We start from the raw sequence: 72,089 nt of genomic DNA on the forward strand, positions 1-72,089 counted from the left end.
GCAAGAGAGAGAGCGAGAGAGAGCGAGAGCAAGAGAGTGGGAGGGGGCGGAGAGAGAGAGAGGGCGAGAGAGAGAAGGAGAGGGTGAGAGTGAAAGAGGGAGGGGGTAGAGAGAGAGAGCGGGCGAGATAGTGAGAGGAGGCAAGAGTGAGAGAGAGGTGGCGAGAGAGAGCGCGAGAAAGAGACGGCGAGAGAGAGAGCGAGTGAGAGGGGGCGAGAGAGAGAGAGAGAGAGGTTGCGAGAGAGAGAGAGCGAGAGAGAGAGGGGGCGAGAGACAGAGAGAGAGAGGGAGAGCGATAGAGAGCGAGAGAGAGGGCGAGAGAGAGATGTGCGAGAGAGAGCGAGAGAGAGAGAGAGAGAGACATAGGTGGCGAGAGAGAGAGAGAGAGGGGGCGAGAGAGAGAGAGGGGGCGAGAGAGAGAGAGAGTGGGGGGGGCGAGAGAGAGATGGAGGGCAAGAGAGCGAGAGAGATAGGGGCAAGAGAAAGAGAGAGAGATAGGACGAAAGAGAGAGAGAGAGGGGGCGAGAGAGAGAGAGGGAGGGCGAGAGAGAGACGGAGGGCAAGAGAGCGAGAGAGAGAGCGCGAGAGAGGGAGAGAGAGAGGGAGCGAGAGAGAGAGAGAGGGAGGGAGATAGAGAGAGATAGAGAGAGGGGGCGAGAGAGAGAGAGAGGTTGCAAGAGAGAGAGAGCGAGAGAGAGAGGGGGCGAGAGAGAGAGAGAGCGAGAGGGCGAGAGAGAGGCCGAGAAAGAGGGCGAGAGAGAGCGAGGGAGGGGCAAGAGCGAGAGAGGGAGGGGCAAGGGAGCGAGAGGGAGGGGCAAGAGAGAGAGAAGGAGAAGGCGAGACGGGGAGGGATTCAGAGAGAGAAGGTGAGGGTGAAAGAGAGAAAGCGAGAGAGAGCGGTGTGAGAGAGAGGGAGGGGGTGAGAAAGAGGGGAATGGGGCAAGAGAGAGAGGGAGGGCAAGAGATAGAGAGGACACATGCGTAAGAGAGGGAGGGTGTGTGAGAGAGAGAGAGGGGGCGAGAGAGAGAGAGGGGGCGAGAGAGAGAGAGGGAGGGCGAGAGACAGAGAGAGAGAGAGACAGGGCGAGAGAGAGAGAGAGCGAGAGAGAAAGAGAGAGAGAGAGAGAGGGCGAGAGAGAGAGAGCGAGAGAGAAGAGAGAGAGAGAAGAGGGCGAGAGAGAGAGAGAGAGAGAGAGATAGGTGGCGAGAGAGAGAGAGAGAGAGAGGGGCGAGAGAGAGAGAGAGAGAGGGGGGCGAAAGAGAGATGGAGGGCAAAAGAGCGAGAGAGAGTGGGCGAGAGAGAGAGAGAGAGGGCTAGAGAAAGAGAGAGAGATAGGGCGAAAGAGAGAGAGAGAGTGGGCGAGAGAGAGAGGGAGGGCAAGAGAGCGAGAGAGAGAGGGCGAGAGAGAGAGAGAGAGAGAGAGGGCGAGAGGAGAGAGAGAGAGAGGGCGAGAGAGAGAGAGAGGGCGAGAGAGAGAGAGAGAGAGAGGGTGAGAGAGAGAGAGAGAGAGCGATAGAGAGCGAGAGAGAGGGCGAGAGAGAGAGAGCGAGAGAGAGCGAGAGAGAGAGAGAGAGATAGGTGGCGAGAGAGAGAGAGAGAGGGGGCGAGAGAGAGAGAGAGAGAGGGGGCGAGAGAGAGAGATGGAGGGCAAGAGAGTGAGAGAGAGAGGGCGAGAGAGAGAGAGAGAGAGAGGGCGAGAGAAAGAGAGATAGTGCGAAGAGAGAGAGAGAGAGGGGGGAGAGAGAGAAGGGGCGAGAGAGAGGGGGTGAGAGAGAGAGGGAGGGCAAGAGAGTGAGAGAGAGAGGGCGAGAGAGAGAGAGAGAGGGCGAGAGGAGAGAGAGAGAGGGCGAGAGAGAGAGTGAGAGGGCGAGAGAGAGAGAGAGGGCGAGAGAGAGAGAGGGCGAGAGAGAGAGAAGAGGGGGCGAGAGAGAGAGAGCGAGAAAGAGACGGCGAGAGAGAGAGCGAGAGAGAGGGGGCGAGAGAGAGAGAGTGGGCGAGAGAGAACGAAAGAGTGGGGGCGAGAGAGAAGGGGTGAGAGAGAGAGGGGGCAAGAGAGAGAGCGAGAGAGAGGGGGCGAGAGAGAGAGGTGAGAGAGAGAGCGAGAGAGAGAGAGCGAGAGAGAGAGCGTGTGACGGTGTGAGAGAGAGAGAAAGAGGGTGAGAGAGATAGAGAGAGACGGGTCGTGAGAAAGAGAGAGAGAGGGCGAGAGAGAGCGGGCGAGAGAAAGCGAGAGAGGGGGGCGAGAGAAAGAGAGGGGCGAGAGAGAGAGTGAGAGAGAGAGCGAGAGATGGTGCGAGAGAGAGAGAGAGAGAGGGGAGAGAGAGAGAGAGAGAGGGTTCGCGAGGAAGAGAGAGAGAGAGGGGGCGAGAGAGAGGGAGAGTGAGAGGGTGCGAGAGAGAGCGAGCGACAGAGAGAGGGGGCGAGAGAGAGAGGTGGCGAGAGAGAGAGAGAGAGAGAGGGCGAGAGAGAGAGAGAGGGGGCGAGAGAGAGAGAGAGCGAGAGAGAGAGAGGGGGCGAAAGAGAGAGAGGGAGAGGGGGGCGAGAGAGAGTGAGAGTGTGAGAGGTTGCGAGAGAGAGAGAGAGAGGGGCGAGGGAGAGAGTGAGACGGTGCGAGAGAGAGCGAGAGAGACTGAGAGGGGGCGAGAGAGAGAGAGAGCGATGGCGAGAGAGAGGGTGCAAGAGAGAGCGAGAGAGAACGAGAAAGAGAGCGAGAGAGAGCGAGAGCGAGCAAGAGAGAGAGAGGGAGTGGGGGCGAGAGAGAGAGAGAGGGGGCGAGAGAGAGAGTGAGTGCGAGAGAGAGAGAGAGGGGAGGCGAGAGAGAGAGAGAGAGGGTGAGAGAGAGAGAGGGGGGGCGAGGGGGTGGGGCGAGAGAGAGATAGACAGAGGGGGGGCGAGAGAGAGGGGGGCTGAGAGAGAGAGGGGGGGCGAGAGAGAGGGGGGGGCGAGAGAGAGAGGGGGGCGAGAGAGAGAGAGGGGGGCGAGAGAGAGAGAGAGAGATGGCGAGAGAGAGAGAGGGGGTGAGTCAGAGAGGGCGGGTGAGAGAGTGAGAATAGATTAGGTTAGAATATCTGGTTGGCATGGATAGGTTGGACCGAAGAGTCTGTTTCTGTGCTAGACATCTCTGACTGTGGGATCATAAAAGTGAACATTGCTCTGATTCATCTCTGGGCTCCTTGATGTCCATTTGTTTGTTATCGAGCTTCCTCAGTCTCTCGTGTGTATTTTTGCTCGGTGTAATATTTTACTATTACGTTCACAGACCTCTTTGTAAATGAATTGTCCACTGCTGCCTGGCTCCTGACCATATGCCCCATTATCAGGTTATTTTTTTCCACAATATCTTTGACAGTCAAGAGTTCTTTTTTCCAATAAATGAGTGGATTTTCCTTCCATTTCTGACAGTCAAATTCTGCACCATTTTCATTCCCTGTAAATCATACTGCCCTCCCTGAAACATGATGTGTATTTCTCCTTCCACAGATACCAGTGATCAAGGCCAAAGCTCTGTTACCTGTGGAGAGGGTGATGTTTGACTTCCTTGTACTGCTGCAGTTGGTATGGTGAAGGTGCTCCCACAACGTGGTTGGGTAGGAGACATTACAGATTATTCACTCAGAGATAGTGCAGAGTTAAAGATATCTGTACAAATCAACACGTTTTTAATTTCACAAAAATATTGAATTTTTGACATAAGGCCACAGATGGAGAATATTAAGTCCGGTGACCAAAACTTTTGCGAAATACACATTTTTTCAGGAACAACTTAAAGAAAGAAAGCAGATCTTAGAGGGTTAGGGTGGGAATTCCAGACCATGTTGCCTTGGAATCTATAGAAACAGTCACACAGCTGAACTCAAAAATAAACACATCATTGGGAGTCTGAACTAAAATGAGTTGTTGAGATGTGAAAGGGTGTGTGGTGCAGGAAGATAGGAATGATTACAGCCAGGAATTAAGTCAAGGGTGTGAAAGGAAATTGCTGTTGCTTATAAATGGGAGCCTTTTGATGGATCAGCAAGTTCTGGTACAAGTGAGCACTTGGGCGGTAGAGTTTTCAATATTCTGGAGATTATAGGGAGGGTGATTGTGGGATGCTGGCCAGGAGTGGGTTTAGATAATGAAATCTAGAGTTAACAAAATAAATGAATCAGTGTTTCAGTAAATGAGCTGAGACTGTGGTGAGGTCAGGTGATATCACTGAAGTCGAAACAGTGGTCTTGGAGTGGGACTGGGCTACCACCCTCACCTCACCTCTGGAATTCAGCTGTTTGTCAGTTTGTGAATCAAGTCTGTAACAAGACCAGGATCTGAGTGGCCCTGGCAGAACCCAAACTGGGTGTCACAGAAGGTTATTGCTGAGCAGCTGTGTAACAGCACTGTTGATGACACCTTCCATCACTTCACTGCTAAGCGAGTGTCGACTGATGGAGGGAAATTGGCTGGGCTGGCTCTGTCCTGCGTTTTTGTGTTGAACATCCCTGGGAAATGTTCCACAATGTCAGTAGGTGCCAGTGCTGGACTTATCTTGGTGGGCAGCAATTTCTGGAGCACAGCCATCAGTATTATTGCCACAATGCTGGCAGGGCCGACAGCCTTTATACTGCTTCTCCATTTCTTGATCTGATTTGAAATAAGTTTTCAACCAAGTTGATTCATGTCTGTGATGTCAGGGACCAATGAAGGCTCATCCACTTGGCATTGCTGGCTGAAGATTGTTGCAAATGCTGTTGTCTTGTCTGTTGCATGGATGTGTGAGACCCCTCCATCAGTAAGGGTGGGGATATCTGTGATGCTTCCTGCAGTGAGTTTTTTAATTGTCCATCACCATTCCTGACTAGGTGTGGCAGAACTGCAGAGCTCAGATCTGAACAATTGGTTGTTGGATCACATAGTTCTATTTGGTATTGCTTGCACTGTTTGGCATGCAGGTTGGGTAGCTTCACCAGGTTGGCACATTTTTAGGTATGCCTGGTATTACTCCTGGCATGCCCTGTGGAACTCTCCATTGAACTAGGGTTGATCCCCTGACTTCATGTTAATGGTTGAATGGGGATATACTAGGCCATGAGATTTCAGATTGGGCTGGAGTACAGTTCTGTTGCTGTTGTTTGCCCACAGTGAGGCCGAAGTTGCAGGGTTAAGAGGCTGATTGTGTTGTTGTATTTTCCAGTGCATTGGTAGATGTAATGTGGTCCATTAAGTTTCATTCCTTTGTTAGACTGTGCAGTGATTAATACAATGAGTGGTTTGGTGGGCCACTGTCAGGAATGCAACTTTTAAAAAACGGTTTTGTGATTTACACATGAAAGAAGTGAAACGATCATGGTATTCGAACAGATGAAAGACTCAACAGACAATCAAGGTATTTTTCAATGGATAATTTCAGTTACATCACACTATAAATTTTTGCTATAAATTCTGCCTTAGAATTGTGCTCTCCACAATCACCTGATGAAGGAGCGGTGCTCCGAACGCTAGTGTGCTTCCAATTAAATCTGTTGGACTATAACCTGGTGTTGTGTGATTCTTAACTTAGAATATGACAGCACTACTAACAGGACTGCATGTAAACAGGCTCAGTCCAGTTAATCAATAAATTCGGAAGGATTTCCTCCAAGTTTGATGACGCAATATTAGTCAAAACCGTCAACTTCAACCTGCAATGATGCTCTTAATAAAAACTTCAGGCTGACACAAAGCTCCACACCCCACTGCAATGTGGTAACTAAGCCCGGCCCAGAAACTGGAACTGTGACTCAAAACTGTGATCTCAAAGGAAGTGAACAAACACAATTCTGACAGATTAGTTCTCAGAGATGAGTAGCAATTTTGAGACAAGGCAGGTGGTATGACTTCTTGCATTTAGCTTAACTGCATTTCTTATTTACAGTCGTGTTTTGCAAAGTATAAAGAACTGTTTTTTTCCATAGTTGGGGAGTTTATCCTCATTGATCACAATTGCTGCCTCTCACTCCCCAAGTCAAATCATGGGATCTATAACAAAACAATACACTGCAGATGCTGGAGATCTGAACCCCAGAAACCAAGTGCTGGAGAAACGCAGCAGTTCTGAGGGCATCGGTGAAGAGAAAAACATGTTACATTTCAAGTTCACTGACTCTTTGTCTGAACGGACAAAAGGTCATGAGACTTTGAACTTACAATGTTTTTTTTTCCCCCTCAGAGATGCTGCTGGACCTGCGGTTCTCCAACATTGTGCTTTCTATAGTGAACTTTATTTACAAAACAGATCGGAAAATACTAATCTGCAAAAGTGAAAGGTTCATTGTAAACATGAGCGTAGTGTCCACACTTGCGTTACAGAAGCACGCCTCAGTTTAAAAAACAAGATGTAACTCTGTGACATTCCATCTCAAAATTAGCCAAGTTCCACCAGTAATAAAGCTCCTCCACCCAATGAGGCACTTCAGTACAACATCCTGCAGTGTTACACACAGCCACCTTTACCAAAGAATGATCACATGGCACAAAATTGAACGCCGAGTGCATGTCTCTTTAAAGGAGCTGAAATCAAACTCTCAATTTTTGGAAGAACTTTTATTAAAACTGAACATTTAAATCTCAGAGCATAATCTTTGTTTTTTTAAACAAAGTGTGTGGGAAACATCCCACATCTTGTTAAAGGTTCAGTTCAGTCTGATACATAGAGCCAAAGGTCAAGCAAACATCACACTTTCCATTCACTTCTACAAAGGGCTGACATCACATTTCTTCAGGATTTAAAGTATTTTATAAATTGTTTGTAAAATCAATTGTCACGTTAAAGAACTGGACAATAAATGTCATTGTATACAATAAGAGTGAAGCCTGTGACAGCAGATTTATCTTTGGAGGGCAGTGTATGCGCTTTCTAAATTCTGGGAGCACTTTGGGAGACTGCTCCCAGATGGTGATAGTGATCATATCTGGAATGCACTGTTTTTCGATTTGGGAATCCATGGGAGACAATCTGTGGTTTCACTAATACTTGGCTTGCGTTGTTGGTGTACAGTCAGCAATTCATAAAGTTACTTATGTATTGTTGTTGACTACCGGAATGGTATTCAAATCTGCCAGGTTGCCTTCAATAGTGTGAATGCATCTATTGTAAATATTTGGAATATTCCAGAACTGCCCAGTGCTTGGCAAATTCAGGAGGGACAAAAAATAACATTTGAGTAATTTGAAATTAAGAATCTAAGAGGATGTAACCACTGAAGTATTCAATTCAAATAGTTAAATGGAGTTCTCACTTTTAAAATACCTGTTAACCATAGGATTGGATGGACTGACAGAATTGGGACCAAATTCCTAGCTGGGGCGTGTGAAATGTGCTTTGATAAAGTCACCTGCATTTACCAACAATAATTTGGCAAGCTCGGAAATTTAAAAAAAAAACTATACGAGTTTCATTGCTGCTCCAGTTTGGTCCCAAGCTCTCTGGAAAAAATAACAATGTTCAGGTTTATTGCATACACTCTGAAACAGGTGTTTCTTCTACAGATCCTGCAAGTTTTCCCAATGAGCATAGTCCATCCAAATGATGTTGCTAACTTTGGCCAACTCATTTCTTTCCAAGCCTGAAGAGTGACCAGAAGCAATTACTCCACATATGTGGGAACATTACCGACGAGGATTTTTTCCTTCAGAATTGACTTCCATATATTCAGTGCTCAGAACAGATAAAAAGCTTGTTACCTTTTATAGAGGAATGATTCAGTGGGAGTAAAACCTGTTCTTGCTTAACAATCATGCTGCCTAAATTTTAAACATGAACACTTCTTAATAGTTCACTAGATCCTAATGAAATATTTGGTGCGAAACAAATCACATGATACATAGTTATTCAGATAACAAAACAAGTTTGTTCATTGAAGAACCTAGAGGAAAAGGTCATGAAATAATGTGAGTTTGATATACCTCAATCATCATTTAAGGTGCATTCTCTGAATAAATTCTCCTTTTCCTCCTCGAAGTATTCAACTTCTTGAATAATTGAGAGAATGAAGTCACAGTTGTACAACACTCAATCAGACCCTTCAGTCCAACTTACCCATGCTGACCAGATATCCAAAATTAATCTGGTCCCATTTGCCAGCATTTGTTCCATATCCATCTTAAACCCTTTCTACTGATTATCAGTTTGTTTTACTTTATCAGCACTTGAAATACTGACATTTTCTTTTCTCCCAACATTGGTTAAAGAAATCATAAGTTCATTCATCCAAGTTAATTTTGTAATCTTTCACAAAGAAAAAAGTGAGGACAACATGTAGCTGAGTGCAAAACAAAATACTGCAGCTGCGTGATATCTGGGACCACTCTAAAGGTGAGGCACTGATACTGCACAAGTTTGTCAGTACAGTTTCAATTACTGTCAATAATTTAGTAATGTCTTAGCCTTCACATAGTTAAGGTAAATGTGAGATATCTGAATTTCATGAATTGGTTCCTATCGCACTTTGGTCGTCACTTTCTCCTTTGAGTAGATTAAACCAAGAATAATTTTTGTTGACCGAAGAAGCTGGACATCAGAGTTGAAAAGTTTCATGCTGGAAAAGCACAGCAAGTCAAGCAGCATCCGAGAAGCAGGACAGTTGATGTTTCGGGCATAAGCCCTTCATCACGCATCACAGGCTTCAGAAAAATAACTGGCATAGACTTATGCCAATACATATGTAGAAGGGTCAGACCATGTTACTATCAGATTAGAGACTAATTTCAGATTTGGTACCATTCAGTGCAACATTTCAATATGATATTTACATATGTACCTAAAAGAGAAGTTGTCTAAAATTACAAGCTCTAGAATGATTTTACGATTAAACTTGGAAATAAAGCTGGTGAATAAGAATAGCAAAGTGAAGTTCCATCAGTATCGCCTTGGGCAGCATCAAGTAAGAATTTGACAACAGAGTTGCCACTTTAGTGTAACCTGCAGTCTGGTCAAATTGCAGCAAAAATGTGTTCAATTTTATCTGCAAACTATTGAATGCAAAATCCTCCTTGCACAATAATGAGGCAGCATTTTGGGATGTCATTTTAAAAGTATATTATTTTCAAAGTTACTCAATTAAGAGTGATCATTTGGTGCTGTCTGCATAACACAGTACGAAAAGGAATTAACAAAAAAAAACATTATAACACAAATTCAGAGTCACTAATTCATTGATATTGCATGGGTCCAGCATTTATAAGTAATCAATTTTTTAAAATAAATACAGATACATTTACTAACTATATTGGAGTACAGTCAAGTTTCTTACTGAACAGTGACAGGTTTGGACAGAGTCCACATGGATTTAAGAGAGGGGAATCATGCTTAGCAAATCTACTGAAAGAATCTACAGAGTCGAATATTAAATTAAGAAATTGCAGGACAATTAGAAAAGCTTATCAATAAACATGGTAGACTGAGTTTTGTGAAAGAGAAACTATATTTGACAAACTTATGACAGTTCATTGAGGAGATAACAAGCAGGGCTGATAAAGGGCAATCCAATGATGTTCTGTATTTGGATTTTTAAAATGCAAATGTAAGGTGTTACATAAAAGTTAATTGCAAAATTCTGGAGCTCATGGTATCGGGGTAATATATTAGAATGGATTGAGGATTGGTTAACCACACTGGCTGTTGCTGAGTCCTTACTTGCAGTGCTGTATACAATGTTAGCTCCCATATTTAATAAAGGATAAACCAACATCGGAGACTATTCAAAAAAGATTCACTTAGCTACTTCGACGACGAAAGGGTTGACCTACCAAGAATAGATAAGCAGGTGTGATCTTATGGAAGCAAGATTCTGAAGAGTTTGACAGGGTGGATGTTGACAAGATCTTCTAGCACCAGTAAAGTCTCAAACCAGGGGACTTTACAGAAGGGATCATTGATTTCAGAAAAAGTAAGTGTTTTTTTCTCTCACTGAATGGCTAGAATTTTCTCGCCCGAACTTTTGTGCAAGTTAAATGTGGGAGGGGAATGGTTGGGTTACTCTTCGGAGGGTTGTTCTGGCTTGTTGGGCAGAAGGGCATGTTTCCACACAGTAGGGAATCTATGATTCTATCTCAAATTATTTTAAAAGGGGCAGATAGATTTTTGAAATATTGAGCAGTTGAGGGCTATGCGGATCAAGCATAAAAGAGGTGTTGAGGTCTGGGTTGGCCAAGCCATGATCTGATAGAATGGGGCAACAAGCTGAAAGAGATAAATTGCCTACTCCTGCTCCGATTCCTTGAGGCTCCGTTTCATGTTTTTCTTGTCTCCACAGGAGAGTGCGATACAATGTGCTGAACATCTCAGATGTTGTGAAAATGGGGTGTTTATGTACTGATTCAGATGGCATTGACTCATCAATCACAGCTATACAGTCATGCGTAGGAAGGCAATTCCCTCCATGAATAAAGGAAATCTACTGCAGAGCTCACACAAAGGGATCCTTCCCCTCAGTAAACTCGCCCATCACTTTACCCAACACATCAGCAAAAGTAGGACACACTGCGCATGCTCTATCCAACAAAGGGCCCAAGGGGATTGATGTCTACACCGGACCAATGAAAGGACGGTGGGTGGGACTGGAGGACCTAGGGGAGGTTGGTCCTCCAACCAATGAAAGGAAATGAAGGGCGGAGCTAAACTAAACCATGTGATCACACTCACGCGCGGCGCATTGTCGCTGTAATGAATGCTCGGGAAGTTATGGAGAGAAAGGATACGGTAAGGAAAGAAATAAACAGGGAAACGGGAGAAAAACTGTGTTGCTAATAGCGGAGACGTTTTACAAATTGTGCACGTCGGAAAACACAAATTTGAACGCCTCAGTATCGTGTTTGCAGTAAATGGAGAGTTGCCTCAGCGGCTGCAGGGCTGAGTGAGCGCCGCCATCTTTATTCGGGACAAAGATTCACTGGACACGTGCGGAGCCGCCATCTTTGTAGGGGGCAAGGTGCAGCCAGGCGCATGTGCAGCCTTTCTCTAGTGTAGAGTCATTGTGATCATAGCAGCCAATACTGCTCTGATTCACCTCTGGGCTCCCTCATGACCACTTTGTCAAGATCTAGCTTCCTCAGTGTCGAACCGTGGGTGTATTTTTGGTCTGTTTACTCCTGTATTATTACTTTTATAGACCCTTTGTAAATGAGTTTTTCACTGCGGCCCAGCCCCTGACCATGTGCTGCTCTATTATCAGATTACTTTTTTCTTGAATATTTTTGACAGTCAAGAATTTTTTTTTCCAATAAGCAAGTGTATTTTCCTTCCATTTCTGACTATCAAATTCTGCACCATTTTCATTCCCTGTAATCCATTTTGTACTCCCTGAAACATCAACTGTGTTTCTCCTTCCACAGATACCAGTGATTAATGCCAAAGCCCTGTTGCCTGTGGAGAGGGTGATGTTTGACTTTCTTGTATAGCTGCAGTTTGTGTGGTGAAGGTGCTCCCACAATGTGGTTGGGTAAGAGACATTACAGAGTATTCATTACAGCAACATTGATTATTTGAAGATAATGTCCAAATCAAGAACGGTTTGTAGTTTTATTATCATGCTTATAAATTCACAAAAATACTACTGAGAGTTTTAGATATAAGGCCAGAGATGGAGATATTAGGTCAGGTGATCAAAAGCATTGCCAAAAAGCAGGTTTTGAGGGATGTCTTAAAGGTGGAAAGCAGACCTGTGAGGTTTTGTCTGCAAATTCCAGACCATATTGCTTTAGCAACTGTAGAATCAGCCACACAGTTGAAGTAATGAATTAACAAATCGTTGGGAGTCTCAAAGAAAATGGGTTGTTGAGGTCTCAAAGGATGTGTAGTGCAGGGAGCTAAGGATGATCACAGCCAGGAATCAAATCAAGAATGAGAATTTTAAATTGTTGTCGCTTATGAATATGAGCCTTTTGATGGATGAACATGTTTGGAGAGAAGTGAGCATGTGGGCGATAGAGCTTTTATTATTTTCTTGAGATGACAGGGAGATTGAATTTGGGAGGCTGGCTAGGAGTGTGTTTGGATAATTAAGTCTGGAGATAACACACGATGGATGAGCGTTTCAGTATATGAGCTGAGATGAGGGTGGAATCAGCTAGAAATAGTGGTGTTGGAGTGGGACTGGGCTGTTGCTCTCACCTCGCCTCTGGGATTCAGCTGGTTGTCAGGTTGTGAATCAGGGCGGTAACACAATTGGGAGCTGAGTGGTCCTGGTGGAGCCTAAAATGAGTGTCGCTCAGCTGCCTGTTGCTGAGCAGCTGCTGCTTGATAGCCCTGTTGATGACATCTTCCATCACTTTACTGCTGATTGAGTGTGGACTGACAGAGGGAAATTGCCTGGGTTGGATTGCCCTGTGTTTTTGTGTTGAACATCCCTGGGCAATGTTCCACATTGTCGGTCGATGCCAGTGCTGGAGCAGTACGTGGCTTGGTGGGTGGCAAGTTCTGGAGCACAAGCTGTCAGTATTATTGCCAGAATGTTAGCAGGACCCATAGCCTTTACACTACTTAACCATTTCTGGGTATTATTCGAACTAAATTGAACTGGCTTAAAGCTCACACCTGTGACGTTGGGAACCACTGGAGAAGTCTGAGATGGATCATCTCACTTTGCATCTGGCTGAAAATTGCTGCAAATGCTGTCATCTTATATTTTGCATGGAAGTATGAAACCCCTCCATCAGTAAGGGTGGGGATATCTGTAGTGCTTCCTGCAACGAGTTGTTTAATTGTCCATGACCATTCACAATTGGATGTGGCAGAACTGCAGAGCTCTGATCTGATCCATTGATTGTTGAGATTACTTAGCTCTGTTGCTTGCTGCTGATGCTGCTTGATATGGATTTACTAAGGGGAGGTCACGCCTGACAAACCTGTTGGTATTCTTTGAAGAGGTGACAAGCAGGTTAGACCAGGGAAACCCAGTGGATGTGATCTATCTAGACTTCCAAAAGGAATTTGATAAGGTGCCACATGGGAGGCTGCTGAGCAAGGTGAGGGCCCATGGTGTTCGAGGTGAGCTACTGGGATGCATTGAGGATTGGCTGTCTGACAGAAGGCAGAGAGTTGGGATAAAAGATTCTTTTTCAGAATGGCAGCCGGTGACGAGCGGTGACCCGCAGGGTTCAGTGTTGGGGCTGCAGCTGTTCGCATTATATATTAATGATCTGGATGAAGGGACTGGGGGCATTCTAGCGAAGTTTGCCGATGATACGAAGATAGTTGGACAGGCAGGTAGTACTGAGGAAATGGGGAGGCTGCAGAAGGATCTAGACAGTTTGGGAGAGTAGTCCAGGAAATGGCTGATGGAATTCAATGTGAACAAATGCGAGGTCTTGCACTTTGGCAAAAATAATAAAAGCACAGACTACTTTCTAAATGGTGAGAAAATTCGTAAAGCCAAAGTACAAAGGGATCTGGGAGTGCTAGTCGAGGATTCTCTAAAGGTCAACACGCAGGTTGAGTCTGTGATAAAGAAAGCGAATGCGATGTTGTTACTTATCTCAAGAGGGTTGGAATATAAAAACACCATTGTGCTACTCAGACTTTATAAAGCTCTGGTTAGGCCCCATTTGGAGTACAGTGTCCAGGTTTGGTCCCCACACCTCAGGAAGGACATACTGGCACTGGAACGTGTCCAGCGGAGATTCACACGGATGATCCCTGGAATGGTAGGTCTAACATATGAGGAACGGCTGAGGATCTTGGGATTGTATTCATTGGAGTTTAGAAGATTAAGGGGAGACTTAATAGAGACGTACAAGATAATACATGGCTTGGAAAGGGTGGATGCTAGGAAATTGTTTCCGTTAGGTGAGGAGACTAGGACCCGTGGACACAGCCTTAAAATTAAAGGGGGTAAATTCAGAACAGAAATGCGGAGACATTTCTTCAGCCAGAGAGTGGTGGGCCTGTGGAACTCGTTGTCGCAGAGTGCAGTGGAGGCTGGGACGCTAAATGTCTTGAAGTCAGAGATTGATAGATTCTTGTTGTCTCGGGGAATTAAGGGCTATGGGGAGAATGCGGGTTAGTGGAGTTGAAGTGCCCAGCAGCCATGATTGAATGGTGGAGTGGACTCGATGGGCCGAATAGCCTTACTTCCACTCCTATGTCTTATGGTCTTATGATATGCAGGTAGTCCTGCTTGGTAGCTTCACCAAGTTGGCACATCATTTTTAGGTCTGTCTGGTGCTGCTCTTGGCATGCCGTCCTTTCCTGTCCATTGCAATGGGTGAGTGCGGGATGGACAAACCCATGAGATTACAGATTGTGCTGGAGTACAGTTCTGCTGTTTTTATCCCACAGTACCTCAGAGATATCCAGTTTGAGTTCCTACATCTGTCCCATTTAGCACAGTGATAGTACCACTCAGCACAATGGAGGGTTTTCTCAACTTTAAGGTGAGGCTTTGTCTCCAAAGACTGTGGGATGGTCGCTCTTACAGATACTGTCATGGACAGATGCATTTGCAGCTGGCAGATTCATACTGATAAGATCTCGTATATTTTTCCCTCTTGCTGGTTCCGTTACCGCCTGCTGCAAACCCAGTTGAGCAGCTCTGTCCTTGAGGACCCGACCAGCTCAGTCAGTAATCCTGCTGCTGAGCTACTCTTGGTAGAGGACATTGAAATCCTGTACCCAGAGTAGGCTTGTCACCATTTTATTGCCTCAGTGCTTCCTCCAAGAGTTATTCAACATGGAGGAGCATTGATTCATCAGCCGTGGGAGCACGATACGTGGTAATCAGCAGGAGCCATGAGACTTCCTGCTGTCCAAAGTCAATGCTGAGTACTCCCAGGGCAAATGGTTCCTGTGTGTACATTATTGTGCCATCACCTCTGCCTGGTCTGTCCTGCTGGTGGGAAGGATATATTCAGAGATTTCAGGAGAAAGTGAAAACTGCAGATGCTGGAGATCAGAGTCCAGAGTGTGGTGCTTGGAAAATACAGTAGGTCAGGCTGATGAACGGCTTAGGCTCGAAACGTTGATTCTCCTGCTCCTCGGATGCTGCCTGACCTGTTGTGCTTTTCCATCATCACACTCTCTACCTAGGGATGGTGATGGTGGTGTCTGGACATTATCTGTAAGGGATTACTCTGTGAGTATGACTATGTCAGGCTGTTCCTTAACTAGTCTGTGAGACAACTCGCCAAGTTTTGGCACAAAAAAAAACAGATGTTAGTGAGCAGGTTGTTGCAGATTCGAGAGGGCTGATTCTGTGGTTGTATTTTCTAATGCCTTGTTAGTTGCCAAGTGGTCCATCCAGTTTCATTCCTTTGTTGAGACTTTGCAGTGATTAATACAGTGAGTAGCTTGTTGGGTGACTGTCACGTTGTGAGGATTTTTTTCACAATTGACAATAGTTCCATGGAGATCAGGAGATTCCTAATTCGTTATTTTTTCTTGAATTCAGATTCTACCATCTGCCGAGCTGGGATTCGAACAAGGACTTCAGTTGGACATTTTAATATTCTCGATAAAAGTTAAATACATTAGGTTTGTTCACTCATTTTAAATATCACTAACCCTGGTTTTGTTTCTTTGTAAAACACTGTCCATCATCCTGTCTCCTTCATACTTCCCTCCAACAACAAGAGCAAGGAGCACATTGAGTTTCTCTGTCACTAAGACTGAGACAATCCGATCAGCTGCCTCTGCTGCTTCTCTCCCTCCCACTAGCCCACCGAGACAAACTGCCTCACATGGTGTTCCTGATTTTTGTCCCAAACTTACATCTTTCTCCAGTCTCTTGTCAAGCCTTATCAGAGCTCACCTTGATCTTTTACTCGTCTCGCTAAACTACAGACATTCCAACTCTGTTTCCTCCTCATCACTCCCCCTCCCCAATTCACAGGTATTGTTCCTTGTTATGTCTGTCTGTCTTTTCTGGTTATGTCCTTCTCATCCACTCTGCAAAAAAAAACTAACATTTGACCTCTCCATCAATTGTAAATCCTGCTCCATCTCCACTCTCCCTTTCCTTTCTGAATTCCTTGTATTTGGTGTCCCTCAAGGATCTATCCTTGGTCCCTCCTGTTTCTCACCTACGCACTGCCAGGAGGTGACATCGTCCAAAGGACAGTGTGAGGTTTCACATGTACACTGACGTTGTACTCGCCCTCCCCACCATCCCTCTCCATTGCTCCACTGTTGCTCAGTTACCAAACTGTTTATCACATTCCTACTACTCGATTAACTGCAATTTCCTCCAAAGAAACATTGTTACAGTTAAACCCATTGCCTTCAGTTGCTATTACAAATTCCTTTCCCTTACTGCTGAGCCCCTCCCTCTCACTGGGTGCAGTCTGAGATAGAACTAGACTCTTCACAACATTGCTGCATATCTGTAACCCCAAGGTGACCTTCTGATCAGACATCTACGCAATCACAAACGCCAGGAATTCCAATCTCTAAAATGTTGCTTGTCTCCACCTCACCCCAGCTCCATTGCTACTGAAACCCCATACCCGTGTCGGTGTTGCCTTAAACTTGATGAATCTGAAATGAACCCTTGATTTCCTGACTGACCCAGAATCTGCTAGCTTTCAGTGTTTCCTGCACAATGACCACCTCCCCCCCCCGCCCCCCCCCCCCCCCTCCCCCCCACCAGGTCCCTTTGTGGTGCAGCTTTCTACAGTTTCCACCATGAAAATAGCACTCTGTTGTCTTATTTTCCCCTCCAAAATGACCGACTTCACTTTTTCCCAAATTATACTCCATCTGACAACATGTTGCTCCCTTCTCCTGTGCATCTCTCTCTCTTCACAATCCTCTTAGAACTTTACAGTTATGCCTTTTCCAGGAGTTACACCCCCCAACCATTCTTCTAAACATTTACTGGGAGTACTGGGCAGTGTGAAGCATGCAAAGTTGCTCTGTTTTTAGAGATACTCTATAGGAGGAGCTTGCTGCCCATTGGTCAGAATGGAGACAACTTGCCCATTAAGCTGCATGAGCCTTTCACCCCCCATGTCTTATTGATGAGGCACAGCGGCAGAATGGAAGGAAAAAAAAAAGAAAATCCTGCTCTCTATATCTCACTGACTCTTGGAATATTCAGTCCCATGTTTCAAAGATCTGTTCAGTCACATGAAATTCGAAGGTGGAAACTCCTAGAAACCCACATAGATTTCCACCTGAACTGACTGCTGACCTCCACAAGGGGTAATGTGTCCAGTCATCCTGGGCCAGGAGAAGGGGATGGTGCGAGTTTCTAACCTGAACTGACAGTGATGGATTTTATAAACTTGTATTACAGGATACTACAGGTGGATATTCAGATGGGAATCTCAGTCATTGTAATGCCAAACTCTGATTGAATTAGTCAATTCATCAGGACCTGGATATTTACATTGTGTGTGAGTATTGTGTTCCATCTGAATCCCATTTGCTGCATAAAAGTTCTCCTTTGAATCTTCCCAAACCTTTAATGTGTGTCCTGTAATCCTTGTATAATGAGCTGATGGGTGTAAGGTTTATTATTATAATGTGTAACTTTTCTAAACCCCTCTGACGCAGCTCCTCTCAATTTCCTTTGCTACAGGGAGAACACCTCAGTTTTCCCAAATCCCTGATTCCCCAATGTCTGTTTGCTCTCTATAAGGCACACATCAGGATTGTGTTGGAACATTCTCCACTTGCCTGCATCAGTGCAGACACCAATATTAAAGAAAGTGAACATCCTCCAGGACAAAGCATTGTGCCTGAGTGGTGTCCCATCCACTACCTTCAGCATTCCCTCTCCCCACCCCAGAGACACAGTGGCATCACTGTGTAAAAGGTAAAGGCAGCATTGTCCTACCAGACCATAGGGCTGCTCTCTCATTAAGGAGGAAACTGGAGCCCCTGTAAGAAACCCATGGAGACACTGGGAGAATGTGCAAGTCCCACAGAGACAGTTGTCCAAAGCTGGAATCGAACCTGGGGTCCTGGCAGCAGTGTTAATCACTGAGTCACTGTGCCCCCTAAAATTGTAATTTGATTCACTTCCTCTGCTAGCTCATCCCACACATAAACCATTGTCTGAACAAAAATTTTTTAAAAGTCCTGAACGCCTTTTTTAAAGCCGTTCTGCTGTCACCTTAAAAGATATGTACCCAGTCTTGAGTCGCATCCCTTCCTGGAAAGGACACCAGCTGTTCACATTACTGATACCACCCCTCCATGATTTGAGAAACGTCTAATAAGGTCACTCCTCAACCTCCTGCGCACCAGTGAAAGAAGTCGCAGCCTATTCAGCCACTGCTTATCATTCAAACTATCCATTCCCATCAACATCCTGGTAAATCTCTTCTGAATCTGCTCCAACTACATAATGTCCTCCCGATATCAGCATGACCAGCACTGGACACAGAATTCCAGAAAAGGGCTCCCCAACATCCAAAATAATGTCCCAACTCTTGTACTCAAAGGTCTGAGCAATGAAGGCAAGTGTGCTAAGCACCTTCTTAACCACCCCGTCTACATGTGACACAGACTTGAAAGACCCGAACCCCTCAGCCTCTTTGTTCCATATCACTACTCGAGGCCTTGTTTTAATTAGTGTAAGTCTGCCCTCGTTTATTTTATCAAGATGTAATATTTTGCATTTATTCCAATCCAAAAATCCCAAAAAACCCTGACCATTAAAGACAGTAGGAGTATACTTAAGAGGGAAATCAGGAGGACAAAAAGGGGAAATGAGATAGCTTTGGCAAATAGGGTTATGAAGAATCCCAAGGGTGTTTATAAATACATTAAGAACAAAAGGGTAACTCGAGAGAGAATAGGGCTCTTCAAAGATCAGCAAGGCAGCCTACGCGTGGAGCCGCAGGAGATGGGAGAGATACTAACTGAATATTTTGCATCAGTGTTTACTGTGGAGAAGGACATGGGCAATATAGAATGTGGGGAAATCGATGTCGATGTGTTGAATATGTCCATCTTACAGAGGAGGACGTGCTGGGTGTCTTGTAACTCGTAAAGCTTGGTTAATCTCCAGCACCTGATCAGGTGTACCCTAGAACTTTGTGGGAAGCTGGGAATGTGGTTGACGGGCCTCTTGCTGAGATATTTATATCATCGATTATCACAGGTGAGATGCTGAAAGACTAGAGGTTGTTTAACGTGGTGCCGCTATTTCAGAAAGGTGATAAGGACAAGCCAGGGAACTATCAACTGGTGAGCCTGACATTGATGCTGGGCAAGTTATTGGAGGGAATCCTGAGGAACAAGATGTGCATGTATTCTGAAAGGCAAGGACTGATTAGTGATAGTCAGCATGACTATGTGCGTGGGAAATCATGTCTCACAAACTTGATTGAGTTATTTGAAGATGTATCAAAGAGGATTGATGAGGGTGCAGGAATAGGCCATTGTGCCCTTTAAGTCAGCACCACCATTCATTATGATCATGATGATTGTCCACAATCAGAATCCTGTTCCTGTCTTATCTCCGTAACACTTGATTCCATTATCTTTAACAGCTCTATCCATCTCTTTCTGGAAAGTATCCAGAGACTTGGCCTCCACTGCCTTCTGGGGCAGTGCACTCCATGTGTCCACTACTCTCTGGGTGAAGACGTTTCTCCTCAACTCTGTTTTAAATGGCCTCTCCCTTATTTTTAAACTGTGTCCTCTGGTTCTGGACTCACCCATCCGTGGAAACATGCTTCCTGCCTCCAGAGTGTCCAACCCTTTAAATAATCTTGGAGGTCTCAATCAGATCCCCTCTCAACCTTCTAAACGCAAGTGTATACAGCTCAGTCCCTCCAATCTTTCAACATATGATCATTCCGCCATTCCGGGAATTGACCTTGTGACCCTACCCAACACTCCCTCAATAGCCACAATGCTCTTCCTCAAATGTGGAGACCAAAACTGCACACAATACTCCAGCTATGGTCTTACCAGGGCCCTGTACAGATGCAGAAGGACCTCTTTGCTCCTATACTCAATTCCTCTTGATATGAGGGCCAGCATGCAGTGAGCTTTCTTCACTACCAGCTGTACCTGCGTGCTTGCTTTCATTGACTGATGTACAAGAATACCTAGATCTCGTTGTACTTCCCCTTTACCAAACTTGACTCCTTTTAGATAGTAATCTGCCTTCCTGTTCTTGCTTCCAAAGTGGATAACCATACATTTATCCACATTAAACTGCATCTGCTATGCATCCGTCCACTCACCTAGCCTGACCAAGTTAACCTGTATTCTCATAACATCCTCCTCTCATTTCACCCTGCTACCCAGCTTTGTGTCATCAGCAAATTTGCGAATATTACTTTTAATATGTTCTTCTATATTATTAATGTATATTGTAAACAAATGCGGTCCCAGAACCGAACCTTGTGGTACCTGCCTGCCATTCCGACAGGAAGCGTTTATCACTACTCTTTGCTTCCTATCAGCCAGCCAATTTTCAATCCAAGTCAGTATATTCCCCTTTGTAAATCCATGCTGACTCTGACGAATCCTATTACCGCTATCCAAATGAGCTATAATTTCATCTTTTATATTTGACTCCAGCATCTTTCTCACCACTGACATCAGGCTAACCGGTCTATAATTCCTTGTTTTCTCTCTCCCACCTTTCTTGAAAAATGGGACAACATTAGCCACTCTCCAATCTGACTCCAATCCTGATTCTGTGTCTCCCCCTTTGCAAGGGCCTGAATATCATCCCTCACCAACAGGGCCATCCCACCCCCTCTGCCCATCAGTCTGTCCTTTTGATAGCACTGCACTGCATTTATTTCAATGCAAGAGGTTTGACAGGGAAAGCAGATGAGCTTAAGATATGGTTTTGAACATGGGACTGGGATATAGTGGGTATTACAGAAATGTGGCTTAGGTTGGACAGGACAGGTAACTTAATGTCCCAGGGAATAGATGTAAGAGGAAGGATAGATAAGAGAGAAGGTGGAATGGTGTTTTTGATTAGGGATAACATTATTGATGTGCTTAGGGAGGATATTCATGGGAGTTCGCCTGGTGAACTTACTTGGGTGGAACTGGGAAATAAGAACAGGATGATCACCTTATTGAGGTTGTCTGTGTGGGTTTCGTCCGGGTGCTCTGGTTTCCTCCCACAGTCCAAAGATGTGCAGGTTGGGTGGATAATCCAGGCTGAATTGCCCATATTGTTCAGGGATGTGCAGGTTGGGTGGATTGGCCATGTGAAATTGCCTACAGTGTTCAGGGATGTGCAGGCTAGGGAGATTGGCCATGGGAAATGCAGCATTACAGGGGTAAGGTAGGAGGCTCTGAGGGTCAGTGTGGATGTGATGGGCTGAATGGTCTGATTCCATACTTGGGATTCACTGACGATAATTCTACTAGTTTTAAAATAGTTACAGAAAATAACAGACCAGATCTAAAAGTTGGTGTTCAAAATTGGACAATGATGAATTATGACGGTACAAGGCAAGAACTTTCAATATTTCTTTACAACCCCCAGGTAAAGGGATGGCTGGAAAGTGGGAACATTAGAACAGAAGGAAGAGGAGCAGGAGTAGGTTCCCTGGCCCCTCGAGCCTGCTCTGCCATTCAATAAGATCAGGGCTGATCTTTTCATGGCCTCAGCTCCACTTTCCTGCTCTCTCACTATAACCCTTAATTCCTTTCCTGTTCACAAATCTACCTTTTGACAAAACGATCGTCAAATTGATAACGTCAACTGCTGCACTCAGCAGGAAATTCCACAGATTCATAACCCTTTAGCTGAAGACGTTCCTCCTGAACTCTGTCCTAAATCAGATACACCGTTATTTTGACGCTATGCTCTCCAGGTTGACCTGCCCCCCCCAATGGAAATGACCTCCCTGCTTCTATTTTATCTATTCCCTTCTTAATTTTATTTTTTCCAATACAACCTCCCATTCTTCTAAATTCCAACAAGTATAGTCCCAGTCTATTCAGTCTCTCCACATACACCAACCCTCTGAAATCCTGACTCAAACTAGTGATCCTCCACTGCACCCTCTCCAGTGCCAGTCCATCCTTCCTGAAGTAAGGAGACCAAACCTGTACACAGTACTCCAGTTGTGGCCTCACCAGCACCCTGTACAGTTGCAGCATAACCATCCCTCTAGCATGGAAGGTCAATAGACCCTTCACCATCTCTTTTATTCCCCTGGGATGCATTCCATCACGGCCAGGAGACACATGTACCTTTGGGCTGTTATCTTTCCCAACACTACCTCTTTACTGAGAATGACTTTCCATGTCCTCATCTGCCATTGCCTCCATAGGCCTGTGAAAATGAGACAACAAGAGTACATAGACAGTATGTTCCTGTTAAGGCCAAGTCTGGTAGGTGTAGAGAATACTGTGTCTCTCGAGAAATTGAGGGTCTGATCAAAAAGATGAAGGAGGGATACGGCAGGTACAGACAGCTGGGTTTGAGTGAATCCCTCGGGGTATAAGGGCAGTAGGAGTACACTTGAGGGAAAACAGGAGGGCAAAAAGGATACATGAGATAGCTTTGGGGGGGAAAGAGGTTTAAGGACAATCCAAAGAGATTCTACAAAACACTAAGGACAAAAGAGTAACCAGGCAGAGAATGGGGACCCTCAAAGATCAACAAGGCTGTCTGTGGAACCACAGAAGGTGGGAGAGATACTATCCGAGGATTTCATGTCAGCTTTTACAGAAAGAGGGTATGGAAGCTGGAGACTTTGGAGAATAAATAGTGATAACTTGACAACTGTCCATATTACAGAGGAGGTTGTACTGGGTGTCTTATACATAAAGCTGAGTAAATCTGTTGGACCTGATCAGGTGTATCCCAAATCTTTGTGGGAAGTTAGGGAAGTGATTGCCGGGCCCCTCGCTGAGATATTTCTATCACCAATAGCCACAGGTGAGGTGCTGCAAGACAGGCGCCATTATTTGAGAAAGGTGATGAGGAAAGGCCAGGGAACAATACACTGGTGAGCCTGAAGTTAGTGGCAGACAAGGTGTTGGAAGGAATTCTGAAGGACAGGTTTATATGTAATTGGAAAGGCAAGAAGTGATTAGGGATAGTCAGCATGGCTTTGTACATAAATCGCTAATTTGGACTTCAGAAAGACATTCAAAAAGGTTCCACATAACAGACTGGTTAGCAAGTTAGACACCATGGGATACGGAGAGAACCAGCTATTTGGATACAAATTGGCTGGAAGGTTGGAGACGGAGGGTAGTGCTTTTCGGACTGGAAGCCTGTGATGAGCAATATGGTGCAAGGATCGGTGCTGGGTTCACTGCTTTTCATCATTTATATCAGTGATTTCTATGTAAATATATGAGGTATAGTTAGTAGGTTTACAGTAGACATCAAAATTGGAGGTGCACTGGACAGCGAAGGAGGTTACCTCCGAGTACAATGGGACTTCAATCAAATGGGCTGAGGATTGTCAGATCGTGTTTATTTCAAATAAATGTGAGGTGCTCCATTTTGGAAAAGCAAATGAGGGCAGGAATTATACACTTAATGGGAAGGTCCTGGGGAGTGTTGCTGAATAAAGAGACCTTGGAGTGCAGGTGCATAGTTCCTTGAAAGTGGAATCATAGGCAGGGTAGTGAAGGTGGTGTTTGGTGTCCTTGCCTTTACTGGTCAGTGCATTGAGTAGTGGAGTTGGGACATCATTTTGCGGCTGTACAGCACATTGATTCAGCCACTTCTGGAATTCTGCTTTCAGTCCTGGTCTCCCCACTATTGGAATGATATTGTGAAACTTGAAAGAGTTCGGAAAAGATCCGCAAAGATGTTGCCAGGGTTGAGGGTTTGAGCTATATAGGTAGACACTGAATAGGCTGGGGCTGTTTTCCCTGGAGCATCAGATACAATTGATTCGGGGCATGGATAGAGTGAAATCCCAGGGTCTTATTCCCTGGATATGTGAGTCCAAAGCTTGGGGGCACAGGTTTCACATGTGAGGGAAATGATTTGAAAGGAATCTAAGAATCCTTATAATGCGGTGCTCAAAACAGCACACAATACTGCAAAGGTGGCCTAATGACCGTTTTATATTCAGTCCCCTGACAGAAGAAGGCAAGCCTTCCATCCACCTCCTTCACCACATTCAGGGAGCTGTGAACTTGCACCTGAAGATCCCTCTGTATATCAATGCTGCTCAGGGCACTTCCTTTTAGTGTATACATTCCTCTTACAATGAGCCGCCCAAAACGCATCACGTCACACTTGTCTGAATTAAAATCTATCTGCAATTTCTCCGCATAACCTTCCAACTGATCTCGTCCTTGATGTTTCCTTTGACAACATTCTTCACGATTCACAACTTCTTCAGTTTGTGCCATCTACAAACTTGCTAATTAAATCGTTTACATTTTCAGGCTAATCATTTATATGTATTACAAACAACAGATGTCCCAGCTCTGACCCTTGTGGAACAGAGGCACTGGTCACAGACCTCCAGCCAGCAACATACCCCTGCACAACTGTTACTGGGAGAAATATCAAAGAGGAGCCTTGCGTTCTGTGCTGAGCAGCACGACCAATGTTTATTCAGAGCTCCTTACTAATGCAGGATGGAAGAGTTCCCTCTCTGGAATTCTGTGACTTCCCCCAGCCAAGTCCAGCATTTGGATGTGTTTCTTTCATACGTTCCACTAATATTTCCCCCCCGACCCGATCTCCTGGCTTTGGGATGTCAGCTCGGATGTTTATGAGCTCCCTTTCCCAGTCTCTGATTCTCTGTCTGTCTGCAACTTCCCTTCCTCAGCTCATGCAGTTGCTTTGTCAGTTCTTTCACAAATTGTTTCACCCTATCCTTGCCATTGTACATCTCCTGCCCTCCCACTACCATACCCTCTGGCAGCTGCATAGTCCAAATTCAAAGGGGGATTGCTCAGTTCCCTTTGCTGGGGTTGACGTCAGTTTTATTAGGATTGTTGGGAGTACACTAACCCATCCCGGCCTGTCTCTGTCAGACACTGTGTACAGACTACACCCCTTTGACAAAACCTTCTTGTTCCAGAACACCCCTGTAGTTGATCATCCGATATTGCATTTTATCCTGCTCAATATGGGCCAGCCCATGATATGTTTTTAATAATGTTTGTCTTATACAGTGGCATTGCTGGATCATCCTATGTCCTATTACTACCCCACCCTTTTCCCATTCCTGTTTCTCCTGCTATGGGACTGTTTCTGGAAATGTCTTTAAACTTTCCTTTCTCGCTTCTGTAGCTACTGCCACTGCATCCTCCTCAAATGCCTGCACTGTTTCAGTAAGTATGCTCACCCATGCTCACCAACTACCCCGTTGGTATGGGGTTTCTACTTTCCTGTGAGCTCTAATCTTCATTATTGCTACTTCACTGGGAAAGTTAGCTGCTTCCACTAACTCTCTGACCTGTTCTTCATGCTCAATGTGGCCCACAGACAGGGTGACATACCTTCACCGAGCCCAGTCATCAACTAAAGCAAAGGCATGCTGACTGTGTGCATTTTGCCTCCCTCACCCCTGGTTGATGTCCGCGCTTCTGCCAGGGCCCGTGATGGTTCTCTATTTCTGGATAATTCCTCACAAAATTCCCACAATAATTAAACAATCCTAAAGTTTGCCTGATCCCTTTACGGTGTGCGGGTGGATAGTTTTATAATCATAGTTTTTGTTCCCGCTGGGTCTGACCCCTCTCCCTTCCTGATTTGATCTCCCCAATATGATGTCCCAGTTCCGTCTCTCCCTACCTTCCCAGTTACACTCTCTGTGTGTTAATGTTAAGCCTGGCCTGTCTAACCTGATCCAATACTCTGTCTAATATCTGGATATGTCCTTTCTCACTGCTTGAGGTGATGAGGTATTGGTAAGATCAGTGTGACTCAATCCATCAAACACACATCAGTGGGATATACTGGAATATTGCGGGATCCCTGAGGTAATAGTATCCTGGTGGACTGTTCTCCTCGGTCAGTAAACACCACTCTCTTCTGCCATTCCATGTCCACAGGTATGGACCCAGACTATTTCCAGCTTCTGTAAATCTATCACTGTCACAATTACTGCCTGCTCAGCCCCAGCTTTGATGAGATCCCGTTTGTGTGGGGAGTGAGAGGACCCTCGATCTCTACAGGGTCGATAGATAACAACCCACTTTCCTGTTTGAGTTTCGCACACCGCTGAGTGGGTCCGAGCTATAACCCACCAGATTCTCTGACTGTCCCATTCTCCCTGCAATGTAGCTATTCCGGAGAGGTTGCCTCTCCTTTTCTTTCTGTCCCAGTTCTGGCCGGAGCATCCCCATGTTTAAATTCGGGTGTTGATGTCAATAGTTGCCATTTTAGAATAAATAGGAGCAACTCCCAGAATGGTCCCTTCTTGAGTTTCACACCTCCATATCTGAATACGTTTTGTCATACTCCCGGTCTACATCGGGGCAGGTTTGCTTCATCCACCTTCCTAGGTAACCTCTCCGATTTCTCTCATTTTAGTAATTGAGGGGGTGAGGGGTAAATCCTTATCGGTAACTGACAAAGATGCTCTGGTGTTAGAATCATGCAAGTGTTGGCCCCTTAACAGCACGTCAATGAATATTCTTGGGCTATGCATATATCTACATGAACACAGGCCACTCACAATATGAACACCTATGTTCCTTGTCTTTGTGCCCTTTCCTGCTTCCCTTGTAACATTGTGGGTCTGATTACCCTCCCTGTACTGCAGCTATTCCCCTGTGTTTCTGTGTTTGTCTCAGTTGTCATGGTCCAATTCAGAATGTGGTTAGAATTATCTCCCACTGAGAGTCCCATGTTTATAATTACAGTTAAATAGGGTCCCATGTCATCTTTTAAATGCATCAAACCGATTTCATCATCACAGGTTGGGGTTTGGTAATCCCCTGTGGTGCTTACACACCTCAGGCTTCCTCTCTGTATGATCCTCGATATTACCCTTGGTTCCCTGAGTCACCAAGGTTATTTTAGTCCATTCCGCCTGTCCCCTCCCCAGTGTGTCCCTGTAATATCTATAAATGCCTGGCGCCATGGATCAGCTGTACTCTAGGGGAAAAGGCTCGCACCCCATCCTCTCATTGCAGGTACAGTTTCTGCTGTACACTTCAGGGCATCTTGGGCCGAGGGAGGGTCCATACATCACCTTCGGTGAGACTGTGTACCTCTACTAATTCATCCATATTGTCCCAATAAGGCCCATTATTACCATTTCTCTATCAGGCTGGGTGTTCATTCACCAAAATCTGTCATTCAGCGGGTGAACGGTTCAGGTTTGGTTTCTGTCAGTTCCCTTTGTTGCTCCCTACTGTCTAAGTTGAGCTTTGATGCCCAGTGGTGCCATAGAGAGGGCCTTCTGGGCCTTATAGGGCGGTGGGTCATCCCACCCATTGCCGTCCTTCTGTCCATACGTGGGCGCTTTGTCATCTAACCCGTTCCAGTCAGTGTCACCATCCTCACCGCCTTCTGAGGAGAGCGGGGCACTAGGTACCTCCCCCCCACTGTAACTACCACCTGGCTCTTTGGCTTTAAGGCCTCACGTCTGAGAGCCACCACCTTCACTTGTTCCTGTTTCCCATAATAATGTAACACATCCTGTCATTCCTGGAATAAAACAGAGCAAAATGTGAATTTGGTTTTACTTGAAATATTAATAATTTGACATTCACTTTACATATCTATAGAGGTGAAAATTCTATTTTGATTATTTAAGTGAATTTAACGTGATCATACAATGAAAATAACAGATAATCAACGACAATGAATGAACTGAATAATATATGATTATTTGTGCAAGTTCTTGCAATGAAAATTCAATTTTATTTAATGTTTGTCACCTATTACACCATGGGCATTCTTATTAGGGAATAAAGTAATGGAAGGATATTAGAGAAAACAAATAGACTTTAATTTTAGCTTCACTGCAATAATGAACCAAAACAATATTTGGAAATATGGTTGAACTACATAACAAAGTGTCCAGTGTCATTATTGACATGAAAACTATTTTAGTTTGCAAGTTGTTTTGCTCTAAAAATAATTGGAAATAAATTGTGATTTGGAATACACCATTTAAAATATATTTTGAAGAGAATAATCAGATACATTTTTGGAGGAAATTTGGAATAGAAATAAATATATATTCATTGATATTAATAGTTTTAAAATGTTGAGACATTGACTGGGATTATTTTAATTGAGAGAGGCTGCATAATTATAACGACTAATTCGCCATTTTCATTGCACTGTTGGTTTAACTAGAATCTGTTGTGGTCTAAGCTCTTGTTGTGTGCAGTGGTCTGTCACTAATAGCTTAATTAACCTGCGAGTCCCTGATCAGGTTTCCTTTGTCTGTCAGTCAGTCTGTAAGTGAGCAACACACCTCCTTTTGTGAGGGGAAATAAGTGGCAGTTCACCCTGAGAATGGTTTCTAGCACACACCATCAGCAGGGAAGGGTTTTTTCTAAAGATTTCCAATCTCTATCTACAAATCTGATTTGTCAGTTTGTGGAGGTTTCAGCCCCTTTGTTCTGAGCTGTTTTTATACAAGTAGTTGGTTCATTCTGGCTTTGTCAAGAATATTGTTTACTTTTCCCTTTTACTGTGATTCTGCAGGTTCGCATATTCTGTGAGTCAATAATGTTCAGTAACTGAACATTGATTTTGTCTCTAACAGAGCAGTGGCCTTGTTTTCAGCTAATTATTCATTTTCCGTTTCCTGGTTGTATTCAATGTTCCAGAACCAGACTCTGAGCAATGTTTTCATTCACTTGTGTTGGATTCACTGACAGCCACATGGTCAGTCAGTTTCAGCAGTTTGAATTCAATAATCATCTAGAATTATGAGTCTATTGATGAAATTATTCTCGATTGTCAGGAAACATCCAACTCGTTCACTGATTTCCTTTAGGGAATGAAGCTGCCATCCTTACCTGATCTAGTCTACATGTGACCCCTGACCCACAGCAATGTGGTTGACTCTTACCTGCCCTCTGGGTAATAAATGCTGCCCATAGTCAGTGGCACCTACATCCAGTGAATGAGTTTTCAACAGAGCTCTTAGTCCTGTGTCATGTGAGAAAGAAGCAGAAGGTGACAATTTGGCCTCTCAAGTCCACTCCATCATTCAGTAAGGCCAGGCCTGATCTGTTAGTGATTTGTGTTCCATCTTCCCCCAACGTCCCTTAACAAGAACCTATCAACCTGTATCTTAAAATACTCAGTGAGCCCACCTTCTGGGGCAGAGAGTTCCAAAGTTGCACAGCCCTCTGAGAGGAAATAAATCTCCTCATCTCTGTCCTGAAAGGGTGAATCTAATTTTAATGCAGTTCTCTCGAGTTCACGTATGACCCACAAGAGGAAACATCCTTTTCACCTCCTCCTTAACAAACCATTCATGATCTTAGATACTTCAGTCATGTCACCCCTCACTCTCCCAAACTCCGGCTGAAACAAATCCAGCCTGTCCAACCGATCCACATTTTATTACTGTCACACCGGGTTGAAATGTTGTGTTGTGTTTATTATGTAGTGAATGCGTTGTTCCACTGTGTGGGCTCTAAGAGTCAACGTGAGCCATACTAGCTTTCCTGTCTCACTGTGTTACATATATCTTACATCACTGTGGTGATCCAATCCCTCCCTTCCTCATATAACCAAAAAGAATGGCAGAGAGAGATCAAGAAAAGTTGTTAGAAAAAGTGTTGTCGCCTAAAAGGTACTTGGTCTGTTTGTAGAGATTGCATTGTAATTGAAGTAACCAGTTAATGAAAAGTTACTGACAAAATATTTTAAGCGGAGTTGCTGCTGGTGTTGGAAATGCTGCTGGTTGGTATAAGAGAGGGCTGGGGGGAATACTGTACTGAGGAGAAAGTTGAGCAAGGTAACCTTTTATCTTTGTCAATAAGAAGAGGCAGAGATTGCAGCTAGGACAGAGTTGGAGCTGTTTTGATCTTGCAGATATTATTTTAATATTTATTTGATGCTATTTGTTTGACACTGGCTGGGCCCAGCATTTATTGCCCGTCCCTAGTTACCCTTGAGAAATTGGTGCTGAGCTGTCTTCTTGAACTGCTGCAGTCTACCTGCTGTGGGTTGACCCAAGATGCCATTGGGGTGGGGATTTCCAGGACATTCACCCACCGACAGTGAAGGAATGGCGATACATTCCCAAGTCAGGGTGGGTTAGTATCTTGGAGGGGAACTTGAAGGTAATTGTATTTCCATCTAGCTGCTGCCTTTGTCCTTCGAGATGGAAGTGGCCATGGGTTCCTTGAGTATTGTTAGGGCTGCACTAATCCAGGCAAGTGAGGAGTATTCCATCACACCCCTGTCTTGTGCCTGGTAGCAGTTGGGCAGGCTTTCAGGAGCCAGGAGTTGAATTACTCTTGTAGCCACTGTGTTTATGTGGTGAGACCAATTCAGTCAAAACGTATTCAGCAGTTGTATTTTTTATGATTATCCCCAGGATAATGTTGATAGTGGGTGTTCAGTGATGGTAACAGCATTGAATGTCAAGTGATGGTGGTTAGGTCATTTCTTATTTGTGATGGTCGCAGCCTGCATTTGTGTGGCAGTTATGTTACTTGCCCCGGTCAGCCCAAACCTGGATATTGTCCAGATTTTGTTGTTCTTGGGGTTGGACTGCTTCAGTACCTGAGGAGTTAATTGTGTATCAACGTTCAATAATTACAAAATTATGCAAATTCCTTTTTCTATCAAATGTCATGGGCAGTATCTTGTAGTCACTCTGATATTCACTTTCATTATCTCCTTATTTTCTTCCTAATTCAGACACAAATGTTTGAACATCGATCAGGATAAAATTAAATCATTTAAAAACCTATATTTCTACATGTTAACTAATTGAATTAAATACATTACTTCTGTATTGTCTGCATTTTGAGCAAAAGCCATTTCTTTTCAATAATTACTGAATGGCTCATTTATTGTCCTCAATCCATCAATCCAGCTGTTATATTTTAGTCTTCAGTTTACCGATCTTAATGATGTCTAATCAACATCAGAGCAAAGTGCTTTTAAAATGTTGAGTCAACTTATTTGTTCTGATTACAACATTTGTTATGAATTCTTTATCCTTATAATAATTACAGAATAATTTGTTTGTCTTTCTAACATGTATAGTCAGATCCATATTTTAATTTAATCCTTTGTTTCATTTAATCCATTGTAGCAATACTATTGTTTTCAGGTCAAGTATCCCACAATGGAACTAATGATTTTGCATCCAACATGCTTTGAAAACCGACTTTTGTTCATTTGAATAATCACAGTAATCTCAGCCTTATAAATTCAGAGAACTTTAATTACTTTTCACTGCAATGATTGCTGTTCATGTCTACACATTACATAGTCACGTAGTAACATTAAATATCTCCTTCTTTGAAGTGCACTGATATATTTTCAAAAATCTATGTATTGCTAATATGTAATTATTGTTCAGTTCAGTAAGTGGTATAAATGTGCAATAATAGCTCAGTACATGAACTGATGTGAATATATTGCAGTGTCCAAACTCTCAATCATTGTGAATATCAATTTATATTTTAACCATGGAAACACAGTTGAATTAATTCAATTACATTTCACTTTAATGCTCGCATTCATTGTATTTCTAATCACAATAAGAGTGAACTATTTCATGACAACAATTATTTAAAATTCATGTCACTTTTTTATGGACACAAAATAGAATTAACACCCGTTTTTGCTTTCCTTTACCCCTCACAGTCAAGTTTGAATTGTAGAAAGTTAGACTGATCCAGCACGGAAACAGGCCGTTCAGCCCAACTTGGCATTCCGGCCAGGTTTCCAAAACTAAACTAGTCCCATTTTCCTGTGTTTGTCCCATATCCCTCTGGATGTTTTCGATCCATGTAACTGTCCGAAAGTCTTTTAGATGTTGTAATTGTACCAGCCGCTGCCTTTCCTCTCACAGCTCATCTCAATATGCCAAACACGCGTTGTGAAAAGAGTTGCCCCTCAGATACCTTTTAAAACTTTCCCCCTCACCTGAATAACATTCATACTTTAATCAGTGACCTGAAGTAAATAAATTCAAGATATTGTGATCATTATAATCAACAACAAGTTGAGAAAATGTTGGATTGAAAAATAATTCAATTGACACTTAGATATTTTCTAATCAACTCTAATGTGCTTTGACACATCTCTGTTTAACGTAGGAATTGAACGCCTGCCTCCTGGTCTATTAGTACAGACATTACCAGAGCCCTCCATAATGTTCCCATGCAGGAAGGGCAGGACTATAATCACATACTTACTGTGGTTACTCACAGGGAAAACTGCTCAGATATTTATCGTGATAATTGGACTAGGATTGTATTAGACAGCTCCAGTATGTAATGGATACAAAGAATTACTAATTTCTAATAATAATGGAACGAAGCGACAATGATCCTAAATAAATATAAGTCTCATGATAATCAAATAATTCAATATGTTTGAAGCAGTTATTCATATACATAAATTAACATTGACCTGCTTTGTAATGCACATGAATTGGAAATAAAGCATTCGCCATTCAACGTGACTACTCAGCAAAAGACAACTTTCCTCAGTTTCACAAAATTGTGATTTCTAAGAATTCAAGATTTATTGTAAAAGAATAGATCAAACATTTGTTAATTCAGGTTTGTGTACACAAGAAACACGTGGAATTAAAATAATGTTAAATGTGAAAAATAGTTAGCTCTTTTGTAATAATCAGAAATATAGAAATGTTAGCATTGAAGTGAAATACAATCAGTACAAGAACGCAAAAAACTGTGGATGCTGGAACTCAGAACCAAAATCAGTAATTGCTGGAAACCAACTCAGCAGGTCTGGCAGCATCTGTGGGAAGTATTCAGTGTTAATACTTTGGGTCTAGTGTCCCTTCCACAGAATGTATTTTTGCTCAAAGCCAATTCAATCCAACTGAGCTTCCACACTGAAAATTATTTTGCTAAATTATGAGATTGTAGAGTTCAATATTGTTTGTCAGTTGATGTATTGAGCCATTGTTCCACACCGACAGCTGGATATATTGCATTCAAACAATGATTACCAGTTAGACATTAGCAATAATTAGTTTTAAAATTGCTGAAACCAAATTTAAGGTTGATAAGAAATTCTTATTGCAATGTAATTGTGCAGTATATCGGAAAAAAACTGAAATATTGAAGTGAAAAATAATTAGCCATCTCTTAATTGACAAGGCTGATTAATAATCTTTCCATTAATATTAGAATTCAGATGAAAGAGAATGAGATAGTTACTATGAGTGTTGGGTGAGAAAACTCTGGTTGATTGCAGGTGTGTTGACCTGAAAAGAATGTTAATATTTCATTATGATACTGGCACTAAGAAATAATGGATTCAACTAAAATGTGAATCTCATGATGGTGTGAGAGTTGAAATGGCAATCAAATAATAATTAATGTTAGAACTCAACAGTTAAAATGATTCAATATATTCAAAGCAGTTTGTACTGGATATTCATTAAGATCAGTAAACTGAGAATTAAAATATTGGGTTAATTTAAAACAAAAATCACAACTTCAGAGATTATTCTTCAGAATTGTTTTGTCATTGAAAAAACCTCATTTATTCAATAATTCTGCATTTCCCTCATTTTCTGTCTTTTTTCCACAGGGATCTGTACTGGAACCCTTCTGGTTACGATACAAATATATAGAAGAGACATGAATTAAAATCAAATCGGGTGAGTTAATAAGCTTGCAGATGATACAAAGTTCAGTGCAGTTGTGAATAAGGTAGAATGTTGTCAAATAATGCAGCAGGAAAAAGATAAACTTCAGATATGGGAAGAGAAATTAAAGGTAAAGTTTAATCCATCAAGTGTGAGGTGTCTCACTTTGGGAGCTCAAATATTAAGGAAAACTAGATAGTCAATGGCAGGACCCTGTACAGCTTTGTTGTTCAAAGGGATGTTGGCGTTCAAGACCATGGCTCCCTGAAAGTGTCCATGCAAGTAGATAGGGTGGTAAGGAAGGCAAATGGCATGCTTGCCTTTATTCGTCAGGAAACTGGTTACAGGAGTCAGGATATCATTTTGCAACTTTGTAAGATTTTGCTTAGGGCATACTTAAAGTATTGTATTCACTTCTGCTCGCCACATTACAGGAAGGCTATGGAGGCTTTGGAGATGGCACAGAGGGTGTTTACCAGGATGCTGCCTGGATTTGGAGAGGCTGCTTTTTTGTGGAGTGGCGGTGGCTGGGGCAAGAATTGATTGAAGTCTATACAATCATGAGATACATAGGTAGGGTTGTCAGTCAGGAAGTTTCTTCCCAGAGTTGAAACGTCAAAACTATGAGGCATGCATTTAAGGCTCGGGTGGGGGGGGGGGGGGGAGTTCAAGGGGCATGTGAGGGGCAATTATTTTTTACACAGGGAGTGGTAGGTGTCTGGAATGAACTTCAAGGGTTGGTGGTGGAGGCAGATACATTAAGGCAATTTAATGTTCATTTAGATAATTTGGACGGATATGGACCAAGGATAGGCAGAAGGGATGAGTTCTTTTGCATTATATTCAGCACAACGTTATGGGCCAAAGGACCCATTCCTATGCTGCACATATCTTTGAGAGAAAACTAATATCTCACTCATATGACATTTAATCTAATGAATATTTAGCCACTGGTGTCAGAAATAAGAAGAAAATAAGTAGAGAATGAACTTGACTATAATCTAAAGATAGAGTGAATGACATTTACAGAGGTAATTTTTTGATTTTTTTTAAATTATAAGATTAATAACTTTGGAGATGTATTGAAAATGTTTGCAGTTCCTGATGTGCTGAGCCAAAATTACCCTTCTTAATCTGAAGATTGGACTAGAAATCTGTTAGAAAACTTGAAAATATTCAGTAAGGTGTGACACACATCATAATTTAATCCATTGATTATTACTGCCAAAACTACAATAAAAAATTTAGCTCTACACCAAAAAGCATCGATTTTCCATCCCATGCTTATTGGAAATATTGGAATACTACTCATTTCAACAATCAAAGTAATCACAGCCTCATCGATTAAGAGATATCTAATGATATTTCACCAATAATTACTGTTTATTTCGACCCATGCTCGTTCAAACGGCAATGTGAAGTTTCTCATTAATATTCAGTTCACTGACAACATATTAATAATTTAGTTATTGCTAATATCTAACCCTTGATCAATCCACTCAGGGATAGAAAAGTGGAAATATGGCTCAGTACATCAACTGATGGAAAGATATTGCAGTGTTCACTCTGCCAATTATTGTGAATATCGATGTATATTTTGATTTGATTTGATTATATTTTTCTTCAACGCAAAGATTTATTGTATTTCTGATCACAGTAAGATTTAAATATTTTAAAGCTAAAATATTACTTAAATTTGTGACATTTTTGTACAAAAAATAGAATTTACAGGCGTTTGCTCTTTCCTTTATCAATCAGAATACATTTGGAATTGTTGCAAGTTATACATTTGTGGAAGGAAGAGATGATGTCTGCAGCTGAATAGTCACAGTAAATGACCTTTTCTTCCGATTCCGTCCGACTGCTAAACATTCTCCTTATCTTTTTCTTTATAAGAAAAACTGCTTTAAACGTATTCAGCAGTTGTATTTTTTATGAATTTACGATAAGCTCATAGTATGTCGATTTATCTTTCTTCCAATTATTCTGATATTAATTCGTAAGTAAGAACCTATGTGCTTAGTACCATTATTATAGTGAATTACTATTTCATTCTCAGTCCATTACACAGAAACAGTCTAATTAATTCCCAGCCCAATTATCGGAATGAACACTGGTTAGTTTTCATTTGAGTGATCCCAATTGATTATAATCCCAACCTTCCTTATTGGGAAGATAATGAAAGGCACTTGTGTATCTCTAGTAGTGTCTCTCCTAAGAGACCAGATCACCTGATGCAGAGCCATAGCCTTGAAAGTTAGTGCTTCCAAATAAACCTGTTGGATTATAACCTGGTGTCATGTGATTTTTAACTTTGTCCATCCTAGTCCAATACTGAGATCTCCAAATTGTTGTTGCACAAAGGAATTCTCATAATTTTTAAAAGAAAGTATGACTTTAATTAAGATCTTTAACACACGATTATTAATCCCTTCCTATATTCGTAAAATATAATTGTAAATTGAAAAGAAATGCTCACTGAACACGGCACACACAACCACACAAATGTCTTCCTGGTCATCTAATTACTGCTCCAGAGAAAAACCTGAGTAAGTATCTTATTGTTTCTGAGAACAAGAACCACAGTAAACATTTGGTGAGCAGTTCCATCCAATAAATGCACTTGATTTCTTACATATCACTTCAGTAATTGCACATGAAATATTTCGCTAAAACCAATAACAATGCTTTATTACAAATGAGCGAGGACACTAACGTCAGCATACATAGCAGATTTCCAATCCAGTTGAAGTATTGCAAAATAAAATAATGTATTTTGGCTTAGTACAATCTGTAGGTGAAAACATTTTGAGCTTGCACATTAAAAATCTTTATCTGCTTATTCAGAGAAAATAATGAAAGATGGCACTGTAAATTTATTTTGACTTTCACTCACGAAAATACTCATGTAAATTGCTTCTCATTTTCTGCCTAGTTCTGATACAAATGTCGAAATATTTACAATAATAAAACTTTAGGAATAAGAGTGTTCTTTGCAAGAACGACATGAAGATGTTCAAGGTCCTTGAATTCCTGTTGAGTAGAATCCCCTTCATAAGGGTCTTATTGTCTCGCGCCGATGTTTTTTTTGTGACTGGTGACTGATGCGTATTCAAATCATGTGCACTGCAGAAGGATTTTTTTAATTTTCAATTTGTTATGAGCAAAAAAAACTGCTTTGAACATGTTGATTTCCTTTTTTTTTTAGTCCAAAGTTATTTATCAATGTACAATCATCACAAAATTATGGAAGTTCCCTGTATCTTACATTCACTGTCATACGCACTTTCACTATCTACTTATTAACTTCCTACTTCAGACAGGAATGTCGAAACATTGGTCATGATGAAAAGTATATAAATTAAAAGCACGTCTCAAGAAGCAAACCAATGGATGGTAACATGTCATTCTTGTAATCTGCATGTTTGACCCAAAAACAATTCTGCTGAATAATAACTGAATTGCTCATTTTTGTGAATCCATACAGCTAGCTATTATACTCTATTCCTCAGTTTACCAGTCTTAATGAATATCCAATAATCATCACTTTTAGAATATTAAATCAATTTATTTTTTCAGATTATAATGTTATTTTTCCAGTCACTGCCATTACAATAATTGCACAATTATTGGAGTTAATCTTTCTAACAAATATAGTGAGAATCGCATTTTAATTGCATCAATTGTTTCTGAGTACGAACACTACAATATAAAAATCAATTTACTGTTCAGGTGAATGATCCCATAATGGAACCAATTACTTCCCATTCAATGCCTCATTGTAAATATTTGATGATTGCTCATTTGAATGATCACGGTAATCTCAGCCTGAAGCGTTCAGAGAACTGTAATTACTTTTCATTAGAATAATTCCTGGTCGTTTCTCCACATTGTTCAGTGAAATAATCAACTATGATTTCTCAGTATTCTTAAATTAACTGATAGAATTTTGACAATCCAATTGCTGCTATTATCTAATCATTGTTCAATATAGTTCAGGGTATATCTGTGGAATTATGGCTCATGCATGAAATAATGTAAAGATTTTCAGTGTGTGTTGTGAATATCTATTTTTATTTTAACCCTAACAAAAGTTGAATTGATTTAATTATGTTTCGCTTACATGATAACATTTACTGTATTTATAAACACAATACAAGTTAATCATTTTTCATGGAACAAAATCATTTAAAATTCTTGTGACGTTTTGAAGTACAACAAAAGATATTTGCATCTCTATTGTTTCATGAAATAGTCACAGTACATTTTGAACTTTGGGAATTTGAACATTTCTGGAAAGAAGAGAAGTTGTCTTCAGATTAATAGTCGCATTGTGTGACTAATTCATTTATTTTCCTATTCATTTATGTTGCAAAAGCATTATAATTTTCTTTTTATTCTGTGAAAACTTGCTTTGAACATCTGGAACTATTTTATTGATTTTTGTTCATCAGTGTACAATGATCAAATGATTAGGCATTTTTTCCGATCATGGATCTTCATGAGATTCATATTTAATTAAAGTCATTACTGCTTTGTTACATCATTACTGTAAATTACTAATTCATTTTTGCAGTTCATTACACACAGGAAATATGTAAATAATTCCCATACAAATTATTACAATAAACATCTGATTCGTTTTCATTGGTGTTGCCACAGTAAGCATGTGACTATGATCCTACCCTTCCGGGGTGGGGACATTATGAAAGGTCCTTGTGGAGCTCTGAGAGTGTCTCTATGACAAGATCAGGAGGAATGATTTCAATTCCCACCTTCAGCAGAGATGTGTCAGAGCAGCTCCAAATATTCATGAGAAAATATGTGAGCATAGATTGAACTGCTTTTCAAAACAACCTGAAATATACTTCAATCTGCTGTGTATTTCAATCATCACCATATCTACTACTTATTTCCTTCAGGTCACTAATAAAATGATGTATCTAATTCTGCTGGTTCAACATTCCTTGGAAAAGTAGTTGAGAATGTTGAAATCTTAAAGTTGGAAGAGTCTAAGAAATTATACTCACTTTTTTTTCTGTTTGAAAGAAACTAGTTCAGACATTTCAAGCACATAAATCCTTATTCTCCAGTATTATTATAAAGATGAAAAAGTAAACAGTCGAAATTCCTCTTCAGCAAAGTCACCAAATGCAACTTCATATTATTCATTGGTCAGTTGATCACCTACAATTGTAACTAAATATTGCAATTCATCTAAATATTGTTATGTGCTTTGAACAAATTAAATTTCTTATTACTATTCACTCATGAATTGTCAGGAATTTGTTTATATTTTCCATCCACGTATTCATAATTCATAAGATTGATATGCTTTCAAAGTATCGACGTGCTCATTCGAACATTTAATTTGTCTCTCTCTCACTTATCTCACTTCGTGCATGATAGCTTCAATGCATTTTGCTAATTAACTCTACAAAACTTCAAAATGTTGTTGACTTTGCTTCTTTTGTGTGGTAGAAAACCATTATCGGTACACCCATCTGTTCTTTAGCTCAAATAACACTAAATTTTAATTTATTGAAAAGACTACACTGGTGGAAGAAGAACAATTCTTGATCTCAAATATCACATTAAATGACACTTTTTCAAATCATGTGACTTCTAAAATGATTTGTATTTTAATTTCATTGTAAGAAAAAAAACCTGCTTTGGAAATGTAAGAATCTGTTTCTTTTACTTCCAGCATTAGTTGTCAATGAACAATAATCACGTAATTATCAGTCATTTTGTGCGAAATAATTTTCTATACCAAATGTCATTTACTCGACCTTTTGTTCACGATTGTTCTCACTTTCCCGGTCTAATTATTTTCTTCCTTATTGTGACATAGATATCTAAACATTTATCATGATAAAAATTTTTTTAAAATCACTCAACAAAAAAAAAACCCAATGTTGAACAGTCTCAGTTGTTGCTGAGCTTTTTTTAGAATTATTAAAGCGACTTTTTATATATTAATTTTCTGTTTATCAATCTTGATTATTACACAATCGACATCAGAGCAAAGTGCTTTCAAAATATTAAATTAATTTATCTATCAATATTCTAGAAACAATTAACAATTACAATAATTACACAGCACTTTGTGCTTGTTATGAAGTCTAAGTTAATCTGTTTTTAATATTTTCCATATTTGTTATTGTGAATGCTACAATATAAAAACCTGTTTGGTCGGGCCAATACACCCAGAAAAGACCAATACCTGCCCTTGCAACATCCTTTGTAAATATCTGACTTTTGCTCATTTGAAAGATCACAGTCATCTCAGGCATTGATATTCAGAGAACACCAGTTACTTTACACTGCAATATTACTCTTCATTTCTGCACATTACTCAGTGGAATATAAGATGAGATACCGCATTATTCTTAAATTCATTAATAGTAGTTTTAAAATCAATTTGTTGCTAATATCGAATAATTGTTCAATTTGGCAAAGGATGTAAATGTGGAATTATGGTTCCATATATTAACTATTGCAAGGACTTAGCAATGTACAATCTCTCAATCATTGTGAATATTGCTTTTCATTTTAAACTTGGAAACACTTTTGAAATGATTTGATTGTAATTCACTTCAATGTTAACATTTATTGTGCTTCTAATCACAATAATAGTTGAATACTTTTTTGTGCAAATTTATTTAAATTCCAATGAATTATTTTGAAGTATACAAAAAAAGGACTGACATCTTTCTTGCTTCATTAAACACTCACGGGAAATGGTGGCTTCTTAGAAATCAGACATTTTCAGAAAGAATGAAGGTTGTCTTCAGCTGAATAGTCCCAGTGACTGACCAATTCATCATTTTGTTCCAATTTACGTGCAGAACAAAAAAAAATACGTTGCATTTCATAAAATGAGAAACTATTATGAACATGTAGAATGATTATATTCATTTTTATTTATCAATTTACAGTAATCACACAAATCTGTCAAGTTGTCATTCCACAAATTATCATAAAAATCTTATTTACTTAATGCATCTGTTAACTCCCATCATTATTGAAAATTACTATTTAATTTTCAGTACATTACACACAGGATCCATCCATTTAATTCCAATCCAATTATCACAATAAACATCTGATTAATTTTCACTTGAGTAACCACAGTGAGCATATGATTGTAGACCTGCTCAGCCTGGTTGGGAACATTATGAAGGAACGTTGTGCAGCTCTGATAGTGTCTCTGTTACCAGACCAGGAGGTACAGTTTCAATTCCCACCTTGCACAGAGTTGTTCCAAAGCAACTCTGAATATTGATTAGAAAATATCTAAGAATCAATTGAATTGCCTTTCAATTCATTATTAGATATGCTTCCATCTGTTGTTCATTCCAATAATCACAGTATTTGCTATTTATTTTCTTCAGGTCACTAATAACAGAATGTATCTAATTCCACTCAATCAATATTCGTTGAAAAATATTTGAGAATGTTGCAGTCATACAGATGAAATATACAAAGTAATGATATTAATTTATTTTCTTTTGTTCTGAAGAGCTGAGTTCAAACAGTACATAGAACTTGATGCTCCAGTGCTATAAAAATGAGGAGAAAAAATACATTTCTTGTTCAGTTAAATAAACAAATGCCAATTCCTTTTATTTATCAATTTTTAATTATTGATGTTTATGAATTGTGTGAAATTTGTTTTTCGTTGTCCACTCACCTATTTATATTGAATGAGACATTGAACTGTGTGAAAATATCCAAGTGCATTCATTTGAAATTTGACTTTGCATATTTATCACTGTGGGATATATGTAAAGCAGTGTTACTTCTGCAATCATAATTGTTTATTCAAGGTAAATGAACTCGCACCAGTGTATAATTGTTTCAGCCAAGAGCTGAGTTAACAAGAATGAAAACTATGTGAAGGAAATATATAATTGCTTTTGCATTAGCTAAAATGTGCATACAAGAATGAAATGTGCCTGCAAATAACGGTAGATGTTACAGTCAAATAGATAAGGTGCTGTGAGGGGAGGGGGTGTAGGTTGCCTGTACAAACAGTTACAAGCATCTGTTTCCCGCTTCAGCAGGAACAAAAAAAACATCAAAAGGTCACAAGGCTGGATGTAAATAAAGAATAAAAGGAAATATTGCTTTGGTTCGCACAGAAACAGATGGCAGTGAAGAAGGATAAATAACAATAAGACCACAGAGGGAGATGGTCAAACGGCCTTGTGAGGCCAGAGATAAACATTTTGTTACGGACAAGGCTGGATGAGTTCAGAGATAAACAGCCGGTTTAGATTAGAAATAGTTGTAAACAGGGGAGGAGCAATGGGAGGAGGGAAAAGAAACGAATTACATAAATATTGTGTACTTGTTAAATTCAGTGGGTGTGTGTGTGTGTGTGCCTTGTGGACAGTGAACCCACGCACCCCTCTTGCAACAGCGTAATAAACGATATTACTGATTTAGGTCTTGTTCCGGACTGAAGTTATTGAAAGGACTGAACTTCGTTTCTCACAATCACTTATCTCATTTATTGCATGATGTCTGAAGTGTGTTTTGCTCAGCAATTCTATCAACTATTTAAAAAGTCTAATCTTAAATAAGATCCTTAACACCCAATTATCAACCTATTCCTAATTCTTGTAAATGTCTCAATTTTCTTGAAGTCAATGTTCACACAAAACAGTGCACATAAAGCAACACAAAGATATTCATCATCAGCTAATTACTGTTCAGTGGAATAACCTGAGTATCTTATTGTTCCTGAGACTAATGACAACAGTAAGCATTTGTTTACTCGTCCATGCAGTAAGTGCATTTGATATCTTATATTTCAGTTCAGTCGTTAATGACAATTTATGTTGTTTAAACCAATAATTCCAATTTATCATGGATATTGACTGTAATACAATAACACTGGAAACATTTTTAAAATATATTCTAACAATCTTTAAGCTCCTCTTCTGTGTGTGTGTGCAAGAGACAATTCAAATTATAACCATTTTTGTTGCAAATTCAACAAACGCTACATTTTGAATTTATGAACTTCTTACAGTTTTGCAAAAAAGTTAGTCTTCACTGTATGTCATATTAAAAGACTGCTTTTTCCAATCATGCATGCTCCAAAATGATTATTGCTTTCATTGTATTATAAGAAAAGAAGTGTTGAATTATTTTGTTGTTTCAATTCCAACATTATTCATCATTGTGCAATAATGACATAATTATTACAATCACTTTATATACCACCCAGCAGTGACTTCATTGTTTGTTTATTTTCATGATCTATTAATTCTCTTCCTAATTCTGACACTTTGATTATAATATTAATCAATATACCATCTCTACAAGGAATCCAGTGGAAAGAAATTCGCAATTTGTATATTGCATATATTTTTGAGTTCAGAAAAGAATTTTGTTCAATAATTACTGAATGTCTCATTTTTTCTTTAATACATAAAGCTAGCTACTATGTTTTATTCCTTAGTTCACTGATCTTAATAAATACTCAATCGACATCACAGCAAAGTGCTTTTGAAATATTGAATCACGTTAATTCTTCATATGTATTGCAGTGTACAATCTCTCATTCATTGTAACAATCAATATTTATTTTACCTGTTGAAACATAGTTGTATTAATGTAAATATATTTCACTTCAATGCTAACACTTAAGACTTAAGCATTTTTCATGCAACAAAATCCAATGAAAAAGCATCAGCATCTCTTTATTATTTCATTAAACAATGACAATAAATTTTGAATTTTTGAAAGTTGAACATTTTTAGAAAGAAGGAATGTTGTCTTCAGTTGAATGTTTGCATTGAATGACTTCTTCACAGTATCTGCTGTTTTTTCTCTTCTTCGGGTTCCCAAGAAAAGAAATTAACTAGTTCTGCTGGTTCTAAATTCCTGAAAAATATTTCAGAATGTTGTGGTCTTAAAGGTGAAAAGGCTAAGTGATCGTAAGTGATTAGTTTTTTGTTCAAAAGAGCTTGATTCAAACATTTCGGACATTCACATTGTTATTCTGCCGTGTTACAAGGAGAGAAAACAAGTCGCTTTCTTCATCTGTAAAGTACACATATGCCACTTCCAATTATTCATTAGTCAGCTAATTACCTACATTTGTTATTAAAAATTGCAATTCATCTAAATATTGGAATGACATTTGATCAAATTAAATTTCTAATTATTTTTCATTCGTGAATTGTTGGAGTTTTTTTTGTTTTCCATTCATCTATTCGTATTGAATGTAAATTTCATGTGCTTTGACAATAGCGGAGGGTGTTTATTTGAAATTTGTCTTTGCATACCTCTCACTGATTTTACTTATTGCATATAGCTGCACAGTGGCTCAGTCATTAACAATGCTACCTCACAGTGCTAGGGATCTCGGTTTGATCCCATCCTCGGGTAACTGTCTTTGTGTACTTTGCCCATTCTCTCCAAGTCTATGTGACTTTGCTGTGGTTTCCTCCCACAATCCAAAGACGTGCAGGTTAGGTGAGCTGGCCATGCTAAATTGCACATTGTGTTCAGGGATGTGTATATTAGTCAGCAGTAAATGTAGAGGAATATGGTTGGGAAAGTGTTTGGCTGGGTTACTCTTTGGAGGGTCATTTTTTTCAACAAAATGACCTGTTACCACACTGTGCTAACAGGGATTCTACAATAGTTTAATTGCGTTTCTCTAAGCAATTCCAACTTTTTTAAAGTTGACTTTAGTTAATACCTTTAACACTTGATTATCAGTGTTCCTAAATCTTGTAAAATATCTCAATATTTTTTAAATCATTGCTCACACAAAACACTAAACATGAGGCCACACAAAGGTCTTCACAAAGGCTAATTAATGTTCAGTGGAATAATCAGAATAGCTATCTGATTGTTCCTGAGATCAATCCCCACTGCCACAGTAAGGATCTGGTTATCATTCCCTCCAATAAATGCAGAAGTTGTCCTCTGGTATTTCAGTTCAGTAATTACATACGATACTGGTTGTTCAAAGCAGTGGTTATTGTTTATTATGAATGGCAAAGGATTCTAACGGAAGACGTGTTCATATGTCCTAATGCGTTGCATGATCACAAACAATTTTCAGTCCAAATATTGCACAAAAAAGTGTAAATTTGGTTTTGTTCAACTGCCGAGGCTAACATTTTCAGTTCATGTCCATTACAAATATTTGGAGAAAGTGAGGAAAGTAGATGCTGGAGATCAGAGTCAAGAATGTGGTGCTGGAATAGCACAGAATGTCAGGCAGCATCTGAGGAGCAGGAGAAACCATGTTTCAGGAATAAGCCTTCATCGGGAATCTCCGGCTCCATGGATGCTGCCTGGTCTGCTGTGCTTTTCCACCACCACACTTTCGACATAAAAAATATTTGCTTATTTGGAGCAAATACTCTCTGTTTCCTCAGTAATTTAAATTTACTGTGCTTTCTATTCACTCAAGTTCTCCTTTTAATAGCTCCTCGTTTTCTTCTTAATCTGATACAAATCTCAAAACTCCAGGCACAATAAAAGCGATATGAATTATAAACTAGCATCTGGACAAGAGAACCAATGAACAGCTACAAAGACCTCTTGAACAACAAAGATATTAGAATGAAAAAGCAATGCCTTCCAAAAAAATCTCTCTACGTCTGTATCCTTTGTCAATTCAATAATCCTGCAAATAGCTTATAATTGTCAGTTGATCTCTCTTAATGACTATCTAAGAATGTCATTGTAAACCACTGATAAAATTGGAACATTTTATTTGTTAAAATGCAAAGATTCATTCTCAATTCGTTATTACAACAATAAGTGAACCATATTTTATCTGTCCGCTAAGGTCAAGTGACCTGTGGCCCATAATTGAACATTCTAAATATTCCTACAGCTGGGGAAAGCAGAGCGAAAAAGGTCAAACTAAAGGAAACAGTAGACAAAGTGACCAAGCTGCAGAAAACAATGGAAAGCCCGGTCAAAGAGCTCACAAAGGTTCGGGAGACCCTGTTACAACCAACCCAAGAGCTGTGTTTTGGAGAGGTTTAAGCAGACTTCCTGGTACCTTGACTTCCAGCCAGTGCCTGAGCATTAGACACCTCACTTGAGAATGACGACAAGTGAAGGGTGTTTGCACGAAACCCATTGAATGCAAACATATGTAAGAGACACCTTATTATAATTTACACACTACGTCTTTCCCAGATTATTGATAACACCTTATTACTTATGCCTGAGGATACTACGAGATAAAGCAAGTCCTGAATATAGGATGTTTTTTCTGATAGATTTCCAATCCAAAAATTATGATAAAAATGATATTGTGGTTCATTACATTGTCAACAGATCCCCATTTAACGTATTTATCCGTTTATTCAGAGTCAATATTGAAACAAATACATTGATAAATGCTGTTGACTGTATGCTTCTGTGAAAATAAATCTTCCTTTTTGACTTATTTTCATTATAATTCTGACTCAAATGTCTAAATATTGATGATATGAAAAATTGCATGAATTAAATACAATGCAGAATTTGTTCTTATTATATATTATATTTCTCCAGAAGAAAAGTAGAGAAACCAAGTATAGAAATCTTGAAGATCTGAGAATTGTGAATGACAAACCATTTCTGATCAACGTTCACTGAATGTCTAATGTCTTTCCATGTCATCATGCCAGGATTTGCATTCTCAGCTGACAGATGAAGAAATATCTAGTCAACATCAGAGCAAATCCATTTGGAAATATTGAATCATTTATTTTGCCAAAGTTCTAAAATTAATTATCAATTCATTGCCATTCCAAAAATCACATAGTAATTCAGTTTAGGTTTTGTAACAAACATCGTCAAATTCACATTTTAATTTAATCCATTATTTCTTAGTGTCAATATTAAAAGAAGAATAATAGTTCTCTTATTCCAGGATAACACAAACACAAACTAATTAATGATTCCTTATCCAACACTCACAGATAATATATGTTCCCTTCTCATTTGAGCATTCACAGAAATCATTGGATTAATATTTGGCCTTACATATTAAGAGACGTCTGATTATTTTACACTCCAATAAATGCTGTTCATTTTTACACATGACGGGCAGCTATATGAGATTTCTAATTATTTTTAAGTTTTGCTAAGAAATGTTTTTAAGATTAATTGTTGCTTATATCTAATATTTAAGAATTGATCAAATCCAGTATATCTAGCTTTAAGTGTGAAATTAAGGCTCAGTAACGTAAACGTATTGCATTGTACAGAAACCAATGGTAGCGAATGGTGATTTTTATTTCAATACTTGAATCTTAGTTGATTTACTGTTCTGGGCATGGCCTGCCCCACTTGGAAGAGAGTGGTCCATATTGGCTCATACAAAATGCCTGACAATCAAAAACAGGCAGCCTACCTTAGAACTAAAATACAAGGAGTCAGGGGGTGATAAACTAGATTAACATTCTGTTCAAGCCTTAAATTAAAAGAAAGCACATTACTAATGGACCTACTCCTCCGCCAGGACTACAGCATTCCAGACATTTCTTGATAAGAGCATGCCGACATACAGACAAATGACCAATCCTGATCTTCATAAATGAAAGGATAATTGTCCCAGTAAATGAATAAACAACAGCTGCAGGGTGCAGCCCAGTTAACTCACTAAGCAGCTATCATGACAAAGGAAGAGTTCATTTGTCAGAAATAGTTAATATTTTACAGTTACTCAGAATATTAAACAAAGGTTCTAATTACAGATTCTTGAGTACAATAGGGGAAATTTGCAACATAACCAATGCCTCCTAAAAACATTATAGAAAAGCATTTAGAACGAGATTTGAAGTTAGCTAGTTTTAGGAATTAACTTCACGGTATGATGTTGACTGCTCATTAATTATAAAGTCATGAAAGAAAGAGTAGCTGTATAATTTTACACAATATAACAAACTTTATAACACAAGTCATATTACTAATCTTATAGCAAGTAAGCTAAAATTAACGGTCTTTTCTATTTCTTTGTACATATATAATTAAGACAGTGAACGATATGAGGAGTAATTGGCTTTGATAAAATAAAATATAATGAATAGCAGAACTCAAAATGTCCCAGCTGATAAGGTATCCTGAGAGGCCCGAGGGAGTTCAGGAATAACTTTGGAATCTAAGTCAATAAGACGCATGGAAAGATCCCAATAGGAATCTGGAGATGTCCATGAGAATGCCCATCTGCGATTATGTGTTTCAATTGGGTGGCTGGATGAGGAGGGAAGGGCTGTAATCACATTGCATGTGGCCATTGTGATGCAGAAAGTCCATAAAAATGCTGCTTTTTACTGTACATGTTACAGTGTGTTATGGATCTCCCTTCCGAGATTGGCCTCGGGGGACAATCCCTTCATTAACTGATTGCTGCATGAGTAAACATCTTCCACATGTCTGAGCTCAGATTGCCTCCTGAGTCTTCATTCCCTGCAGTGAAAACAATTCTACAGCTATGATGACATTTCAATTCAACACATACATTTATTGTGTGTGAAATGATTACATTCAGAGCGATATAATTTTCATGATAAAATTGCTTTACATTTACTTTTTTTTGGTGTACAAGAAAACATTTCGATTATATCCATTTGTTCTTTCATTCAACCAACACTAAGTTTTAAATTGTTGTAAAGACTACAATGGGGGAAACGGGAACGAGTCTTCAGCTCAAATGTCATATGAAATGACTGTTTCCGTTTTTCAAACAAATTGCCCTACAAAATTATTTTTATTTTCATTTCATTATAAGAAAAAAATTGCTTGGAAATGTTGACAATTCTCCTTTTCCTCCCATATTAGATGTCAGTGAACAATAATCACACAATTATGAGAATTCCTTTCCGTATCAAATGTCAGTGACCCTGTGTTTTGTTCACAATAATAGTCACTTTCATGGCCTAATTCTTTTCCTCCTAATTCTGAAATAAATATCGGAACATTTATTGTGGTAAAAATTACATCAACAAAATTGACATGACTCTTCAAAAAAACTATTGGAACAATATAAATCTTGCATTGCTTGCACTTTTAAACAAAATCATTTTTTTCAATTGCTGCTGAATGATTTTTTCACATCATACAGCTAAGTTTTATGCTTTAATTTTCAGTTTCTTAATCTTAACGAATATCCAATCAACATCAGAGCAAAGTGTTTTCAAAATATTAAGTTAATTTATCTGTCAGGATTCAAAAAGCAATTATCAATTACAATAATTGCACAGCAACTTAACATAGACTTTGTAAAAATGCAGTGTTTTTTTGAAAATTTCATTCATTATTTCTTATTGTCAATGCTACTATATTAATACCTATTTGTTCAGGCCCATGCACATACCAAACGACCAATAATATCCCTTGCAAAATTCTTTGTAAATGTCTGATTTTTGCTCAGGTGAACTATAACAATTATCTCAGCCTTTGAAATTCAGAGAACTCCAATTACTTTTCCCTGCGATATTACTCTTCATTTCTACATATTACTCAGTCTAATATCAAGATGAGATATCTCATTATTCTCAAATTCACGAATATATATTTTTAAAACCCGTTTGTTGCTAATATATCTTATAACTAATAATTGTGCAATCCAGTAAGGGCTACAAATGTGGAATTATGCTTCTGTACAATAAATACTGCAAGGACATTACAATGTACAATCTCTCAATCATTGTGAATATTGTATTCATTTTAAACTTGGAAACATTTTTGAATTGATTTGATTATAATTTACTTTGATTCTGACACTTACTGTATATCCAATCACAATATCAGTAGATTATTCGGAGGTATCATCGTCCATTCCAATAATCACAGTATCTGCTATATACTTTCTTCTCGTCACTCACAGCAAAATGTATCTAATTCCACTCAATCAATATTCCTCAGAAAATATTTGAGAATGTTGAAGTCATAAAGCTGAAATATGCAAAGTCATGATAGTCATTAATTTTCTCTTGTTCTGTAGATCTTCATTAAAACAACACAGAATTTTATGCTCCAGTGCTATAAATATGAGAAGAGATCAATTACTTCTCAGTAAAATAAACAAATGTCACTTGCTATTATTTATCAATTTTTGGTTATTGGTCAGTTTATGAATTGTGTGAGATTTGTTTTTAGCTTTCCAATCATCTATTTATATTGAATGTGACATTGAAATGGTGTGAAAATATCAGGGTGTGTTCATTTGAAAGTTCAATTTGCATATCTCTCACTTATCCCATAGATTGCATGATGGTTTAAGAACGTTTCGTTCAGCAATCCTCGTAAATATCAAAAACTGTCTGACTTTAAATCAGATCATTCGCACCCAATTATCACTCTGTTCCTAATTCATGCAAATACCTCAATTTTATTGAACCCAATGTTCACACTAAACAATACACGTAAAGCAACACAAAGACTTCCATCACCATCTGATTATTGCTCAGTAGAATAACCTGAGTAAGTAACTTATTGCTCCTGAAACCAATGACAACAGTAAGCATTTGTTTACTATTCCATGCAACAAGTGGGACTGATATCTTCTATGTCAGTTCAGTAGTTAAAGATGATTTATGTTGCTTAAAACAATGCTTCTAATTTATCATGGATATTGACTGTAATACAATCATGCAAACAACAAACGTTTTGTGATTCTTAAAATCTTTAAGATTACTTATTTTCAATTTGTGTGCAAGAGATATTTCAAATTACAACCATTTTTGTTGTATAATTCAGCAAACCTAAGTTTTGAATTTGGGAAAGTCTCCATTTTTGCAAAACGGAAGTAGTTTTCAGTTTATATAACACAGTAAATGACTTTTTTTCCAAATGACGTGCTTTGCAAAATGATTATTGGTTTCATTTAATTGTAAGAAAAGAACTGTTTTGAACATGTTAATTCTTTTTGTCTTTTCTATTCCAACATTATTCATCACTGTACAATAATGAACAATTATTATAAATCCTTTATGTACCAAATGTCATTGACTGTATCATTTGTTCACTTTCATGCTCACTTTCATTATCTATTAACTTTCTTCCAAATTCTGACACAAATGTCTGAACTCTGACCATCATATCAATCATCTAAATTAAAATAACATGTTTCTATGATGAAACCATTTGATAGAAATTCATATTTTTTGTGTTACCTTCATTTAAAAAAAATTTCTATAATCACTGAATGGCTAATTTTGTCTTCAATTCATAAAGCTAGTTACTATATTTTATTCCACAATTTACCAATTTTAATAAATATCCAATCAACATAACAGCAAAGTATTTTTGAAATATTGAATCATTTTAATTGCTCATATAGCAACATTATCAAGTCATTGTCATGATTGTGCAATTATTTAAGAGAGCCTTTTGAACAAGTAAAGTGAGATTCACATTTTAATTTGATCAATTATTTCTGAGTACCAACACTGCAATATGAAACTTTATTTTCAGGTCAAGCTTCCCACAATGGATCCAAGGACATCCCATCCAACATTAATTGTGAATGTCTAATGTTTGCTTATTTGAATGATCTTCATAATCACAGACTTTAAATTCACAGACCTGCAATTACTTTTCATTACAATAATTCCTGTTTGTTTGCACATATTCCTCAGTCACATAGCAAAACGAGATTTCTCATTATTTCTAAATTCATTGATCGAATTTTATAAGTCGGTTGTTGCTCATACCTAATAATTATTCAATCCAGTACATGCTGTGAATGTGGAATTATGGCTCTTTACATGAATAACTAATATTGTGTGCAATCTCTCAATCATTGTTGATATTAATTCTTATTTTGCCCGCAGAAACATAATTGAATTCATTTAAATATATTTCACTTTGATGCGAACATTTACGGTATTTCTAATCATCGTAAGACTTAAGTATTTTTCATGACACAAGAACATGTAAAATTCCTGCGTTTTGTTCAGTCAAATGAAAAAGAATTAACATTTCTGTATTGTTTCATTAAACAATGACAATGCATTTTGAATTTTTCGAAGTTGAGCATTTTTGCAAAGAAGGGATGTTGTCTTCAGCTGAATAATCACATTGAATGACTAATTCACAGAATCTTCTGTTTATTCTCTTCGAGTTCCCAAGCAACCAAATTAACTAATTCTGCTGGTTCTAAATTCCTGGAAAGTATTTGATATTGCTGCAGTCTTAAAGATGAAGAAGTCAATGTGATTTTACTGATTTTTTTTATTGGGAAGAGCTTAATTCAAACATTTCAGGCACATAAATTGCTATTCTGCAGTGTTACAAAGATGAAAAACAAGTCAATTTCTTCATCACTGAAGTAAACAAATGTCACTTCCCATTATTCATTAGTTAACTCATTCCCAAATTTGTAATTAAACAATGCAATTTGCCTGAATATTGTTGTGCCCTTTGATCATATTAATTTTCTAATTATTGTTCATTAATGATATGTCAGGGATTTCTATTTTTTTGTTTTCGATTCACCTATTCATATTGAATGTAAGATTGATACACTTTGGCAACATCAGAGAGTGTTCATTTGAAATTTGACTTTGCACGTCTCTCACTTATCTCACTTCTTGCATGGGGTTGGGCATTGAGAACAGAGGATCAGTGGTTAGCACTCGTGTTATGCAGTGTTATGCACTTGGGTTTGATTTCAACCTCGGCCACATGTTTGCGTGGAGTTTGCATGTTCTGGTTTTCTCCCACAATCCAAAGATATGCAGGTTAGGTAAACTGGCCATGCTAAGCTGCACGTTCTGTTCAAGGGGTGTGTAGGTTATGTGCATTAGTCAGGGGTAAATGTCCAGTAATCTGAAAGCAGAATGGTGCTGAGTGGATTATTCTTTGGAACGTCAGTGTAGACTTGATGGGCCAAATGGCCTGTTTCCACACAGTAGGGATTCCATAAACTTAGAATTGTGTTTTGCTAAACAAAACTGACAATTTTTTAAAATGTTGCATTTAAAACTTATCTTTAACTGTCAATTGTCAATCTTGTAAAATATCTCAATGTTACTGAAATCAATGTTCACACAAAACACTGCACATAAAGCCACACAAATATCTTCATGACCATCTAATTACTGTTCAGTGGAATAATCACAGTAAAATTTTATTGTTTCTGTGATCAATCACCATTATCACATAAAGGATCTGGTTATCATTCCATCCAATAAATGCAATCGTTGTCCTCTGGTATTTCAGTTCAGTAGTTATACACCATACTGGTTGTTCAAAGCATGGTTATTTTTTGTTATGAATGGCCAAGGGTTCTAACGGCAAGAGATGTTGTTTGATCTGATTTGTTCTCAAACAGGTTTTCACTATAAATATTGCAAAAAATGTGTTAATTTGGTCTTGTTCAACTGCTGATGCGAACATTTTCAGTTCGTGTTCATTAAACATATTTGGAGAAAGTGAGGAAAGCTGTAGCATTGGAAAAGGGCAGGCACATCCAAAGAGCAGGTGTATCAACCTGTCGGGCATTAGGCCATCATCAGAAAAGATTCCTGATGAAGGGCTCATGCCCAAAACGTCGATTCTGCTTCTCCTCGAATGCTGCCTGACCTGCTCTGCTTTTCCAGCACCACGCTCTTTTGACATTAGAAATATTTGACTGAATATTCAGAGATAATACTAAAAGTTGCGTCTGTCAATTTAATTTACTGTGCTTTCCATTCACTGAAGTTTTCTTTAATTCTTCCTCTTTTTCCTCTTAAATCTGATGCAAATTTCAAAATACGAACACATTAGAATTCACATGAATTATAAATTTGATTTCTCAACAAGAAAACCAGTGGAAGGCGATATAGAATTCTTGAAAAGCCTACACATTTGAATGAAAAAGCAATTCCTTCCAAAAAATGTTTGCACGTCTGTATCTTTCTTTCAATTCAATAATCCCGCAAATAGTCTATAATTGTCAGTTGATCTCTCTGAATGAGTACCTAATCAATGTCATTGTAACCAGCTGAAACATTAACAACAGATTGATAACTGGGTGTTAAAGACATTATTTGAAGTGAACAAATGTTTGGAATTTACTTGAATTCCACCAGAAAACATTCTTGAATCATAATACAAAAAATGAGATACGTGAGAGATGTGCAAACCTTATTTTTAAATGAACGAACTCCAATATTTTCAAAGCATTTCAATCTTAGGGTCAAAATGAACAGGTGAATGGAAAAATAAAAACAAGTATCTGACAATTCATAAACTGAACAACAATTACAAATTCACTTTGATCAAAGGACAGAGTAATATTTAGATGAATCACAACATTTAGTTACAAAGTAGGTAAACAGCTGACTGACAAGTAATAGGTGGTAGAGTTTGTTAGTTTACTGAAGAAGGTATCAACTTTATTTCAAATTTATAGCACGAGAGAACAATGTTTAATTGTTTAAATTGTTTGGACTTGCCCCTTTGCAACAAAAAAAATCAATCTAATTACTTCGACATCGTAATCTTGAATTCTGCAACATTTTCAAATATTCTCCAGGAACATATAAGCGACAGAATTAGATACAGGTATCCCCACTATCCGAAAGTAAAGCGTTATTATGAAACCTTACATAATCTGAAAAGGCGTTAGTCGAAGAAGCATTAATTTATATGGGAAACATGTCCCCTTTTTTCGTAAAAGTGAAAATCCTCTTCATATTTCTTTCAGTTAGAGAAAATAGGGACAGATGAAAGTCTTTTGTAAAAGCAAAGTGGCTAAAGCGAATTTTCCAACACATATTTCTTGGTAACCTGGTAATCTGATAAGTATCAGATTTTGTGATTATTGATATAATAGATAAAAGCAGATCTAATGTTGGATTGAATAGCAATTCAGTCTGTGCTTAGGCACTCTCTAATCAACATTCAGATAGCTCGTGATATATTTCTGTTGAAGGTGTGATTTGAAACCTTCCCTCGGGTCTAGTAATAGAGACACTACCACAGCTCCATAAGCTTCTTTCATAATGTTCCCACTCAGGACGGCAGGACTGCAATATTGTGTTTCATGTAGTTTCTTAAATGAAAACTAATCTGCCGTTTATTGTTGTAATTTGAATGGGAATTAATTAGGTAGTTTCTGTGTGTAATGGACTGGAAATTAAACAATATTTTACAATAACAATAGAATAAATGAATGATACTCTTAAATAAACAGGAATCTCATGACAATTCTTTGAAATACAAATTGACAAATCTGCGTGATCATTTTACTTTGATTTAAAAATGCATCAGTCATTCAATTTGAATATTCAGCTGAAGACAATTTTCCTTCCTTTCAACAACATACAACTTCCACAAATTCAAAATGAACAGTCATTGAAAGAGGAAGGAACAAGCAGATGGTAATTCTATTTTCTGTACATAAACGTGCGATGAATTTTAAGTTTTATATATGTAAAAATGAAACACTTATTGTGGTTCGAAATACAATAAACATTAGCATGAAGTGAAATATAATCAAATCAATTCAACTGTGTTTTCTCAGTTAAAATACAGTTCAATATTCAAAGTATTCGAGTGATTGTAAACTGCAATATCTTTACATTAATTCATTGCTGAGGCGTAATTTCACATTTGTACCCCTTATAGTGAAGCAAGCTTGTGCCAGGAGTCTGAGAGGGTAGGGGAGGTCCTTAATGAGTACTTTGCTTCAGTATTCACGAGTGAGTGGGACGTTGTTCTTTCTGAGGACAGTGTGAAACAGGCTGATATGGTCGAACAGGTCGATGTTAAGTCTGAGAATGTGCTGAAAATATTGAAAAGTCATGGGGATAGATAAGTCCCTTGGTCCAGAAAGGATATAACCTAGGTTGTTATGGGAAGGGAGGCAAGAGATTACTGTGTTTTGGCAATGATCTTTGCATCCTCACTGTCCACTGGAGTCATACCAGATGATTGGAGGGTGGCAAACATTATTCCAGTATTCAAGAAAGGCAATTGAGATAATTCTGGGAATCATCGATGAGTCAAGTCTTACATCAGTTGTGGGCAATTATTGGAGAGGATTCTGAGAGACAGGATTGAGGATTATTTGGAAAAGTATAGATTGATTAGAGATGGTCAGCATGGCTTTGTGAGTGGCAGGTAATGCCTCACAAGCCTTATTGAATTATTTGAGGATGTGACAAGCACATTGGTGAGGACAGAGTACTGGATGTGGTGTATATGGATTTTAGCAAGGTGTTTGATAAGGTGCCCATGGTAGGCTCATTTAGAAAGTAATGAGGCATGGGATAGAGGGAAACCTGCCTGGTAAGATAATATATTTGCTGGCCCATAGAAGACAGGGTGAGATTACATAGATAGTTTTCAGCTTGGAGCATGGTGACCAATGGTGTTCTGAAGGGATTAGTTCTGGGACCTCTGCTCTTTGTGATTTTTACAAATGACTTGGATGATGAAGTGGAAGGGTGAGTTAGGAGGTTTGCCAATGACACGAGGGTTGGTGGAGTTGTGGATAGTGTGGACGGCATTTGTAGGTTGCTAGAGGACATTGACAGGATGCAGAGCTGGGCTGAGAAGTGGCAGATGGAGTTCAACTGGGAAAAATGTAAAGTTATTCATTTTTGAATTTCAAATTTGAATGCATATTTTCAGATTAAATGCAGGATTCTTGACAATGTGGAGGAACAGTGGGATTGTGGGGTGCACGTCCATACATCTCTCATAGCTGACATCCAAGGTGATAGGGTTATTAAGACAGTGCATGGTGTGTTGGCTTTCATTAGCAGGGAGATTGAGTTTAAGAGCCACGAGGTTGTGCTGCACCTCTATGGATCCCTGGTGAGACTACACTTGGAATATTGTGTTCTGTTCTGAACACCTCATTACACATTGGATGCGGATGCTTTCGAGAAGGTGTAGATGAGATTTATCAAGATGTTGCCTGGACTGGAAGGCATGTCTTATGAAGAAAGTTTGAGGGAGCTGGGGCTTTGATCATTGCAGTGAAAGAGGATCAGAGTTTACTTGATAGCTTTGTATAAGATGATGAGAGGCAAAGATAGAATGGATAATGAAAAACTTTTCCCCACAAAATGGCATAATTTTAAGGTGAATGGGGGAAGTTGTGGGGAGATGTCAGAGATAGTTTCTTTACAGATGGTGGTGGGTGCGTGGAATGCACTGCCAGTGGTGGTAGTACATTCAGATCCATCAGGGACATCAAAGCGATTCTTGGACAGGCACATGGATGATAGTAAATGAAGGGCATGTTGGTTAGTTTGACCTTAGAGGAGGATAAAAGGTCGGAACAACGTCGTGGCCAAAGGGCCTGTACTGTGCTGTACTATTCTATATTCTATGGACGGAAATGAACATTTATATATTAGCAACATATAGATTTTCAAAATTGTATTAGCATACTTAAGAATAATGATAAATTTCATCTTGCGATTTGACTGTGCTATATGCAAAAATAAACAGGAATTGTTGCAGGGAAAAGTAATTAGGTTTTTCTAAATTTAAAAGGCTGGGATTACACAGATCATTCAAATGAGCAAAAGTCATATTTTTAACAGTGCGTGTTGCATCAGAAATAATGGATTCTTTTGTAGGTGTGTTGATTGGAAATAAAATGGATTTTTATATTACTGTTTAGGTACTAGGGAAGATTGGATTAAATTCAAATATAAACTTCACTGTAGTTGTTTGCAAGATAAACTAAATCATATAATAATAATTGTTTAAATTCTTTAATAGTTACTGTTAGAATCCTGAAAAAAGGATATACTGCACCATTTTTCAAACAGTCAATAAATTAAATTGTGAACTTCAGTATACTTATTACCCAGACCAATTATTATGCAATTATTGTAATGGTAATGACTTAATAACTAATGCTAAAACCTAAACAGATAAATTGGTTCAATACTTTGTAAGCATGTTGCTCTGAAATTGATTGGATATCTATTAAGATCAGTAAACTGAGGGATCAAATATAATAGCTCGCTTCATAGAATTGAAGGAAAAAATGAGACAGTGTTTATTGAACAGGATTGTTTTTGTTTACAAATGCAGTTGATGCAAGAATAATATATTTTCCTCCATTGGTTTTCTTGTAGAGACACGTTCTTTTAAAAAAAAAGTCATGATTCAATATTGAGACACTTGTGTCAGAGTCTGCAAAGTGGAGAGTAAGAGAGAAAGGAATTTTTAAAAAGGAGAAATGAAAGGAACTGGCGAGCAGAGGAGCTGCAACTGTAGTGTCTCACCCTGCTAACATCTTATTGGGTGAGCTGGAACACAGACGAGTCAAGCAACAAGCTGACACAATCATACGTACAGAATCATAGCTTACAATGTCCAAGACACCACCGTCACCATCCCTGTACGTCCTGTCCCACCAGCAGGGGACATGGATGTAACTGAAATGCTGGAACATACAGGGTAATGGACTAAGATCTGCAGAATGTGATCAATGTGATTTATTTGACACTCCTCCAGAATATTAAACTCCAGTCCAATTTGAAAAAGTTACTAGTGTCATCAGACTTTAACTTCAAATGTCAGAAAAAAAATTATCAGAAAGTTACAGCACAGTTCGAGGCGACTTGGCCCATCCCGTATGTGTAGGCTGTAAACTCCCCAGGCTTTACAGCTTTTTGTACTCACCATTGAGAGCAAGAATTTCAGACTGTACTCTGCCCTCTATGCTTTTATAATCTATTTTTAACATATTTCTTTGACAGCTGCACACCTTGTTTCCTTGTTTCTTTCCCAGTCCTAATTCTATCCCCCATGGCCTTGTGGAACGACCATTTCTGCTGTTTAATCTCTCCTGCCTTCAGCCGTTTGACAGAGTGTCTTTATGTCCTTGTCTCACCCCAACCTTGCTCACAACCTGTTACATTTCTGATGGTTGCCAGACCTCTGTAACTATCACTGCGCCCCCTGGGTCAATGGCACGAGTTTTGAATTCTCTTCCTCCTGAGATAATCAGAAATCTTTCCGGTTCCAGTTTCCCCCTGATTTTATTTTGAAAAGCAGAGCATTTGTGTCAGAGTCAAGTATTTATGAACCTTCATCCACAATTCCGAGTATTTGGATGTAATTTGTGACCCTCCCACAGATGTGTAACGTTACTGGATTGGCCATGCTAACATGGCTGCAGTGTGCAATTTAAGTGGGTTGGGCTAGCCATGGTAAATGTGGGGTTATGGGGGTAGGTTGGGTGAGCAGGTCATTGCAGACACGATGGGCAGAATAGACTCTTTCTGCACCCACTAGATTCTGTGATTCTAACTAGTTGCGAGTGTTGTCCCATTTTCCTCATGCGAGGTTCATTCAACTCACACATATGATTCTGTGGGTGCTCACTCACTCCTTCCCTTCAGTTTTACATCAATTTCACACTGTAAGTGAGGGTGGGAATGGATTTGTAAATATAAATACACCAACCGAAACCCGTCACAGGTCGGGAACTGTTTCTGCTCCTTTCATCACTCACAAGGAACAGGAAAGTAAAGGTTCCGTCACAAATCTTACATAGTGGTTATAATCACCAGGAAAGGCTGAATAGCTCAAAACGCATTTCTCAAGAAAAGAGGAGGCTCAGAGACAGCCTGGTACAAGTAGAAAGCTTTGTGTTTGTGTTTTCAGAGATTTGTGGTTGAAATCATTGGGTTGGAAGCATGTTTCATTGCACTGGATCATCAAAGGTGCTGTCTAAATGTGCATCTTTCTTTCTATCTATCTGAGTTAACAATCAGATGGACAAGTCAATGTCTGAGTGTCTTACCAAATCCCTGATTGAATCTGTCTCCGCCCACAAACTCAGGTGCCTCGCCACTCACTGTGTCACGGAGAAACTCTGCCGTTACAATGAGAACTGTCTTTGCTGTCGCCTCTCCTCGTGCTTCTGCCTAATCCCCACATCCCTTCATTAAATCCCAGTTGCCTCTAGCCCACCCACATGGGCACGTTGAAGAGCATGACAGGAGATTGGATTGAAACCGAGAGTTCAATGCCAGAATGAAATAGGAAGAAGGAAATAAACGGTGATTGTGGATCCCAGGGGATACAGACTCCAGGATGAGTCCTTGTGGGCATTCCTGCAGTAATACAAGACAGCATTCCATGATGAGAGTTAAACCCGGGTGGCTGGAGAGGGAGCCACTGAACATGAGCAGGTTTAGTTCAAACACAGGAGGTTTGTTCAGTCAGTAACAGTGTGTTCGACATGGACGTGAAGTGAGCAGTGAGGGGAAATGTAACAACAAGCTGCCGATGGATAACTTTCATTGGAACAGGAGGAGGCCATTCAGCCCCTCAACTCTGCTCTGCCATTCATGATGATCATTGCTGATGTGTGACCTAACGTACAACTTTCAAACCCCTCTAATTTCATCAATAAACTCCTCTGCAACAGACAAGATGAGTATTGGAAAACTAAACATCTGCAAACTCTGGGACATCAGAAACAAAATCAGAAATTGCTGGAAAAATTCAGTAGGTCTGGCAGCATCTGTGGAGAGTGAACCGTTCATGTCCAGTGATCAGTCTGGTGACCAGCTGCAGCTGACCATTCTGTTGTTTCTGTAACACTGGAACAGGTTCTGGTGTGAGGGGAATGAGATTGTCGATAACAAACGAGAAAACAGGAGGACGTACTCAATCAGAATTAGGAATTCACTTACCCCTCCCAGTGGGACACCCACCGACACAGTCACACTGCGGAGAGGCCGTTCACCTGCCCCACGTATGGGAAGGGATTTACTCGATCTTACAACCTGCTGAGGCACCAGAGATGGCACAGTGGATTTAGACCCTTCACCTGCTCCATGTGTGAGAAAGGATTCAATCAAATCTCTCACCTGTGGAGACATTAGTGCATTCCCACCAGGGAGAGGCCATTCACCTGCTCAGTGTGTGGGAAAGCATTCACTCAGTCCTCTGATCTGCTTAAACACCAGCGAGCTCACTCTGGGGAAAGGTCATTCACTTGCTCCCAGTGTGGGGGGAGTTTCACTCAAATGCAGCACCTGCGGAGTCCCCAGTGAGCCCACACAGGGGGAGAGGACATTCAGATGGTCAGTGTGGGAGAGGGGATTCAGTGATTCATCCTGACCCCCTGAGACCCCAGTGAGCCCACACAGGGGGAGAGGACATTCAGATGGTCAGGGTGGGAGAGAGGATTCAGTGATTCATCCTGACTCCCTGAGACCCCAGTGAGCCCACACACGGGGAGAGGACATTCAGATGGTCAGGGTGGGAGAGGGGATTCAGTGATTCATCCTGACCCCCTGAGACCCCAGTGAGCCCACACAGGGGGGAGAGGACAATCAGATGGTCAGTGTGTGAGAGGGGATTCAGTGATTCATCCTGCCCCACTGCCACCCCAGTGAGCCCACACAGGGGAGAGGACATTCAGATGGTCAGTGTGGGAGAGGGGATTCAGTGATTCATCCTGCCCCCAAGACCCCAGCGTGTTCACACTGGGTAGGAGCTGTTCACCCCTCTGTGTGACAATGGATTTGCTGCATCTTCAACACGATTGAGAGACCTGTGAGTGCTCAAAGGGAAGTGGTCATCCCCCTGCTCCGTGTGGACTGCAGGACTCTGATTCTGATGTTACTGTCCATCAGAGTCAGGAGTGGACCTTGTACATGATGACACTGCTGGAGTATTGATGTTGTTGTTGTTAACCACATTAACTGAGCTGGATTTGACTGAACTTACATTGCCACTTTCTGAACCTCAGGATGTCTCTCTGGGCAGTAAGTCTCCACAAACAGCAATGTGACAATGAGCAGGGATCATATGTTTTGATTTAAATTGTGACTGGAACACGGCTGCTTCACAGCATCAGGTACAAGGTTGGAGTCCAGCCTTGGCCAACGGCCTGTGTGGAGTTCCCACATTCTCCCCATGATAGTGTGGGTCCCCTCCAGGTGCTCTGGTTTCCTCCCATAGTCCAATGATGTGCAGGTTCGGTGGATCAGTCGTGCTAAATTGACCACACTATCCAGGAATGTGCAGACTAGGTGGATCAGCCATGGGAAATGCAGTGTTACAGTGATGGAGTGCTCTGGGCGGGATGTTCTTCGGATGGTCGGTGCGGTCTGATGGGCCAATGCTCTCCTTCCACACTGTAGGGATTTTATTCTATGATTGAGGATAAAGGCTACACAGCATGGTGTCCTTGGAGAAGGAGCATGTAGTGTGGATCAATGCTCTCGATGCCTTGAGATCGAGGTGGGCACCGCAGGGGATACTGTTCTTTAGCTCCACCGCTGCCCCCTCCCCACAACTCTACTTTGATTTAGTCCCTTCTCACTCTGTCACTTGTAATGGTTTGTTTGACCCGTAATAGGCTTTGTTCGGAAATATTCAATTGGTTACACAAATGGTTTACTGCTGGTGATTATATGTCTAGATTAGAGTGGTACTGGAAAAGCACAGCAGGTCAGGTCGGATCCGAGGAGCTGGAAAATCAACATTTTGGTGAGAGGCCTTTTCCAGCACCACCCTAATCTAGGCTCTGGTTTCCAACATCTGCAGTCCTCACTTTTGTACTGCTGGAGATTATAGGTTAACCAAAAGCAAAATGGCATAATGATCATTTTGATGGTAGGAAGGTTGTTCTGCTCACATTTCGGAGTCAGAGAAATGGGGACAAAGTACGCTTCACACCTCACAGAATGAGAACTGAAAAGCAGCTAAATCAAACCAAAGGTTCAGACAAGGAGGGAATATTTCCCTGGAGTTTAAGTAGCTGGAAAGTGATGGTGTCTGGGAATAGACAGGATTTTGTTTTACAGGAGGTTGAAAGCTTTAAAACTGTTATATTCAGACAGTTTACGTTATTTTCTTTAATTTTATTTGCTGTGCAAAAAGCTTTTGGAATCGTGAAAACTCGGCAGGACTGGGAGCTGGGTTCAAGCGTAGGTGTGGAGCTGGGGAGGCGATGGAGCCTGTAACTGGAGTGGGTGTGGTGTTGGGGGAATGGGGATGGAGTCATGAGCAGGGGTGGTGTTCCCCTCAGGGTTCTGGGGGCAGAAGAGGTGACTGTGGGACCTGGGGGCGTGTCAGCAGAATGCAGGTGAGTGGCATTGGTGGGGGTGGAAGTGGTGGCAAACAAGGCAGGGGGGGGGGTGTGGAAATCACTGAGTCTGTGACATCAGCGATGATATGAGGGGCAGAAGTGAAGTCACTTGTGGTGTATGAGGAATTGTGAGGGGCGGAAATGGCATTTAATTTATTTTAACCAATAATTTCCTGTCACAAATCTGTTTGACAATGTCATATTTCAATTAAACTCAGTCCCTTACTGTTTCTTTCTTTTGGTCTTCATTCACATCTCTAAGGTGTTCCAATATTTCAAACTTTCCCTTTGGACTTGGGAATTTCCATTCACCTCAGACCTGTCCCCCTCCTCATCTGTGTCCATTTATAGCACAGTGCATAATCCTGGCACCAGAGGAGCCTATCTCAATAAAATAGCTCAGTCCTCCCTGAGTACATGGAGCAGTGCTTACTGGTCAGAACCACTTCTGATGATACCATTGTATGATCCTGATACATTCCTGCACTCTGCTGATATCACTGTCTCTCTCCATGTGGTATCCCTCACTGTGTGGGTCCAATTGCTGCCTCTGTCAGTGTCTCTCACTCTTGCAGCTACTCCAGATCCTGAGCCAACAGCATTCTCCACTCCAGAGGGAAGCAACTGCACAGGCCATGGATGGAGACTGGGAATTTCCAGATCTCTGTGGGACTCAGTGCCATTCTCCATGTATCACCTTCATTGCCCCTTCGTCAAGTTTCCCATTCTGTCAACTTCTCTGTCTCCTGTAGGTATTCCTGATGTCCCTGACTCAGCAGAATTCCCAATTCCTGTCTCGTCCATCACCACATTGAAGACAGTTGGTCAGCCAGAGAGAGATGGAGAGGGAGATCTGGAGCCTTCAGTATATCCTGCAGCCGGTAAGATCACTCACAGTAAACAGCACAGGGAGGAGTTAGTGGACTTTAATTCAGACCCTGAGGGCATGATGTAGGAACAATGCTGGGCAAGGAACATGAGAAAATTCTCAGGCTTCATTATCACCATCTTGTCTGTAAATTCATCTGTTCCACAGAACCATCCCTATGTCTGTCAGTTTCTCCATTGTCTGTTTCATAGATACCACTTCCCCTATCTCTATCAGCCCCTACAATCCTGCCTATCCCTGTAAGCTCCTCATATGTAAAACTCTCCAAGTTTCTGCCTTTGCCATTAATCCCGGGTTCTGTCACATCTCTCCTTAACTGAAGAAAAAACAACTCTTCAGTTCCTTAAGCCATCCTGGTCAGTGTAGTCCTTTCTGGACCTGAAAACCTCCCTGTCTTTGTGACTTTTTTGAACTCCTACTACCTTCACGATCTCTGTAACCTTTCCGTCACGACAACAAAAAAGCTCTGTACCTTAGTAACCTCCTCCAGCTGTTAGACTCCTCCTTGTCTCTGGGCACAAAGCAGAGTGACCCTGCTTCTCTCATAAATTAGTTTCTGCATTTCCAATGATGACTATGAACTCTTCCTGTCAGTAAAACGCACTCAGTCTCTGTGAACTCTGCTGGTCCCCATTGATGTAATTTCCTTCGGTAATTACAAACCTTTATACCTTTAATCTCCTCCAGACGCGACCACAGTTTATTTCTATAACCTCTATGAGTGATAGAGTCATAGAGATGTACAGCACGGAAACAGACCCTTCGGTCCAACCCGTCCATGCCAACCAGATATCACAACCCAATCTATTCCCACCTGCCAGCACCCGGCCCATATTCCTCCAAATCCTTCCATTCATATACCCATCCAAATGCCTCTTAAATGTTGCAATTGTACCATCCTCCACCAAATCCTCTGCCAGCTTGTTCCATACACGTACCATCCTCTGCGTGAAACAGTTGCCCCTTAGGTCTGTTTTATATCTTTCCCCTCTCACCCTAAACCTATGCCCTCTAGTTCTGGACTCCCTGACCCCAGGGAAAAGACTTTCTCTATTTATCCTATCCATGCCCCTCATAATTTTGGAAACCTCTGTAAGGTCACTCCTCAGCCTCCGAAGCTCCAGGGAAAACCGCCCCAGCCTGTTCAGCCTCTCCCTGTAGCTCAAATCCTCCAATCCTGGCAACATCCTTGTAAATCTTTTCTGAACCCTTTCAAGTTTCACAACAATTCTTCCGATAGGAAGGAGACCGGAATTGCACTAAATATTCCAACAGTGGCCAAACCAATGTACTGTGCAGCCGCAACAGGACCTCCCATCTCCTGTACTCAATACTCTGACCAATAAAGGAAAGCATACCAAATGCTGCCTTCACTATCCTATCTTCCTGCGACTCTACTTTCAAGGAGCTATGAACGTGCACTCCAAGGTCCCTTTGGTCAGCAACACTCCCGAGGACCTTACCATTACATGTAAAAGTCCTGCTAAGATTTGCTAACCCAAAATGCACCACATCGCATTTATCTGAATTAAACTCCATCTGCCAGTTAGCCCATTGGCACATCTGGTCCAGATCCTGTTGTAACCCTCTTCGCTGTCCACTACAGCTCCAATTTTGGTGTCATCTGTAAACTTACTAACTATACCTCTTGTGCTCGCATCCAAATCATTTATGTAAATGGCAAAAAGTAGAGGGCCCAACACTGATCCTTGTGGCACTCCACTGGTCACAGGCCTCCAGTCTGAAAAACAACCCTCCACCACCACTCTCTGTCTTTTACCTTTGAGCCAGTTCTGTATCCAAATGGCTCGTTCTCCCTGTATTCCATGAGATCTAACCTTGCTAATCAGTCTCCCATGGGGAACCTTGTTGAATGCCTTACTGAAGTCCATATAGATCACATCTATCACTCTGCCCTCCTCAATCTTCTTTGTTACTTCTTCAAAAAAATTCAATCAAGTTTGTGAGACATGTTTTCCCACGCTCAAAGCCATGTCGACTATTCCTAATCAGTCCTTGCCTTTCCAAATACATGTGCATCTTGTCCCTCAGGATTCCCTCCAACAACTTGCCCACCGCCGAGGTCAGGCTCACCGGTCTATAGTTCCCTGGCTTGTCTTTACCACCCTTCTTAAACAGTGGAACGACGTTTGCCAACCTCCAGTCTTCAGCATCTCACCTGTGACTACCGATGATACAAATATCTCAGCAAGAGGCCCAGCAATCACTTCTCTAGCTTCCCACAGAGTTCTAGAGTGCACCTGATCAGTTCCTGGGGGTTTATTCACCTTTAACCGTTTCAAGACATCCAGCACTTCCTCCTCTGTAATGTGGACGTTTTGCAAGATGTCACCATCTATTTCTCTACAGTCTATCTCTTCCATATGCTTTTCCACAGTAAATACTGATGCAAAATATTCATTTAGTATCTCCCCCATTTTCTGCGGCTCCACACGAAGGCCGCCTTGCTGATCTTTGTGGGGCCCTCTTCTATCCCTAGTTACCCTTTTTTCCTTAATATATTTGTAAAAACCCTTTGCATTCTCCTTAATTCTATTAGTCAGACTTATCTCATGTCCGCGTTTTGCCCTCCTGATTTCACTCTTAAGTATACTCCTACTTCCTTTATACTCTTCTAAGGATTCACTCGATCTATCCTGTCTATACCTGACATATGCTTCCTTCTTTTTCTGAACCAAGCCATCAATTTCTTTAGTCATCCAGCATTCCCTATTCCTTCCAGCCTTCCCTTTCACCCTGACAGGAATATACTTTCTCTGGATTCTTGTTATCGCATTTCTGAAGGCTTCCCATTTTCCAGCCGTCCCTTTAGCTGCGAACATTTGCCTCCAATCAACTTTCAAAAGTTCTTGCCTAATACCGTCAAAATTGGCCTTTCTCCAATTTAGAACATCAACTTTTAGATTTGGTCTATCCTTTTCCATCACTATTTTAAAACAAATAGAATTATGGTTGCTGGCCACAAAGTGCTCCCCCACTGACACCTCACTCACCTGCCCTGCCTCGAGCTAACAGTAGGTCAAGTTTTGCACCTTCTCTAGTTGGTACATCCACATACTGAATAAGAAAATTGTCTTGTACACACTTAAGAAATTCCTCTCCATCTAAACCTTTCACACTTTGGCAGTCCCAGTCAATGTTTGGAAAATTAAAATCTCCAACCATACCTACCCTATTATTCATACAGATAGCTGAGATCTCCTTACAAGTTTGTTTCTCAATTTCCCTCTGACTATTGGGGGGTCTGTAATAAAATCCCAACAAGGTGATCATCCCGTTCTTATTTCTCAGTTCCACCCAAATAACTTCCCTTGATGTATTTCCGGGAATAACCTCCCTCGGCACAGCTGCAATGCTATCCCTTATCAAAAATGTCACTCCCTCTCCTCTCTTGCCTCCCTTTCTACCCTTCCTGTAGCATTTGTATCCTGGAATATTCAGCTGCAAGTCCTGCCCATCCCTGAGCCATGTTTCCATAATTGCTATGAGATCCCAGTCCCATGTTCCTAACCATGCCCTGAGTTCATCAGCCTTCCATGTTAGGCCCCTTGCATTGAAATAAATGCAGTTTAATTTATTAGTCCTACCTTGTCCCTGCCTGTCCCTGACTGTTTGACTCACTTCTGTTCTCAGCTGGACCCGTCTCAGATCGAGCTCCCAAAATCCTCCCTGTGATTGATACCACGTCCCATCCCTGCATTCCTCCAAATCCCTGTAAAGTCCTCCCCTTCCTAAAACCCACCCTGTATCTGTCACCTGCCCCAGCTTCCACTACCCTCCCTATCTCTGTAAGACACCCCCCACCCACCCACCCCCATCCCAGTTACTACAGCCCGCTGTATCACTAAATGCCAGTAGTCACTATAATATCAGAGTAAGGTGTGAAAGCAGGAATACTGTACTGGGTTAAATGATCAGATGTGATCATATTGAATGGTGGGACCTACTCTGGTCAAATGGCCGATACCTGCTCTTCTTTCCTGTGCTTCTCTATAAACTTACTATCTATATAACTTCCTTCAGTCCCCACAGCCCTCCCTATCTCCATAAACTTCTTCAGTCCCCACGACTCTTCCTATCCATGTAACCTTAATCATACCCCACAAACCTCCCTAACTCCATAATCTCCAAAAGGCCCCACGACCCTCCCTATCTCCATAATCTCATCCTGACCCAACGACCCTCCCGTTCAGAGTAACCTCCTTCAATCGCCATGATCCTCCTGATCTGTGCAACCTCCTTCAGGCCCAACAGCCCTGCAGATCTCTTTGGCCCCTTTCAGACCCCACAACACTCCCCCATCTCCATAATGTTCTTCAGCCACCAGTGCACTCTCTGTGTCCATAATCTCATACAGTCCCCACATCACTCCCTATCTCCATAATGTCCTTCAGTCCCTATGACCCTCCCTATTTCCAAAACCCCTATTACCTGATGACCCTGTGAGCCACCTTTTTCAGATTGATAAACACAAACTCCCATAACCCTTTCTGCTGCCAGTCTGAAACCAGAGTTATCCTGACAGTAGGTCGGGAGCTGATATATGTTTGTAAGGATATGTCAATGAACAACAACTGGACCCTTACAAACGCTTTAATAAAAGGAGAATGTTTTTTTGAGCCTGTTGGATTTTCTTTTTATTGATGAGAATATAAATGGCAGAGTAGATACGGCTGTAGGAGTGGCTGTACCGAGGATACGATTTATTTGAATTTTCAGAAACCTTTACACAAGTTTCAAAAAGGGCTAAAGAGTAACTTGGTAGAGAATAGGGCACCTTAACTGTCAGGAGGTGGGTGAGATATTAGACAAAATAGTGTTGTCAGAATTTACTGTGGAGAAAGACATGGAAGCTCGGGAACTTGGGGAAGTAAATAGTGATGTCTTGGAAAGAATAATCAACAGAGAAGAGAAAGTGCTGGAATCTTAAAACACATAAAGGTAGATCAATCTTTAGCAGCTCGTTAGGTCTATCCTGAATATTATGGGAAGCTCGGGAAGAGATTGCAGTGTCCCTAACAGAGAGATTTATATTATCAACAAACACAATGAGTTATCGGAAGACTGGAGGGTGGCTAATGCTATTCCATCACTTAAGGTCTGCAGGGAAAAGCCAGGAAATTACAGCCCAGTGCTGGGGAAGTTATTGGAATAGATTCTGAGAGAAAGAAGCTACATATATTTGGAAAGACAAGGGCTGATTAGAGATAGTCAGCATGGCTATGTGAGTGGAAAACCGTGTTTCACAAACTGGATTGACTCTTCGAGGAGTTGAACAAGCGATAGATGAAGGCAGAGCAGTCAGCGTTGTCTACATGGACTTCAGCAAAGCATTTGACAAGGTTCCAAGGGATATAGAACATCTAGTCAAGAGGAAGAAGAAGCTAATTTAAGTTTGAGGAACCAAGGATCAGAAGCAGGGCTCTCGAGAGTTACATGGGGCAGCACGGTGGCTCAGTGGTTAGCACTGCTGCCTCACAGCACTAGGGGCACGATTTCAATTCCAGCCCCAGGCGACTGTCTATGTGGAGTTTGCACATTCTCTCCATGTCTGCATGGGTTTCCGACAGGTGCTCCGGTTTCCACCCACAGCCCAAAGATGTGCAGGTTAGGTGAATCAGCCATGTGTTGTTCAAGAAAGGGAATAGAGATAATCCTGGGAATCACAGACCTGTCAGTCTTCTGTCTGTGATGTGCAGATTATTGGATAGGACTCTGATAGTCAGGATTTATGATTCCTTGGAAAACCATAGTTTGATTAGAGAAAGTCATCATGACTTTGTAAGGGACAGGTCATGCCTCACAAATCTTATTGAATCCTTTGAGAATGTGACAAAACACATTTATGGCTCATTGAGAAAGTACAGAGCATGGGATACAGGGAAACCTGCCTGTCTGGATACAGAATTCCTGGCCCATAGAAGACGGAGGGTGATGACAGATGGAAATCATTCAGCCTGGAGCTCAGTGACCAGTGGTTTTCTGCAGGGAGAGGTCAAAAAATCTCTGCTCTTCGTGATTTTATGTATGACTTGGATGTGTGAGTGGAAGAGTGGGTAAGTAAGTTTGATAATGACACGAAGGTTGGTGGAGTGGTGAATAGTGTGGATGTCTGCTAGAGGTAGCAATGGGACATTGACAGGATGTAGAGCTGGGCTGAGAAGTGGCAGACGAAGTCAAATCTGGAAAAGTGTAAAGTGATGCATTTTGGAAGGTAAGACTTGAATGCAGAATCCAGGGGTAAAGGCAGAATACTGAATAGTGTGGAGGAAAAGATGGATCTTGAATTTCATGACCAGGGATCCATCAAATTTACCACCCATGCTGATAGTGTTGTTAAGAAAGAATATGTTGTATTGGCTTTCCTTAGCTGGGGGATTGAGTTTTCAAGCCATGAGGTTATGCTGCAGCTCTATACAGTCCTGTTTCGATCCCAATTAGAAGATTGTGTTCAGTTTTGGTCCCCTCATTACAGGAAGGATGTGGAAGCTTTAGAGAGGGTAAAGAGGAGATTTACCAGGATACTGCCTGTACTGGAGGGCATGTCTTATGAAGAAAGGTTGAGGGAGCTAAGGCTTTTCTCATTGGAGTGAAGAAGAGTGTGGTGTGATTTGGTAGAGGTGAACAAGGTGGTGTGAGGCAAAGATAGAGTGAACAGTGAGAGACCTCTTTATCCCATGGCATACATGGTACAAGGGGACATAATTGTAAGGTGATTGGAGGATGGGTAAGGGGAGATTTCAGATGTAGGTTATTTACAGAGAGAGTGGTGGGTGGGTGGAACAGGACACTTTAACAGACTCTTGGATAGGCAAAATGAAGGGTATGTAAGTTAGTTTGATCTTACAGTCGGGTAAAAGATGGGCATGGCACCATGGCCGAAGGGTGTTGTGCTGTACTGTTCTGTGTTCTACGTTCTGTCTGGTAAACTGGGTAATAAGCTCAGATCAATGTAAAACGATATGGCATTCAGGAGGAGCTAGTCAACTGGATACAAAATTGGGATTGATGGTAGGAGACAGAGGGTGATGGGGGACATGTTGCCTTTCTGACTGGAGACATGTGACCAGCGGTGAAGTGGGTCCCCTGTTGTTTGTCATTTGGATAAATGGTTTGGATGGGAATATTGGTTTTGTGGTAAGTTTTTTTGAGTGACACTGAAATTGTTGGACAATGAAGAAAGTTATCTATGATACAACAGGACGAATAGTACACTGGGATAGTGGGCTGAAGAATAGCAGATGGAGTTTAATTAGATAAATGTGACGTGTTCCATTTTGGTGAAAAAAACCAGGGTGGGACCTGTACAGTTAATCTTCGGGCCCTGTGTAGTGTTGCCAGTCAGAGACCCAGGGATGCAGGTAGACAGTTCTTTGTAAGTGGTGTCACAGGCAGACAGGTTGGTGAAGCAGACGTTTGGGATGGTTACCTTCTTTGGGCAGAGCATTGAGACTAGAAGTTGGGATGTCATGTTGTGGCTGTACAGGACATTGGTGAGGCCACCATAAAAGCATTGTTGACCAGTAGGAAGTACTCATCTGGTTCACTTATGTCCTTTAGAGAAGAACATCTGACATTCTAACCTGGTCTGGCCTGCACGTGACACCAGACCCACAGCAATATGGCTGACTCTGTGCTATACTCTGGGTAGCAGTGGGGCAAAGAATGTTGGTTCAATCAATGACATCCTCATCCCATGAATGAATAAATAAAAATACATATATCCCTCCCTACCTCTGCAAACCCCTCTAGCTGCAGCAATCTGTACTGGCTTTTTAACACCGTTCAGACCCTGACCCCTCTCTGTAACACTCTCACCACCTCCAGCACCTTTAGCTCTCCCGGTTCCTTTTGTGACATAAAACCTTGACAATTATTCCCTCTTCCATCTGACCTCCTCCTGCGAGCAGACCCTTTGCAATCCCTTTAAAACTTACTCCGAAAACATTCTCTCACTTCAGGATTTTAAGTACTTTTTGGTGATCCACTAAGCCCGATAATCTAATATGATCCTTTTTACTTGAGTGAGAGACCGATGGGGATTTCCTGCTGAGGATTTGTCTGTTTCAATGGAATATCCTTTTGTTGAGTGTTTTACACTGCTCCTTCAAACGTTTTCCACTGTTCATTGACAGACACATGTTTCAGTCTGTTTAGGCTGTTTATCTTGGTCTGTTCTCCTCTCAAACTCATGTTATTGGTTATTTTTGTTTCGAGTTGTAGCTTGTCCTTTCTGTGATTCACTTTAAAACTTTATATTTCGTTAAACTGCACTTTATCACAATTTCGCAGAGGATCTCTCCAGGTGACATTACTCATTCACGAAGTTTCATCACACAATGGTCGCTCTGAGATAGTTATGTCCCTAGCCAGTTGCACAATTTGTTATTCAAAGAAACACTGAAAACTAATTCTCTGAACTCCTCTTCCAATATGACTCTTGCCAGTGTGACTGTCCCACTTTATGTGAA

General features: G+C 40.6%; 1 long non-coding RNA gene across 1 annotated transcript; it reads left to right on the forward strand.

The window, feature by feature from the left end:
* The first annotated feature begins 10,629 nt into the window (after positions 1 to 10,629).
* Positions 10,630 to 38,201, forward strand: LOC140472433 (uncharacterized). The gene is made up of 6 exons (XR_011957640.1): positions 10,630 to 10,715; positions 11,348 to 11,454; positions 15,400 to 15,482; positions 17,245 to 17,344; positions 33,598 to 33,667; positions 35,414 to 38,201. It is a non-coding gene; the product is annotated as an uncharacterized lncRNA (long non-coding RNA).
* The last annotated feature ends 33,888 nt before the right edge of the window (positions 38,202 to 72,089 follow it).

The sequence above is a fragment of the Chiloscyllium punctatum genome, unplaced genomic scaffold, assembly GCF_047496795.1.
Source record: "Chiloscyllium punctatum isolate Juve2018m unplaced genomic scaffold, sChiPun1.3 scaffold_324, whole genome shotgun sequence".
In the NCBI taxonomy this organism is placed as follows: Eukaryota; Metazoa; Chordata; class Chondrichthyes; order Orectolobiformes; family Hemiscylliidae; genus Chiloscyllium; species Chiloscyllium punctatum.